The sequence below is a fragment of the Gymnoscopelus braueri genome, assembly GCF_963280865.1.
Source record: "Gymnoscopelus braueri genome assembly, chromosome: 5".
NCBI classification, from domain to species: domain Eukaryota; kingdom Metazoa; phylum Chordata; class Actinopteri; order Myctophiformes; family Myctophidae; genus Gymnoscopelus; species Gymnoscopelus braueri.
In genome coordinates, this window is record NC_137606.1 from 36,053,682 (window position 1) to 36,125,770 (window position 72,089).

The window sequence follows — 72,089 nt, forward strand, 5'->3', positions numbered from 1 at the left end:
ATGTTATTAAATCCACTGCCATTTTAACTGCCTAATTTGATTGCTACCTTATGTACATATCTATTATATCTGCAAATGTTGTAACCGCCTCGTCCCATTTGCTACCTTTAACCATGCACCTTATATATCATGCACCGTATGTACACATTTTACACTGCTCATATTGACATACTGAAGTAATTGACCTATGCTTTTCTATTTCTTCCTTCTCCATTTCTTTCCCCTTTCTGAAGCTGCAAATGACGGAGCTTGTACGACAAATCATTTCACCCAGATTTTTTTTTTTACACCTGTAAAACTGTGATTTGGCAATAAGTCGAGTGTGATATCAATCTGGTCACGTGGCCCAGAACTCTTAAGAAGCTCAATCCCACCTCCCCATGCAGCTCAAAGCTGCTACATACCATCGTCAACCTACAAAATACAAAAAGCGTTTTGTATGTACATGCAAGTAAAAGTATGCTGCCTCAGACAAGCTCTGACACATACTAGTAATGCCTCTAATATAAGCACTTGTGAAGTTCAATTACACTGTGGTTTCTCTGTATTTTCAGTCCACTGTAATCTTTTCAGTTGAATACCATTTTATGATGCATAGCCTGACACATGACATTTCTTTCAACCTTTTGAACCCACCTACTGTAACATTTATAAATTTGTCACAACTTGCAAGCTATGCTCAGCTTTACCGTGTGTATGTGTGTGTGTGTGTGTGTGTGTGTGTGTGTGTGTGTGTGTGTGTGTGTGTGTGTGTGTGTGTGTGTGTGTGTGTGTGTGTGTGTGTGTGTGTGTGTGTGTGTGTACGTTTTATGAGTACGCCAATGTTGATTAGCCTCGGAAACCCATGCTTTTTTTTTTGTTACAAAAGAAAAAAAGCCTGGGGGAGCCATGCAGAAACGATGGTCTTGAGCCTTGTTATCTCCTAACCAATCAGAGTGCAGAGGGGCGTCGCTCTAAATTTGGTGACGTCAGCGTGCTCCGTGCACAGGCCGGGGGGGAGGGGAGGGGAGGCGGGGACATAGATTGGTGAAGCAATAGGAAGCCACGCACAAATCCGGGCGGCTGTGTTTGGATCCGCCTTTCAAGACCATCGATTGAGCTCGTAGCCTCAGGCTAATGTTGATTGATTTGATGCCAACCTGGACTGACTTCTGTCAAGCACACCATTTACTACAGATAAATAGGACTCAATTTAATATGCAGCAGCCCAACAGTATTGTATAGACTAACATAATGTACATTGTCACATACTTCTAAGTACTGCAGCTAGCCAACCTCTAGCTATGATAAAACTCTTAATTAAGAGTTCTGAGCTGGCAACCTCAGACACACAACTAGAAAGGGGCTTTCGTGGAGTGCATACTGTGTCTCTGCCAGGCTGGGTTGTCTACCCAGGGCTGTGTAGGCTAAGTCATGGGTTGCAGGCAGCAATCTGGACCAGAGGAAGCTGCAGGGTTAAATAACGTGTATGCAACATACAATTCAACTTTTTACATTGTGGTGACCCCTATGGCAGAAATGAAAGCGTTTTGATGTGTGCTTTATAGAGGCCCCTCCCTATGTGATTCCAATGTGGGGTTGATTGGAATTTGTATTCATGACATATATGCTATTGTAAGATATAGGCCCCTCCCACTAAATTTGGGAGGCAATTACAGGCAAAACCGTATGGAATATCAAACAAGGGCCTTTTATATCTCGACACCCCAATGGTAGGGTAACTTCACGTTATGACTGGTGACTTCAACCAGAACATGACAGCATGTGAAGCACCCTGAGTTAACTAAAGGTGACTCTCCACCAAACAGACTACTTCAGATTACTTCAGACTACAACAGACTGCAACAGTCTGGTAATCTGTTGGCAAAAGTTGGCATTTAGTTCAGCACAAACTGTCGGCCGATGTGCCCATTGTTGTGCTAATGCATTATAGTTGGCAGGCTGGCCTGCCAGTGTTGCCAGGACTGTTTATTATAAGCGACGTTGGGCTTGTTTCCCTGTAAAGTCGCTTGTAAATAGGGTTGTTCCCAGATTTTTTTATTCATTGACGTGTACACAACATTTTTTTAAATGGTTATTCGAATAATCGAAAATTATTATTTCGATCTGTAAGGCCAAATAATGAATTACATCATTTCAGTGCGCAGCGCAAAAGTAGGTCATATCAATTAGGCTGTCACTCTAGCGCAGGTCAGAGCCGGTCTGAACAAAGCTAGCCTCGGAAACCCATGCCTTTTCTTTTGTTACAAAAGAAAAAAAGTCTGGGGGAACCATGCAGGAACGGTGGTTTCGGAGTGGGAGTGAACCTTGTTATCTCCTAACCAATCAGAGTGCAGAGGGGCATCGCTCTAAATTTGGTGACGTCAGCGTGTTCCGTGCACAGGCCCGGGGGGGAGGGGAGGGGAGGCGGGGACATAGATTGGTGAAGCAATAGGAAGCGGCGCTGGAATCCAACCGCCTGGGTTTGGATCCGCCCTTCAAGACCATCGATAGGGCTCGCTCGTTCAGGCTAGAACAAAGCTGACCAGCTGCCCTTAAAGTTTAAACCATAACAGGACATATAGAATGGATCTTCAGACAAACAATTGTGAGTGAAAACGAAGGCTTATTCTCTCTCTCTCTGGCTTTGAGAGACGGGGAGAGAGAGAAACAGTGAATGTAGCTTTTCATAGACCTGGTCACTGGTTTCACTCACAGAATCTGGCAACGCCGAAGACAGCTCGGACCAAACCTTTACCACCCTGGGCAAGCCCTGGGATGTTGGTTGTCTAGGAAGTTGACAACTGGAAATGGTTGAATTTGGCGGAAGTACCGCCCAAGGAAATGACGTTGATGCTTTACAAATCTGTTAACATTCTCCGTGAATGAAACTATAGTGTTGTGATTGGTCAAAAAATATTGTTTCCGGAGGAAACGGAAATCCTGCCGTTCATGCAGAACGACGTGGAAGCTAGTCCTCGGTGTTGCCAGATTCTGTGAGAGAAACAAGCAACCAGCTCCATGTCGTTCTGCATGAACGGCAGCTCATAAGGGACATTCAGTGCATGTTTGAGTGTCAGGACACTGCATAATGAGGATTAGTGGGGAAAAAACGAACTTTGGAGCTGCTAAAATAGGCGATTTTCGTTGTTACACAGTACTCCATTATGCCAGTGGAAGGGGTCTCCACAATGGACAACAGGGGCTTCTATGAAAAAAGTCAACTGCCCCTGGTATGTTGGTGAGTGATTAACGACACATCAAAGCAAACACCTAATATGACTGGATCTCTCCTTTAAATAAATTGGGTCATTTTATCGTCTACTAGGGCTTTTGCGAGCACCCCGGACAGTTTTTAAGTTGCTTGATTCAGTATTTAGATATTTGATATTCATTTTATCAGACTTCCCTTCCCATACAAACCCATTGTAACTTCAAACTCAATTTTAACCATGTTAGATTAATCGGAAACACCCGTCCTTGGTTCTGGTGAATGATATTGTCCTTTTAATATGTGATGTATCCTTTTAATATTTTCTTTGGAAAATGAAAAAAATGTAATACAATAAAAAATACATTTCAAAACATTTTTTTTAAACGGCCCCCTCACGTATAAGGAGGGCAGGATGAGTCACCAGAACCAAGGACGGATGTTTTTGATGAATCTAACATGTTAAAAATGGAGTTTGAAGTTATAATGGGTTTGTATAGGAAGGGGGCGTGTCTGATAAAATGAATATCAAATATCTAAATACTGAATCAAGCAACTTAAAAACTGTCTGGGGGGCTCACAAAAGCCTGAGTAGACGTTAAAATGACCCTTTAAAAAATATATATATATCCCTTTAAGCCTATATTTCTATCCACTAATGGTTCATAAATGCGAACCTGACCAGCTGCAGGTGCTAATGTCCAGATGAACGTAAAGTCTTCTTTAATTATTATTACCTTATTTATATTACTATTATTATTATTATTATTATTATTTAGTCTATTACTTATTCTGTACCCTTGTATCAATATTTTATGTTTACTGCAGTGCTGCTGCAATGAATTTCCCTCAGGATCAATAAATGCCTTTGTTTGGGAGTAATAAAGTAGTTGAGTATTATTATTAAGTTAATACTTGATTTCTTCCCTTGATGAGAACTCACCTACTTTAGCAAAAATAACACTGTAAAATAACACAAGACAGTAACTTGAAATGTCTTACACAACTAGTGAGTATTCTCTCCAGCAGTCATTCTTTTACCATCTAGGCCTGTATTAAAGTTGTCGTTTGTCTGTGGCCCTGTCAGAACATTCACAACCCACTTTTGGTACCGACCCGCTGATTGAAGAAGCACTGGTATACGGTATCTTATTTCAGCTTTTTAATTAATGCCAACACCACATTACATTGCTTGTAATAAACTTAGTTATGGAGGGATTATAAATGGTACAAGATATATTCACCTAAAGAATAGTTCAAAAATTAAATGCATTTGAATATATATGAAAATATTTCTAAAAAGTAAAATTCACATTCATACTTAAACAAGTCAATAACCCAGAAAATAATGTGTATAAACTGTAAGAATGTTATGATAAAACAATACAATCATTTAAGAGAACGGAAAGAAAAACTATAGAAAATAACAGAATCCATATGTCATATATATATATATATATATATATACAGTATATATATATTTGTATTATTATTTTTTTTTTTTTAACCTTTATTTAACCAGTAAAATCACATTGAGACCATAGTCTCTTTTACGAGTGTGCACTAGCCAAGAGAAGAGGCAAATATATGTTACACAGCTCTGCCAGTAACAACAAATACATGATATGACAAAGACAAACAAATAACATCCGTAATACCAATAAAAACCTACCACCAGGGAGTCTCAGAGAGAATCTAAATAGCTAACCATTAACAGACTAATAAAAAACTAATAAGAACAATATATCATGAAACTACTAAGCTAATATTATACAGTATATATACACGTGTGAAGCGACACGTTGATCTGTGTGTTCGGGGTTTCGGTACCCAGCATTGGCCGGTTATTGTGTGGGTGAAATAGGCTCTTCTCTCCCTATCCAGGTTATTGCATGGGTGAAATAGGCTCTCTCCCTCTCTCTCCCTCTACTGTTGTTGTCTCCGCCAGTCCGAAAGGCATGGCGAGAGAGTATGTTTTTCACCCTGTCCGTCCGTCCGTCCGTCCGTCCGTCCGTCCGTGTGTCCGTGTGTCCGTGTGTGTGTCCGTCCGTCCGGCGCTATAACAGGCCGATTCGTGTTTTTACCTATAACTGCACCAATCTGTGTAAAACTTTGTATGCACACTCCCTAGAGGTCAAAGAAAAACCTCTGCCCTGCATTTTTCACATCTGCCTTTTATAGCGCCACCAGCAGGTCTAATTTAGCAAAACAAATGTTTTTAACAAAATGCCTCAAATCATGAATGTAGTCAGGGTCCAATTGTCGTGCAAAGCCTAAGAACAAATGGCACCCTTTTCACATTGACCTATTATAGCGCCACCAGGAGGCCACAATAGCCTACCTGACCTGGCGGAGACCTGTGCTCCGAGGAGCACTTTTTCTAGTTCAGGTTGTTTTGGTTTGGTACCCAGCATTGCCCGGGTTAGGTTGCACGGTGAAATAGTCTCTCCCACACCCTCTCTTTCTCTGTCTCCTCCTTGTTCTCTCTGGTCTGACATCATTGCGTGGGAGAAATGGGCTCCTCTCTCCAGGTTATTGTGTGGGTGAACTAGACTCTCTCTCCCCCTCTCTCCCTGATCGATCTCTGGTCTGATGTCACCCACAACAGAAACCATTGGCTAACAACAGCGCTGACCTTGGGGATCTCTATACATGGTTGTGTGACATCAGATTAGACACAACAGAAACAGTCTTGCACTGATGTTGCGCATGTTCGAATTTGGGCATAATCTGCCTAGCACAAACAGACAACTTCAACTTTATATAGTAGCAGAAAACAGCTTGGTTTTAAGGGTTATTGTGTGACAACGCGTCGATCCGTGTGTTCAGGTTTCGGGCCCTGGTGTAACACGGACGTCGGGCATGTCCATATTTGGAATTCAAACTGACATGTCCATATTTGGGCATTATCTGCCCGTCTGCCACAGAGACAGATATTGCTTAAACTTTTGAGTAGATATGCAAATAATACACAAGTGCTAACATTCTTTTTTTTTACAATACACTAACACTAACATAAAAGCATGGCAGAAGTTACCAAAACAATTGAGGAATTAAAAACATCTCTTGTAAAGATCCATGTATATATAAACATATCATTTATGTCAAAACAAGGGTTAGTAACATTAACCCCAAACGTGATAAACATTAAAACGGTTGTTTAACAGTTAATACTGTTAAATGGTATAATAATGCCTGCACATACAGCACTTTATAAAACAAATTCCATCCACTTCCAAATACATTATAGAGTCCAACTGGAAGCTATTGTATCGTCAAGTGTCTGCTGGTTGGATAATATTATGTTATAGATACTGTAGCATATGCTGAATATTTTTGTTATCTCAACCAGTTTAGCATACCATTAGCCAACAATGGATGGTGTCAGGGAAGAGACACCAGATCATGTCTCCTAGTACTTGTTTATTTTTGCTTAATTCTGACCTACATGGCTTTATGTATTTGGTATCCAGGAAACAGAACAGATGTTCATAGGTTATAGTTGGTACATTCACTATAGGGTTGAAACATACTTAAGATACATGTTTGCATACACATGCGTACAAGTACACAAACGCAAATGGCAGTGCTCAGCCAAAATGCTGCAAACACCTGGCCTGGTTTCACATACTCAATGTGCATTCTTATGTCGCTGTGGAGCTAATTAAAATAAACTATTCACCTTATTCTTGGCTCCTCCCCAGGGCGGTGCCATTGAGTTTTTCTCTGTGAGCAGCATATTTACAACAGTGTTTTTGCCAAGGACCGCCGATTCCTTCTTCTGATTGGTTGAAATGAATGAACAGGAACTGTCTATTTCTGCCCCCTTTTTCACCAATAAAGAATAGTTTTTGTCTGTTACAGAGGCGACTTGAGCCACGAGCGAGCTTAGGCGAGCGAGTCGACGTGCCGAACGTTACGAAGTCTGCTTCAGACAACTCAGCGCCGTCCGAGTTATGTCCCGATAGGGACAGAATCGTAAATCATGTTTTGGGGTGTTCGGCACAACTGCCAATCAAAGTGACCACTGGCCAATCACAGCGGGACTTGGCAAAACACTGTCGTAGATTGTATATATGCTATGCTGCTTCATTCAATACTTGCCACTTTTTCCCTAGTAGGCTACTGCAGGTGTAATGCAGGTAATCAGCAGTGTTGCCAGATTTTTCAAGAAAAACAAGCGGCCTGGTCTATGAAAACAAGGCCAAAATAAGCAATTAGGCTTTTCTTTTACCACATCAACTATTTGAAAACAGCAGATCTACAAGCTCACAACGTGTCATGTAAATCTGCTATTTTCAAAAAATAAATAAACCGCCCATGGTGGGCATGGGGAGGAATAAGGTGAATAGCCCGCTGTGTTTTGAAGCATACAGCAAAAGAGAGCACCAATCTAAGAACACATCTTCATCCTGTTGTAGGAACCCTCACTGCAACACACTGTGTTACAGTATGTTTAGCATTTTTGAATGCAACTTTAAATCAATTTTGCGTAGCTTGAAGCGTCTGTGTTTGCGTACTTATGTTAAGTATGTTTCAGGCTTTATTGTTGCCAGCTTAAAACTGCCACTGTCATAAATATTGTCATAAATATTGTATACTTTTCAAAAACAATAGTTTCCAGATGGCCTCTATCATACTGTGGGACTGTAAGAACATCTTGCTACTCCAATGTAACAAACTACAGAAGTTTCATAGAAACCAGTTGATGGGCACCTAAATGTTGTTATGCAGGTTGGAAAATGAAAATACCCGATGGCAAGTCAAGCACTTTCACCTGGCATAAAAACTTCAGATGCTTCAAATAAGAAGCTTGAATCCTTGGAGGAAAACACAGCCCTTGCAAACAGAAAGCCTCCAGGAAAATACTGGGTTAAGTTAAAGGCCTTCTAAGCACGCAGGCTTCTCTCCAAGACAAGTTCAAGCTTGAACCAAACTCTAAACATTACCGTCGTGTCTTCAGGTTGTCTTGCCGGACAGATGAACACATAGCTTCATGAAGAACTGATGAGACAAGGGATCCACCAGTTCTATGTTAGGCTGCATAGTTCCCCTGAGGAAAGAAATCAATGATTAAGTGCCACATCACATCAGTATCAAAATGCAGTATGGTATTACAACAAGTCAATTCCATAAATGCTGCTTAACTATTTCAACATTTAACCACAAAATGATTTTAGAAAACAGCCGATCCCCTAATTGCTCCCGATGAGCAGGTTGGTGCTTTGCATTGTTTCCTCCGCCATCGGTGTACGAATGTGTGTGTGAATGGGTGAATGTAATGCACAATCATTGTAAAGCGCCTTGGATAAAGGCACTATATAAATGCACCATTTACCATTTACCACTTACCACACATATAGTTCCTGTCTCTCTACACTCTCCTATCTAAATGAAGCATAAATTCCCCCCCAAAAAAGAAAAAAATATTTTCTATAAAATGTTTGAGCTCAATTAATCTCAGCTGGCAGGGTTTATGTCTATATTCAAGCAGCAGAAAATCTTTATCATCCACAAGTGGAAATTTGCTTTGTACAGGCCATCTGAAAAACGAATATTTCAGACCACCATACAATAAGATGCCGATAATGTGGCGGGACACCACATTATCACATGAAAAAGGCTATTTAAGTCTACATTCTTGCTGCCCCCAGCCCCTCCTCCTGCGTATCAGATACGCTACCTCGGATGGTTATTAGACGGTATACGATAAAATAAAATAAAAAGTGGACGGTATACTACGTATATAGCGTAACACGGTAGAACACTGAAGACATCACTACAGTAAAAGACCATTAGTTCATGTGGTGAGTTCAGGGTGGGGGAGGGGTTTGGGGGATTGGGTGTGTGTGTGTGTGTTACAACAGGGGCTTGACTGGTTTAACAGCCGTACTGCTGTTGACAACAGTGTTTGCCTGTGAGGACCGAGAGGTTTTCAAGGCTGTCTTAAATTCACTCTGTGTGGAACACCCAGCCTCCGCTGGGTCCCTATAACGGCTCTTCGCTTGTGTGATCTGCTGTTATAGTGTCCTGTTTAGCCAGCATTAATATCCTCATATTGGCTGCATGTGATCCATGCTTTACTGAGCGCTGGTGCTATACTGCCTAAATCAAGGTCGTATTTGCAGTTCTCTTGTTTGATGTTAAGGAGCTGATCCCTGGGAGTAGACAATCCAGTAAGTTGGAAGTTGTTTCAAACGTGCATTGGCAATCGACAACTGCAAACAGGTATAGTCCAACAAAGATGAGGGATTTTAACCACTTAAACCCTTCAAACTTAGTTGACCGTGTCCCCCGGGGCTCTACACTAGGGCTGCTAGTATCTTCCTCACCACCAAATCTCCTTGCCGAAAATAGAAAGTAGATGTGCTTTTCTAGTCCCTGCAGAGGACAGAATTCTATCGCACCCAAACATTAAACTGGAGGCTACAGTCAAATATGTGGCTGTTGACTTCATGGAACTTGAGGGTCGGTTGCACCAAGAGGGATTAAATAAAGCTTAGTTTAGGGTTAATCAAAGATTTGTTTATCTAGGATTTATTTTAATTTGAGTTGTGTTGCACCACTTAATTTTAAGCATTGCTTAACAAATCTGTGATTTAAATCCTTAACCTGTGATTAAAACTTTAAACAGTGATTAAAACTTTAAACAGGGATTATTTCATGAATTAAACTTTGTTGTGTGTACGCCATCTTGGATTTGCGCTGTAAATAAAAAGGAATAATTCTTCTCTTGAGCCAAATATCATTAGAATTACCGTTTTATTCACTTTTGAGATAATGTGGGGCAAAATATCTCCTGCAGCCAAAAATAATGGCTTTATTCAATTCAATTCAAAGGGCTTTATTGGCATGAGAAAACATACGTTTACATTGCCAAAGCAAAAAGCACAATACAACAATACAGAAATACAATCAAAACAAAAAATATGTACTGTACATTTGAAAGTCAGAATCAACGAGACGCTCGCTAAAAACAACAGATATATAAGCTCACAACGCGTCACTCGGTGCAGCGCGGTGGGTTTATAGATCTGCTCCCCTCGCTCATCGGCACGTTCATTCATTTCCTGGATAGTTTACTTTCCAAAACAAAGAGAAGATGACGCAGCGCGCACGGAGTTCGAATTTTACAAGCCATGAAAAGCTGTTATTATTTCAGTTAATGGAGCAATATGGAGACACAATTGAAGACAAAAGAACGGACAATGTATCGGTGAGAAAAAAATAATTAGCATGGGAAGAGTTGTGTACATGTTTCAATGGCTCTGCTGGAATTAAGGACAAACGAGATGTCCCCAGCTTGAAAGTGAAGTATATCTTCCAGCCATAATCATACATAAAAGTGAGCCAGAACTCAACTTATTGAATTAATATACATACAGTTAAAATAAGAAGTCTGCCAAATGTTCTCTAACAGACAGGACAGGTAAAGGGGGGTTTCTGGCCATTTACATTGGAAAGACAGCCTCTGTGACAAAGACAGACACCTCACTTTGGATAACAAAAGAAGCATGTGTTTACACCTGGACTACAATTTTTTGTCCCATTGTATTCACTTCGTTTGAGGCTCACCACCCTGTGGATCTATTTAACATGTCTGTGGTAGCCATTGTCTCCCCCAGCCCCGTTTTAAGAACAGAGCTACAGACTCAGTTAAAACCTGGGTTAAAATGCAACGTTACTAAGATGTTAGTATCCTTTGGTGAAAATATATACTGAAGTTAAAATGAACAAAAGTATTTAACTATGGCCTGTGTAGGTTTAATATAGGTAAAAGCCAGGAGAAGTAAAACGTATTCACATGAATGGATGCTGTGTCATTAAAGCCTTAAAGTTAACTATTGTTTACAGATGAATAAGAATGTAATTCTTGGTATCATTCTAAGTGTATATTGTGCAAAGTATTAATCTAATAACAAAACTTCATTGTGAAACATGGTTCTGTACTGAAAGTAGATATTGCTGAATTGAGATCTATGCATTGTGTGGCTTAGTATATTATGCGCAGTAGCGGTCCGCTCCGGCTGCGACGGATCAGCTCCTGATTGGCTGAGAAAGAGGCTTTTGTTAAGGAGCGTCTTCTTCGAATCTTCTGTATATAAACCTGTTGTTTTGAGAGTAGCAGTGTGCTGCCATTCTGGACCCTTGCAGTAACCATTTCTTGATTCTCCTTGTCGACAAATAAAGAAAGGAGAGAAACCTTATCACCTCGGATTTTTGCTGTCTCCCTTTGTTCTAACATTCTCACTAAAGGCTTGCGTTGTCCACGGTTTTAATCCACGGTGTTTCCACACAAGATATACATCAAAAGCCTGCTGGAAAAACTTGAAAGCGAAGGCGAAAAAAGATGCTGCTGGTGAAAGGAGGGAGACTTTTCTCACAGGAGGGGGACCCCCACCCCCTGGCTGACCAACCCTCGGTGCTACTGCTGGTACCAGTGGACCTAGCCGACCTACCATCAAACGTCCACTTCTGAACGTGAGTTGGCCATAGTTAGCGTGTCAGTTTTAGGTTATGATATTTAAAAACATGAAATGTAACTTTAAATTGTTCTTTAACTAATGTTATCGTTTAAAGCACAATGTATAGGCCTACTGTGTGATACAAGCCATGGCTCATAGTGCTGTGCCTAGCTGTAGAATACAACTCTCGTAAATACGTCTACGAGAGTTGTATTCTACAGCTAGTGCTGTGCACAGTGCCACAGCTATGAGCCCAGTGGTGGAAAAAGTACTGTATCAATACTGCAATGTAGAAATACTCTCTTACAAGTAAAAGTCTGAAATACAAAATGTACTTGAGTATAAGTATAAAAGTATTGGTAACAAAATGTACCAAAAGTAAAAGTACTACAATAGTAGTGTCCTTAATGCGGCAGTTCATTACCAGCTATGGCCACTGGGGGGATAGGTGGCGCTGTTGCGCACATTTCTATTTATATTAATCTATATATATATATCTATTAATATATGCATAAAAATAGCTTTTCTATTAATAACATCATTATAAATAGATTTAATCCGAATAGGTATATTTAGAATTTAATATTAATAGGTCATGTGGTGTTAGTGTTTTTAAAATAACTTATCCACTGTATGTCTCTCTGTGCTGTGCTGGGGTGTGCTGTGCTGTGCTGTGCTGTGTGGGACTCTGTGAGTGGTGATCTCGTTCTGGACTTTATTACTTTATGACCTACAGCTGGTGTTTTGTCAATGTATTTTGAGCTCAAGTGGTGTTAGTAAAGACACCTTACTATTTCTCAGCCTTTAGTTTAACCAGGGGTCTGGGGTCCTATGGCCCATGTATTCTCTATGTGTGACAAGTTCCCACGCTAGCATATCAGCTGTCAATTCATTTCACTATCTCTCTCTCTTTCTCTTTCTTTCTATCTATCTATCTATCTATCTATCTATCTATCTATCTATCTATCTATCTATCTATCTACCTATCTATCTATCTATCTATCTCTCTCTCTCTCTCTCTACCGCTATGTCCGCCCCGTCGAATCACCATGTGATGATGGGATTATGGGGTTATGTTTAGGGTTATGTTTGATCTAAAAATAATGTTTTTTAATCCAATTATTTAATTTGTTCATTAATTAATGTATTAATTAATGTACTCTTTCTCTTTTATCTATCTAATTCTCTTTTTTCTCCCTTCTCTGTCTAATCTGCCATTATGATATTAACCAATTCAACCTTCCATTATACATTTCAGACCAAAAAATAGCCTATCTACAAGGGTTAGGGTTAAGGTTGATCAAAATAACAATTCTTTAATGAAGTAATGTAGATGTAGAACAATAATTTAACTATTGAGAGTGTAAAATGATTAAAGATCCATCCGGGGGTACATGAGGGGTGAGGGGGTTCCAGGGGGTCCACAGTTAAATGATGGATAGTTGGTAACGGGGGATGGTGACATATGGTTAATTTGCGATCTGTCCTTCTATCTAGCTGTCTAGCTTCTATCTAGATGTCAATTTGAACATGTCTTTGATCATTATGGGGGACATCTAGCATAACTTTAATTCTGACATTACTTTAACTTTCACATGACTGAACTCTAACAATACCCATGTGATTCCAGGGTGATGAAAAAACAGGGTGCTCTAATACCTACCATTCTGGATGTCATACCTGGTGTTAGCTGTACATTTCTATCGTCATGATATAATGTGTAGATAGGGGAGCCAAATAGTATGATTTGAAATGCTGGTGATCAAATTCCCCTTCGCTTAATGGTTTAGACAAAATGTTATAGTGGAGCTGTAGGTATTGTAGAGCTGGGCCCTCTTGTGATTTTTTTTTTTACAAAACTATAATTATTTGAGTTTGAGAGAGAGTGTAGATAGAGTGGAGTGTACACAACTATAGCATTATTGAAAACACTTGGTTATTTGAAAAATAACCTTTTAGAAAATAATGTACTTACGACTTCTGGTGACTAGTAGTTTTCGTCCCCGGCCTATGTTGAATGCACTTATTGTAAGGGTATTGTAATGTAATGTCTAAGAATGATTTCACTAGGTATGGCTAACCCCCAGGTTTCATCTTATTTCTGAGGTGTTGGGGGCTTAATAAATTAGATTAGATTAGATTCCTAATTGTATGGCCATGCATGCAAAGCAAAGCAAAGTTTGTTGTTTACCCAGGGTGTTGGACTAAGTTAACACTTATTTACAGCCAGGCCCTGCATGGAAGCCTTGCTCAAGGGCTATTCAGCGGTGATTCATGATTGATGTGATGAATTGGGGAATCGAACTAGGGACCTTCCGGTATCAAGGCCGCCCCTCTAACCACTAGGCCACCGCTGCCACTTACGGTTTTCCAGTTCACTCTACCCTGCTACTCTACCCCTGAGCCACTGCCGCCTCTTAAAGAATGACCTCGACGGGGTCCATTACAAGTCCAAAGTCAATTACAAAGGAAAGCATAGCATTAAATAGTGGATAAATAGACAGAAATGATCTGTTAGTCTAAAACTCTGTCTAGAATTTAACTTCTAATAATGGTAGGGTTAAACAACTAATGTATATCGTTGTATTTTGATATCATCCTAGAAAAAAAAAAAAATCTACCTTGTTATACTTATTGGGGAAAGTTACCCTCATTGTAAAGAACTTGTGATTACTCACCCCGGAGTATGTTAAATCGTCATGATGTAAAAACTGTCACAGCAACCAAAACATCAATACCACTATAGCATATACAATTTTAAACCCAAAAACAAAATACACGATGCCATGACTAAACCATAACAAAACAATGTCAATACTACTGTACATTGCCAGACCAGCTACACGTTTTGCAGAACACAGCTTTACATCCCCAGTACACCATCAAAAACAAATCAACCACACAAAATGTCCCAATATCAAATTCAACTATCTGAACATTCTCCACAAAATGTATAACACCATCACCACTGTACAATATCAATACGTCTACACAAAACAAAAATTTTACGTAGGGAAAAAAAATACCGCACACAAATACTGCTTCGGTGTAAATCTCTGACAAAAAAAAAAAAAACTATTGACAACAACAACACAGTATGTTAGTAAAATGACCTTAACCCTCTCGCCTCTCACCCATCCCCCTCAATCTTTCCTCTTTCCTCTCCTCTTTCCAATCCTCTGTCAATCTTTCTCCTCTCTTGCCCCTTCACACATAATCTCTCACCTATCGCTCACATTATCTTCTCACATAATTTCTCTATTTTCTAAGTCATAACACGTACACTCGTACCTGTCAAAATACTTAAAAACGTACTGATCATGTCCACACTAGATTTGATACAAACAAAGGGTTTGAACTCGTTCTCATGCTATGCAACAAAATGTGGAAACCCCTACCAGAAGGAGTAAAGGAGTGTAAAACCCTATACTCACTTTCAAAACTGCCCTAAAAGAAATAACCTTCAGGAGGTTGCAATTCCAAAACTGGTCCCTGTCAAAGTCTTAACCTAATAATAATCGTGATCATTGGATGCTATACCATAAATAATGGTCATTTATACGCTGTAAAATGTAAAAGGTTAGTAAAGTAAGGGTTAATATTCACTATATGTATACTACTTGTGAACTTAGTTTGAGAACATTCTGAATGTGTCCGAAAAAAAAAACTTGAATTGTAACTATAATAACCATGCATACACCGAATGAAATAGAAATAAGGGGTTATAATCAGTGTCTAACAATTGGACGCTAGACAATATCTGCAAAAGCTGTTTATTATTATTATTATTATTGCTATTAGGTAGAATACATGCAACTATCTCTACAATGGCTTCTAAATATATATAATAATATAGTAAAACCCAATGTAGGTTATACTGTTGACAGATGACAGGCTGGTCATTACTCAGCCATGTACTCTTTTAATCCATGGTTTTCAAAAATCTAAATTATAATTTTGAAGTTTAGGTTAGATAAAGCTTAATGTTACACCAGAACATCTCCTAATAAATATATATTCTATTACATGACTTTAACTCTGACAAAACTCTTACATTATGTCAGTGTCGGTTTATCTTAACAGCTGTCTCTCACTCCCTTTCTCTTTTTTTTTCCTCTTTCATTGCTAATCCCATTCTCTTTTCCTCTCTCCCCTCTAACCTTAACCCTCTTAGTCTCTGCCCCAAAACCCTTTCTCTTACCACCCTTCTCTCTTTAGCCCTTCTCTCACACAATTTTTATTTTATTTTTTCACACCGCATATAATCTATGTTTTGTGTGTATAATCTCTATCTAACCTATATTGAGGAAAATATATTACACTGATGTATAACAAATTCTTGAATACGTATGAATATGTGTAACATAATTTTGTACTACATGTATTCTTCTGAACATGAAATAAAATGTCCAATAATTGTCAATTCAAAATGATTTTCTAGTTAGAAGACAGATAGTTAGAAGATATACCATGATGATAGTATCAATATGGATTTGTTTAGATCCATCCATATGGTATTGGTATGTTTTAACATTGTACTAGTATCATGTATGACATTAATACTGTCTGATTCTGAGGCAATGTTTTTAACATTATACTAGTATCATGTGTGACATTTAGAATCTAACCTATTTTTACCAAAATCTGTAACTATATTTCACTTTATAATCCAACCAGACTTTTAAAGTGCTATACATGTGTATATCTGAAAATGTATTACTTAAGAATTTAGATTGAACACCTTGTGAAAACAGCTGAATTGTAACTGTTCCTTCTCTCCTTTTCCTATCTTCTGTCAATCTTTTCCTCTTTATCCTCTCACTCAATCCATATATCTATAATATTTCTCTCCTCCCTTCTCTCACACATTCCCCCCGCAATCTTTCCTCTTTTCCTCTCTTCTCTAACACCAGATCATCCCCATGTATACAGTATTATATACCTATGAACCAATATTTAAGATACAAGTAAGATGTTTCTGCTCTAAAAGACTTCTAAGTGTTAGGGCTGTTTTTAGTTCAATATGCTAATGCCTAAGATGCTAAGATGAAACTTGTTAATAAAAGATATACCTTATAAGGATAAGGATAAGGATAATTCCTTTTAACAGGTCGTTCATGAAAGTCCTTGCGGTCTTGTTTCCAATGAGAACCTGTGAGCAATTATTCTAAAACAGAAAACTATTTGTCTACAGTGTTTTATATCCGTGTATATATTGTAAGTAGTATCTACTAAGAAGAAAATAAGATTATAGAATATATAGAATATATATACAGAATCTAAAGAGTTTAATTCAGGGGGTGTGGGGGATGTCATAGATCTTACTAGGGCACCATTTGGCCATTCAACAAAGGGTCTAGGTGTCGTATGTAAAGCATAGCCTATTTAAACCGGTTCTATGGTAGTTTTAAATCTACCTCTATCATCAGAACAACGAAACAGAAACGACTGAAGGTGTACATCCACTCAACTTCAATTTATCATGGATGTTTTGGCTCCAGGACAAACTATGTATCCTACAGATATGAGCGATGACCGGTTATACAGTAATGCCGTGGATTTGTATGACATGCATAAGACTAATGGTCTAATCCTCACGGACGAAGAGCAGTTGAATTACATAGAGCCTCTATTGATGTGGTCTACTACTGCTTCTGAAGACGAGGAGAACGAAGAAGAGGAGGCGACGGAGAGATACTTAACCGATTATCAAAATTATCTTGATTATTGTGAATATGGGGGCAAATATGGGGGTGATTACAGCACGGACTGGCTGGTGGATCATTGGGACTCTATCTGCTTCAACCCCACCGATGTCTCATTAGATCAAGATTGATCTAACTAACTAACTGCACTGTCTCTCACCATACATATGTGTCGATGACATGAAATTTGTCCCTGAGCAAAAGACTCTTAAGACTCTTAACCCCAATTGCTCACAGGCTCTCATTGGATACAAGATGTTTTATGTGTAACTAATACTAGTGTGTACACTGATGTTTGTATTCTTCTGAACACTTTGTGAAATAAAATGACCAATAATTGTCAATTCAAAATGATCAATCAAATCATGATGGATAACATACATGTGACAATAATAATAAATTCACTTTATAATCACTTCAATTCACTGTATTACTTAAGAATCTAAATCACTTTATAATCCGATTATAAAGTGATTTAGATTCTTAAGTAATACAGTGAATTGAAGTGATTATAAAGTGAAATATAGTTACAGATTTTGGTAAAAATAGGTTAGATTCTAAATGTCACACATGATACTAGTATAATGTTAAAAACATTGCCTCAGAATCAGACAGTATTAATGTCATACATGATACTAGTACAATGTTAAAACATACCAATACCATATGGATGGATCTAAACAAATCCATATTGATACTATCATCATGGTATATCTTCTAACTATCTGTCTTCTAACTAGAAAATCATTTTGAATTGACAATTATTGGACATTTTATTTCACAAAGTGTTCAGAAGAATACATGTAGTACAAAATTATGTTACACATATTCATACGTATTCAAGAATTTGTTATACATCAGTGTAATATATTTTCCTCAATATAGGTTAGATAGAGATTATACACACAAAACATAGATTATATGCGGTGTGAAAAAATAAAATAAAAATTGTGTGAGAGAAGGGCTAAAGAGAGAAGGGTGGTAAGAGAAAGGGTTTTGGGGCAGAGACTAAGAGGGTTAAGGTTAGAGGGGAGAGAGGAAAAGAGAATGGGATTAGCAATGAAAGAGGAAAAAAAAAGAGAAAGGGAGTGAGAGACAGCTGTTAAGATAAACCGACACTGACATAATGTAAGAGTTTTGTCAGAGTTAAAGTCATGTAATAGAATATATATTTATTAGGAGATGTTCTGGTGTAACATTAAGCTTTATCTAACCTAAACTTCAAAATTATAATTTAGATTTTTGAAAACCATGGATTAAAAGAGTACATGGCTGAGTAATGACCAGCCTGTCATCTGTCAACAGTATAACCTACATTGGGTTTTACTATATTATTATATATATTTAGAAGCCATTGTAGAGATAGTTGCATGTATTCTACCTAATAGCAATAATAATAATAATAATAAACAGCTTTTGCAGATATTGTCTAGCGTCCAATTGTTAGACACTGATTATAACCCCTTATTTCTATTTCATTCGGTGTATGCATGGTTATTATAGTTACAATTCAAGTTTTTTTTTTCGGACACATTCAGAATGTTCTCAAACTAAGTTCACAAGTAGTATACATATAGTGAATATTAACCCTTACTTTACTAACCTTTTACATTTTACAGCGTATAAATGACCATTATTTATGGTATAGCATCCAATGATCACGATTATTATTAGGTTAAGACTTTGACAGGGACCAGTTTTGGAATTGCAACCTCCTGAAGGTTATTTCTTTTAGGGCAGTTTTGAAAGTGAGTATAGGGTTTTACACTCCTTTACTCCTTCTGGTAGGGGTTTCCACATTTTGTTGCATAGCATGAGAACGAGTTCAAACCCTTTGTTTGTATCAAATCTAGTGTGGACATGATCAGTACGTTTTTAAGTATTTTGACAGGTACGAGTGTACGTGTTATGACTTAGAAAATAGAGAAATTATGTGAGAAGATAATGTGAGCGATAGGTGAGAGATTATGTGTGAAGGGGCAAGAGAGGAGAAAGATTGACAGAGGATTGGAAAGAGGAGAGGAAAGAGGAAAGATTGAGGGGGATGGGTGAGAGGCGAGAGGGTTAAGGTCATTTTACTAACATACTGTGTTGTTGTTGTCAATAGTTTTTTTTTTTTTTGTCAGAGATTTACACCGAAGCAGTATTTGTGTGCGGTATTTTTTTTCCCTACGTAAAATTTTTGTTTTGTGTAGACGTATTGATATTGTACAGTGGTGATGGTGTTATACATTTTGTGGAGAATGTTCAGATAGTTGAATTTGATATTGGGACATTTTGTGTGGTTGATTTGTTTTTGATGGTGTACTGGGGATGTAAAGCTGTGTTCTGCAAAACGTGTAGCTGGTCTGGCAATGTACAGTAGTATTGACATTGTTTTGTTATGGTTTAGTCATGGCATCGTGTATTTTGTTTTTGGGTTTAAAATTGTATATGCTATAGTGGTATTGATGTTTTGGTTGCTGTGACAGTTTTTACATCATGACGATTTAACATACTCCGGGGTGAGTAATCACAAGTTCTTTACAATGAGGGTAACTTTCCCCAATAAGTATAACAAGGTAGATTTTTTTTTTTTCTAGGATGATATCAAAATACAACGATATACATTAGTTGTTTAACCCTACCATTATTAGAAGTTAAATTCTAGACAGAGTTTTAGACTAACAGATCATTTCTGTCTATTTATCCACTATTTAATGCTATGCTTTCCTTTGTAATTGACTTTGGACTTGTAATGGACCCCGTCGAGGTCATTCTTTAAGAGGCGGCAGTGGCTCAGGGGTAGAGTAGCAGGGTAGAGTGAACTGGAAAACCGTAAGTGGCAGCGGTGGCCTAGTGGTTAGAGGGGCGGCCTTGATACCGGAAGGTCCCTAGTTCGATTCCCCAATTCATCACATCAATCATGAATCACCGCTGAATAGCCCTTGAGCAAGGCTTCCATGCAGGGCCTGGCTGTAAATAAGTGTTAACTTAGTCCAACACCCTGGGTAAACAACAAACTTTGCTTTGCTTTGCATGCATGGCCATACAATTAGGAATCTAATCTAATCTAATTTATTAAGCCCCCAACACCTCAGAAATAAGATGAAACCTGGGGGTTAGCCATACCTAGTGAAATCATTCTTAGACATTACATTACAATACCCTTACAATAAGTGCATTCAACATAGGCCGGGGACGAAAACTACTAGTCACCAGAAGTCGTAAGTACATTATTTTCTAAAAGGTTATTTTTCAAATAACCAAGTGTTTTCAATAATGCTATAGTTGTGTACACTCCACTCTATCTACACTCTCTCTCAAACTCAAATAATTATAGTTTTGTAAAAAAAAAAATCACAAGAGGGCCCAGCTCTACAATACCTACAGCTCCACTATAACATTTTGTCTAAACCATTAAGCGAAGGGGAATTTGATCACCAGCATTTCAAATCATACTATTTGGCTCCCCTATCTACACATTATATCATGACGATAGAAATGTACAGCTAACACCAGGTATGACATCCAGAATGGTAGGTATTAGAGCACCCTGTTTTTTCATCACCCTGGAATCACATGGGTATTGTTAGAGTTCAGTCATGTGAAAGTTAAAGTAATGTCAGAATTAAAGTTATGCTAGATGTCCCCCATAATGATCAAAGACATGTTCAAATTGACATCTAGATAGAAGCTAGACAGCTAGATAGAAGGACAGATCGCAAATTAACCATATGTCACCATCCCCCGTTACCAACTATCCATCATTTAACTGTGGACCCCCTGGAACCCCCTCACCCCTCATGTACCCCCGGATGGATCTTTAATCATTTTACACTCTCAATAGTTAAATTATTGTTCTACATCTACATTACTTCATTAAAGAATTGTTATTTTGATCAACCTTAACCCTAACCCTTGTAGATAGGCTATTTTTTGGTCTGAAATGTATAATGGAAGGTTGAATTGGTTAATATCATAATGGCAGATTAGACAGAGAAGGGAGAAAAAAGAGAATTAGATAGATAAAAGAGAAAGAGTACATTAATTAATACATTAATTAATGAACAAATTAAATAATTGGATTAAAAAACATTATTTTTAGATCAAACATAACCCTAAACATAACCCCATAATCCCATCATCACATGGTGATTCGACGGGGCGGACATAGCGGTAGAGAGAGAGAGAGAGAGAGAGATAGATAGATAGATAGATAGATAGGTAGATAGATAGATAGATAGATAGATAGATAGATAGATAGATAGATAGATAGATAGATAGAAAGAAAGAGAAAGAGAGAGAGATAGTGAAATGAATTGACAGCTGATATGCTAGCGTGGGAACTTGTCACACATAGAGAATACATGGGCCATAGGACCCCAGACCCCTGGTTAAACTAAAGGCTGAGAAATAGTAAGGTGTCTTTACTAACACCACTTGAGCTCAAAATACATTGACAAAACACCAGCTGTAGGTCATAAAGTAATAAAGTCCAGAACGAGATCACCACTCACAGAGTCCCACACAGCACAGCACAGCACAGCACAGCACACCCCAGCACAGCACAGAGAGACATACAGTGGATAAGTTATTTTAAAAACACTAACACCACATGACCTATTAATATTAAATTCTAAATATACCTATTCGGATTAAATCTATTTATAATGATGTTATTAATAGAAAAGCTATTTTTATGCATATATTAATAGATATATATATATAGATTAATATAAATAGAAATGTGCGCAACAGCGCCACCTATCCCCCCAGTGGCCATAGCTGGTAATGAACTGCCGCATTAAGGACACAAAATAAAAAATAGTAGATCTACAAGCTCACAACGCGTCGAGATTGTGAGCTTGTAGATCGGCTATTTTCAAATAGCCTAGGTATAAAATAGGGCTAAAGTGGTTCATGTATGTTTTATAATGTAATTTATATCTACAGAGTAACTAGTAACTAAAGTTGAGTAAAAGTACAATATTTGCCTCTGAGATGTAGTGGAGTAGAAAAAAAATTGGAAATACTCCAGTAAATTAAAGTACCTCAAAATTAAAAAGTACAATACTTGAGTAAATGTACTTAGTTACTTCGCACCAGTGGTTCTCAAACTTCCATGTCAAGGACCCCGAAAAGGATGTTTTTTTTTGGCTGCGGATGCCCGGTCTCAAAATATTTTTGTGCCAGGATTTTTCAAAAATAGTAGATCTACAAGCTCATAGCACGGCACTCAGTGCGGCGCTATGAGCTTGTAGATCTGCTATTTTCAAATAGCCATAGTATAAAATATGGTTAAAGTGGTTAAAATGATTGTGACGCCATATTAACTAGTTTTGCTGGGGACCCCCTGGTACCCCCTCAAGGACCCCTGGGGGTCCCCGGATCCCACTTTGAGAACCAATGCTTTACACCACTGTATGAGACATTGTACAATTGTGCTGTAGGCTACTGTACTAGTTTTTAAATCCTGTTTGTCTTTTTTAGATAACAATGATGCACATGTGAAGACTGCTGCCCTCTCTGCTCCTGCCATCGTGACAAAACGTGTCAGCAGCAATGGAGCAACCCCGGGACAGCCACACACGGCTCAGCATGTCAGCCCCTCAAAGAGCAAGAGGCAGAAAAAGGACACAAATGAATATCATTTTGATGTACTGGAATTAAAGAAAGAGAAGAATCTAATACAGATCGAAAATGCAAATTTACAGAGAGAAGTGCTTCTTTTACAGAAAGAAGTACTGCAGCTTCAAAAAGATGCACTTATGGCTAATATGACAGGCTTACCACCAATGCAATTTCTTCTTAATGAAGTCTAGTGTAAATAGATGCATGGTTGGGAATGGACTAATCTGTTGGTACAGTATTGTAATGAGTTTAAGTTTGCAAATGTAACTACTGAAATATTATAATTGGTTATGTGGATCATTTATAAATGCCAGGTGAAGGCTATGATTTGAATTGAGCATATTTATTTAGGAAAAGGAAGCAAAACAAGGCAACTGTTCTTTTGAGTATGATGACAATAGAAAGCCTTTCATCAATATATAACAAATATATATACAATTATATATACTGCACAATCATAGCTGATACATTTATGCTTGTTTGCATTGGCTGGCATACTTATCTGCAGATGTGTGTTGTAAACTATTTTGACTATTAATAAATTAACATTGGACACTATTTGACATGTTTCATTCAGAGGATCTTCCTCAAACCAAACAGGCGTTGAACAGCGTTCATGGTGTTACACAATAAAATACAGGAAAATATGACATTAACAATTTGTAGCAGTAATATAAGTGATAATTATAATTACAAAAGGAACAATAGGTTCAATAGATTGTTAGAGAGAAGTTCTCATTTAGGCATAGATATGCAGTTTGCTATAGTATATAAACATATACATTTGACCTTTTGTGTGTACATCAATCACACCCTAATTAAGCAGCAAAATGGTTCTCAATTAAGGTCATTCGGACAGCAGTTCCATTTGCAGTGGCAGCAGGGTGGTCCTCTGTTGTATCTCCTTGATGGTTAGTAGGCTACATCCAACACTACTGTATACAACAAATAAGACAGAGCGTAGTTCCCAATGTAATGGTCTTTATTCACCTCAGGTCAGGTCTGTTCTGGCTGAGATGCCTTTGGCTTGCATTTACACCACAGGTGTCAATCATGGTGATCACAGCACAACAGGTGTCAATAATGGTAATCACAATATATAACACTCCTGGTCATCTTCTCTGTCATCATGGGGACCTTCCGCCTCTTCTGGCAGCTCATCTCCATATCTCTTCCCAAAGTTGTACAACACTGCCACTGCAACAATGACTGTCAATGTTGTCTCTAGCTTTGTTCAAAGCTTGTTCAAGCAGGTAAACTCAGGGTTACGGATGTAACCCCGGTTTCTTTAGAATTCGGAGTAACATACTCACTATGGGATATCAGCGCCCCCTGGCGTTGATGCAGAGCTACATACCATAAACTCCCGGGCCATTCATTGGCTGAGAAGGGTATGTCACGTGTCCGGTAGACCGGAAGAGGTATAAAACCTCTTGCGTGACGTGGCTCATCCTCTTTAACACGCTTCCTGCATGCAGATGCACACAAACAGGGGTGTTAGGTGAGTATGTTACTCCGAATTCTAAAGAAACCGGGGTTACATCCGTAACCCTGAGTTTCTTGTCAATTCTCCGTAACATACTCACTATGGGATGCATAAACCCCCCTGGGCTTATAGCCATACCGAATCTCAGGTCCGCACGCCCCCTAGCCATAAGGCCCCGTCCCCCTGGACGTGACCTTCGGCCTCACGGGCGCCCCAGCCCCCCGGGCCGGGGTGCGGTATATAATTGAAAGAAAAGGACCCTGACAGACCAAGTCTGCCTATTCATCTAATGAACAGACACAAGTCTGACCCATAAGTGAAAACAAGGAAACAGGGCCTCCTCCCCTGGAAACCTACCAACGGTGGTTCCGAGGGGACTCAAGAGAAGGAAGGTAGAGAAGGGAAAAAAGGCGGGTTACACAAAGACCTGCCTAACCTCCCCTACCCTAAGTAGAGACAGCCGCTATGTCCAGTACAGCGTGCGCCACTGACGCCGCTGCCACATCCAGGCTGTAGAAAGCCGCAAAAGTCGATGGAGACGACCAGTTTGCGGCCGCGCACACCTCCTGGACCGACATTTCCCTGGAGAGGGCCCAGGAAGTAGCCACGCCTCTAGTAGAGTGAGCCTTCAGTCCTTCTGGAACTGGAGCGCCACTACTGACGTAGGCCAGCCTAATGGCATCCACACTCCATCTAGAAAGCGTCGCCTTAGTCACTGCCTTCCTCCGACCATCTGGGCCGAAGGAGACAAAAAGTTGCGACGACGACCGGCCGACCGCCGTCCTCTGGCAGTAGAGCTTCAACGCCCTCACTGGGCAGAGACAGTGCAGCCGCCTATCCTCTGCCGAAGCGAAAGGAGGCGGATGACAAACTATCAGCTCAACCGGTGTCTGGGTCACCATTCCGTTCTTGGGAACAAACGCCATGTTGGGCTTAACCAAACCCTGCTGTCGTCTCCCAAGAACCTCATGCACTCCGAACTTACTGAGAGCGCATGTATGTCGCTGACCCGTGTAGCTGTAGTGAAAACAACCACAAGAACCGTTTCGAGACTAACGATCTCCAGATCCATAGAGTGAAAAGGCTCGAACGGTGGGAGGCAAAGCGCCCCCAGCACCACCGCCAGGTCCCAGGCCGGGAACAGAGGCCTAGAGACCGGCCTGGCCCGCCTGGCACCATTCATAAAACTACGCACCAGCGGATGTCGGCCAACCGTCATGTCATCGAAACCCACGTGACAAGCGGAAATGGCCGCCTGGTACACCTTAACCGTCGAGAAAACCAGACCTTGGTTCAATTTGTCCTGCAAGAACATGAGGATGCTGCGTACCGAGGCCCGGAAGGCCTCAACCGGCGGTGACTGACCCAGACACCATGACACGAACAGGTTCCACCTGTCGTCGTACGCAGACCTCGTGGAAAGGGCCCTCGCCCCCTGGATGGTAGCTACCACCTCAGGGGGCAGGCCATAAGAAGTCAAGGTCTCCCCCTCACGGGCCAAGCCCACCGGTCTAGGTCCTGAGGTTGCTTGTGGAAAATTCCGACCCCTGCCTGCCGTAGCAGATCTCTGATCGGGGGGAGGGCCCAGGGCTCGTTGTAGAGGAGAGGATTATTCCTAACCTCCATGCGCCCCACGCCAGTGCCACTAGTGGCACTGACAGTCCGTGGAGTCTGACAAGTTGAGAGGACCAACTCCAGTGACGGGAATGCATAAAGCAGTTCAGTCGGCCAACCTGGCCCAGATCTGGCTTGTTATCTCCGGAGGAGAGGCCAATCTGCGTACCAAAAAATGCCCCTGGACAACAGAGTCGCTCCACTGTTCAGGAGGCCCGGTACCTGTGAGGCTCTGGTTGACGTAAGGCGCGCGTCGCACCACAGCGTCAGATCGCCAGCTAGCCTGTCCAACACTGGAGAGGCCAGGCCTCCCTGCTTTTTGGCATAGCACACGGTCGTGGTGTTGTCGGTTCCGATCAGGACATGACAACCTCAGGTGGACGGGGCTCCAAGAGCCCACATCCACCTCCGGGGAAAAAAGGTCACACGTGGGGCTTGTCCAAACGAAACAGGTGTAAGGCCGAAGTCATGAGACCCGTCGCCTGCACGCATAGCCTGTATGTGACTTGTCGCCTCACGCGAGAAGACCCTAGGCCGAAACGCCGTCTATCCCGCCCGGGACAGACGCGCCGTGAGCCTGGTCTAGCCCAGCGAGATCCCCTATGAAGGTGGTCTGCTGAGACGGACCAAGACGCTCGACGGACGGTGACGGTGAAAAACCCCTCGACGTCAAGTGGGGAAACGGCCACGTCTGTGTGCCGCGCCACCTCCTGACTGTGGTGGATAGAAAGGAACGTGGAAATAAGCATTGAAAACAATGCTGGTCCACCCATCTCCTTACCGCACCGTCCGCAGAGAGGGTCATACACCAGTACAACCACAGTGTGTTGTTGTTGATCAGGGGAGCTGACCAGTACAACCACAGTGTGTCACTGCTGTACTGAAAAAACCCCTACACACACAGTGTACCACTGAAGTACCGGGATAGTAAAACAGTTCCGGACTGCAAACTCTCCAACAAGCTGCCTCAGCAAGCGAGTCAGGAGGGGCTCTGATGTCACCCAGTGCGGACAACGCACACGTTTCCAACTGGACCGGTGATGTCGCCACGTGATCCAGCGGACCCGCACATGCGGGGCCGTTAGAGACCGTGGAAGGGTAGCGGTGGAAGGTGGCCACCGTGGTGTTGCTTTAGCGGGGCTGGCTATGCGCTGCACCAAAAAACAACACTGCAATGTGTTGTTGTTAGTGAGGCCAGTTAGCCGCCAATCGAAGCAACAGTAGCCTGACTGGAGGTTCTGCAAACCTAGCAGCTAACAAGCTAGTCAAGGCTAAATCACCATGAGCCAAGAAACGTTGAGATCCGTTTCCAAGGGAACCGGTTTCTTGTGTGTGCGTCGCCATGGGGACCAAAGACGCTACTACTGGTGCTAGCAGCGCTAACCCCGTGTGCGTTGCCATGGGGACCAGCGACGCTGCCACTGCCGCCAGCGGTGCTAACCCTGAGGTGACCGCCCGAGGCAGTAGAGGTACTAACGGTCCGTTAGGACCCGGCGGGGTCACGTGACCGGTCACGGGGACCTTGCCTGACGTCAGCATCCGGTTTGTCCGCCAGCGCAGCCTGTCTGTTTCCATGGAAACCAACGGCGCTGTCACTCTGACAAACGGGGCCGTCCGAAGTAAGCCTACCTTGGCCGTCGCCCTCTCGTCTGAGCCCAAAGGCTCCGGACGGAGCGTCGACAAAGTCGTCCTCCCCTTAGGGAGTGCTTTGTCGCTCGTTAGTGGCGAACGAGGCCTGTAGTCCGTGAGGCGGTACGGCAAAGGGGGCATCTGTCCCTCCAAAATGGCGGAGACAGAGGTCCGCTCTTTGACCCAAGTATTTATTGAGACCCTTCAGATTCAGAATGGGTCGTACCCCCCCCCCCCCCCTTCTTTTCCACCAGAAAATATTACGAATAGAAAACCAGTTGGTTCCGATTCATAGATAGTTCTCTGACTATGTTACTCTGAATTCTAAGGAAACCGGGGTTACAACGTAACCTTGCGTTTCTTGACAAATTCTTCGTAACATACTCACTATGGAGAGAGAGTGAACCCCCTCTCTCAGAGACATGGTTGCCTTATCCTCTGCATGAGAGGAACAACACCGTGTCCGACATAGGAGATTATATGCATAAGAGCACGTGGAAAACACACCAGTACAACCACAATGTGTTGTTGCGGATCAGGGGAGTTGATCAGTACAATCACAGTGTGTCACTGCTGTACTGAAAAACCCTGTACACACACAGTGTAACGCTGATGTACTGGGATAGTAAACAGAAGTATCGGAAGTAATCCTTTAATAGCGCCCATGCTCAAGAGGAAGGAAACTTCCTCCCTCAGAGTATTGGCTGCTGGGCCCCTTGCACGGGAAAACAATACTTTTTCTGTCACGGGGGGTTTTTGTGGAGAAATGCAGCCTGAAACCCATTAGTATTGTGAGCAATACCTAAGCATTCGGCTTGCAAACCTCCATTGCTTCACACACCGAGCGAGTGGCTTGGACGATGACGTCACCGGCCGCTCGGAGAGTGGGAGCGTTGCCATGGGGACCAGTGACGCTGCCACTGCCGCCGGCGGTGCTAACCCTCGGGCCAACGGAGGACTCGGAGGAGTCACGAGACTGGCCACGGGGAAAAACCCCGGCGTCAGAATTAAGCCCAAAGATATATACAGTGAAAACTATATATATATCAATCATTAATCCTACCTTGGCCGTCGCCAGAGTGTAGAAGAGAGAGTAACGTCACGCTTCGATCTCGCCGCAAAGCGGGCCTCTATGGGCTATAGTTCCAACATTGGAACTATCTCATTGACGTAGACAGAGCACTTCCGCATTCCATTCTCACAATGGGATCGACGCTACTGTCATTACTCTCTTCCTAACTTACTCTGGCCGCCGCCCTCTTGTCGACAAAGTCGTCCTCCCTAGGAGGTGCTTTGTCGCCCTCCAGCGGCGAACGTGAGGCGGTACGGCCAAGGGGTCATGTCTGACCGAAGTACTTCCGGTTCACAGTGGTGCGTGGGCACTTCCTGTGGGACGGAAGCCTGTGAGGCGACAAAACCTTCCTCCCCGTAGGGGATGCTTTGTCGCTCGTTAAAGGTGAACGTGGCCTGCAAATCATGAGGCGGTACGGCCAAGGGGTCATGTCTGACCGAAGTACTTCCGGTTCACAGTGGTGCGTGGGCACTTCCTGTGGGACGGAAGCCCGTGAGGCGACAAAACCTTCCTCCCCGTAGGGGATGCTTTGTCGCTCGTTAAAGGCGAACGTGGCCTGCAAAACATGAGGCGGTACGGCCAAGGGGTCATGTCTGACCGAAGTACTTCCGGTTCACAGTGGTGCGTGAGCACTTCCTGTGGGACGGAAGGCAAAAACCGGCGTGACCCCATTCCACTGGCGCATTTGCGCCCTCTGGCGGACAGGGGTGATGTGGGTTTTTATATTACCTTCATATGATGTTATCCAACAATGTCTAGAACATCGGAACTCGGGTGTTCTAGACAGTGTGGGCTTATGTAATTGAGAACGTTGATACATTACATGCACGGATATCATCCCATCAATGTCTGGGATACCGGAGTTCGGGCATCACAGACATTGTGGACTTATACACAGAGAGCATTGGAGCAGAGAAGGCCGCTTGCAGGGGACTCCATTGCTCCGCTGCTCTTTCAGATGTTATCCAACAATGTCTAGAACACCGGGACCCGGGTGTTCTAGACAGTGTGGGCTTATGTAATTGAGAACGTTGATACATTTACATTACATGCACAGATATTAGCCCATCAATGTCTGGGATACCGGAGTTCGGGCATCACAGACATTATGGGCTTATATACAGAGAGCATTGGAGCAGAGAAGCCCGCGGTAGGGGACTCCACTGCTCCGCTGCACTCAAGCCACGTGAAAGAACGAGATCGTTTGTAACATGTAACACATTTATTTCTTTGGCAGAAAAAAACTTGTACTTTTAAACACACATTCGTTTTCATTAAACATGGCCTTCTGGCAGTCGAGGAGCCGTCCATCTTGTCCATCGAGTAAGGTCTTCAGAAGCCCCCGAGGTTTGCTCGATACACAGAGTGAGAAGGCTAACAAGCTGGTGTTATCCTAGCGAGGCAAGCTAGGCTAGGACAACGCTGTTAATAACCTGTTGCATGGGTGTTAAGCCAACAAAACACTGCCTGACTAAGGCGACGCTAACCTAGCGAAGCAGCTAACGTAGCTAGTCTGGGCTAACTCACTCACGAGCTTCTGCCTCGTTCTCCCCTCGCCTATGCCGCCGTCGCCGGAGCCCCTTCGTTGTCTCCTGGCGACGCACCGCTGGCCCGGTACGCTTGCTGTGGCAGCGGAGTAGACGGCTGGGAAGAGGGGGAGGAAGTGCCGCTAGGTAGATGCACCTGGTTCTCCCAGACACGGTGCTAGCGGCTGCTGCAGTGCTGCGTAGCACGGCTTGTGTAGCAGCCTGGAGGTGCTGCGAGCGGGGGCTAACGCCGCTCGCAGCCGGGACTGCCGGAGGGCCCATTGTGGACTGTGAGCGCACGTGGTGGGCCCCACCACCCACGTTCCCATGGCTAAGCGGCTATCGAGGTGCAGCGTGGAGAACAGCGCAGTCCTCGCAGCGTCCCGGTGCATCTTGGAAATGCCCCGGCCCCGTAGAGACCGAGGCACGAGATGCAGAAACCACGAGGGTCATCCCCGGCGATCATCAAGCGGCAGAGCAGCAATACGCAGGGACGTGGAACCTCCATCTCGAGCTAACCTGTTAGCTTTCAGCCGCAAGGCTAAGAGCGCGGAAAACTCAAAGGAGGAAAACTTGCTTTAGCAGTAAAAGAAAGAAAGAGAAGATAGCCGCGGGAGCGGAAATAATAAAACTTTTTTTTTTTTTTAATAGGAGGAAAACCCGTTGGTTAGTACAAGTACCACCGAGTGGGCTAAAGCTGGTTTCTGTCCTGATCAAAGTTACGTTTGTTATTATTAAGGTATGTCTTGAGCTGTTGCATCTGCCATGCAGAGAAGCGAAAGAGGATGAGCCACGTCACGCAAGAGGTTTTATACCTCTTCCGGTCTACCGGACACGTGACATACCCTTCTCAGCCAATGAATGGCCCGGGAGTTTATGGTATGTAGCTCTGCATCAACGCCAGGGGGCGCTGATATCCCATAGTGAGTATGTTACGGAGAATTGACAAGAAACCTCCGTTTCCAACGTCCAAACGCTCTCTCCACAAGACCTCTTGCTATAATGTGGCTGGTATTGTACCGTCTCTCTGCTGGTGTTTGAGGGTACAAAATGGGGGTCATCAGGTAGGCACGGCAGGCATATCCATTGTCACCAATTAAGTGGCCTTCAAATGCCTGACTTTCAAGCAGAGCACAGAGGTGGCTGTTATCAAAAATGCGGCTGTCATGTGTTGATCCTGGCCATCGAGCTACAATGTTGCTGATCATGGCCTCCTCGTCACACACAACCTGAACATTAATAGAAAAGTGTCCCTTCCTGTTGCGAAACAGCTCTCCGTTTGCTCCACCAGGGTTTTGAATGGGGATGTGAGTACAGTCAATTGCTCCTAGCACTCCTGGAAAACCAGATCTTCTGTAAAAGCCAGCAGATGTTTCTCTTGTTGGAGCGAATCTTATATACTGGTTTTTCAAAGATGCAATTGCTGGTGATACCCTTGCAACAATCCTACTCACTGTTGAATTATGTACTCCAAAAAGGTCCCCATCCACCAGCTGGAAAAATCCGGTTGCATAGAAGCGCAAGGCTATCAGTAGCTGGAGCAAGGGTGGTATAGCTGCATTCCTGTCACTGCCATGTTCAATTGCAGGCCCAATTTGATCAATTATCCTCATTTAAACTTTGCTGAATCTGTACCGCCTTTTAAATTCAGCATTATCATAACATTCGACTGGGTTTAGACGGTCCCTTATTTTTCTTTGAGCTACTCTTTCGTTTTCATGAAGCCATCTGATATATGCTGCCATGTTTACATTCAAACCACCTGTACTGCAAGTTTAAAATTAATCCCTTACTGACATTTAAATTGGAGTTTAAAGTAGTGGTGCAACAGGATTAACATTAATCCAGGTTTACTGTGAAAATGAAAACCAAGATTAAAAGGATGGTTTAAAACTAAACCTGGTTAGTGGAAACTAGGTTTAAAGTTTGGTGCAACTGGATTAATAGATAAACCTTGATTTAAACCAGGTTAAAGCTTAATCCCTCTTGGTGCAACCGACCTCAAGTGTTGTTATTAATTTATCCTCCCTTCTGTATTCCTACAGTATAGCCTTCCTTTGCACCCTCAATATAATTTGTGTGTGAACTTAAAAAAATAATGTTTGATTGAACTTTGCAGTCCTTATAAAGTTTGCTGTATGTGGGTGTGTCAACTGCATGTACTAGCTGCACGGGCTGCCAGTCACCTTTAGAATTGATTTTAAGATTTTATTGCTCTTAACGGCCTGGCATCCCAATATCGAGCTGAGCTGCTGGAACCCTATGTGCCTGTCCGTAGCCTGAGGTCCTCTGATTCGTCTAGGCTGGTGACCAAGGGGACCGGGCCTTTGCCATCAGGGCCCCTAGACTCTGGAACAGCCTCCCATTGGACCTCAGGCTTGCTAGCCCCATAACCATTTCTATATCTAAATAAAAAAAAAAAATTATATGAAAAAAAAAGCATTTTTAACCCCCTAATGGCAGAAATGTATGCATCTATTCTCATTGATACTGCCATTGTGTGTTGTCTTGTCATCCTATTTTTTCCCAAATTGTTTATGATTTACTGTTTGATTTTATGTTGTTAAGCACTTTGTTTAAAAAGGTGCTATATAAATAAAGTGTATTATTATTATGTCATGCAGTTCAATTAATCTGTCTGTCATTTGATCCTCACGTTGTTAAGCGGGAGTAGCTAACATGTGCCCCTACCCAGACAAAGGCCCTCGCATAATCAAACAGGCTATTTACAGTTACCGTAAATCCTCTAATAGTGACCCGGGCTTTTATTTGTTTCAACTGTACAACTGGTTATTATTGAAAGGAGGCATATAAGAGAGGGGCCTATATTTCTTTTACAGTATGTTAAGAATTAAATATTTAGCATTTTTGAATGCAACTTTAAATCAATTTTGCGTAGCTTGAAGCGTCTGTGTTTGCGTACTTATGTTAAGTAGGACTGTATTTTTTGAAAATAGACTTGTATTATATTATTATTGTATCGTATTGTACAAAAAGAGGCTTGTATTAGAAGAGAGGCTTTTAATCGCTTGTTTCAACAACGCCCCCGGTCATTAATAGAGACCCAGTTTTTTATTGAATAGAGGTCACTATTAGAGGATTTACGGTAAGTGTATATAGCCTCCTGTTCTCCTGTTACGGTAAAGGGCATTTCCGGAAAATGTGCAGACCTGATTCCCTGGACATTTTCTAGAGAAGCTATAATGAATGTCAGTTTTCAGTGCTTATTACATTATGAACCCATTTACAGAGAAAATGTACCATGTTTTGATGTTGTTCTTGTGCAACGAGTGAGGTTATATTATTACATGATCATAACCACTGACCAGTGTGTGCAGGTAGCTGCCCATGTGCAGCAGACACTCTAGGGTCTCCATCATCTGCTCTTTGCGGAGAGTGAGGAGCCTGGACTGGCTGGGACATGAGCTCCTCTCCAGGTCGTGAACGATCACATTTTGAGCCAGCGCAGCACACTGCAACACGCTCAGCCCTGCAATCACATTTACACACTGTAAACACGAAAACAGGCAGGCAGGCAGGCAGGCAGGCAGGCACATAGATATATATAAAGGCTAGATGACTCACCCGCGCTGCTGGCCAATGGAGTACGACGTTGCCACATGGCGGCCATCTTGCGACGGTCATTCATAACATTATGTCTATGGTGCATGTACTTTGAAATAACCATAGTGTGCTCAATTTTCATCCGATTTTCAACCGGTTTGGTGTATTGTAAACACCAAATATGTAGTTATGATACTGCATACTTAATGTTATAAAAAAGATATATACATGATTATAATTATAAGTATGCAGTATCATAACTACATCTTTGGTGTTTACAAAACACCAAACCGTTTGAAAATCGGATGAAAATTGAGCACGCTATGGTTATTTCAAAGTACATGCACCATAGACATAATGTTATGATTGACTGTCGCAAGATGGCCGCGGTTGAGCTACGCTTGCGACGCCCCCTTGAGCCATCTAGCCTTTATATATATATATGGGCAGGCAGGCAGGCAGGCAGGCAGGCAGACAGACAGACAGACAGACAGACATCTTCATCTGTCATTTTCATGAGAAGTTTTTTCATCCCATGACGACCGGACATGTCTGGAGAGTCTCATAAAGAACACATTGAAATGAAAAGTGTACACACACTGTTGTTGTGGTTTTGTAATGCCAAATGATCGAGAGTCAATGACCCACTACATAGGTACAATAAACCTTTACTGTAACCAAGGCTTTAGACACACACAAATACATTGAATACAGACAGACAGCACACAAATACCTCAATTATATCTCCTTGGAATAAGGTAGGTCTTGTTTAGACAGATCTTGTGGCTCAGGACAAGCCTTGAGGTTCAAGCAAATCATAACATAAGGTTACAGTACATACCAGAGTTATCCATAGCTTCCACATCCACATAGACACCATCTTGCATCATGCGTTTCAGAACCTAGAGTAAATAAACATCAGGTTGAACAATAACTCATACATACAACAGTTGCCACGTTCGTCTCTAGCCTGGTAAACCCTCCCTCCGGAAATCTCATTTCCATTTGATTTCAGAAGTGAGTCTGGCCTGATCGCCCATTCTGCAATATTGGCTGTGGGCTGGAGTTGGGCGGGAGTAATACCGTTGACTGATAACCCCTTCAGCCAATGATCGTTTTTCCCCTTCAGCCAATTGTAGTGCATTTTTACCACCTCCGCGACTAATGTGACGCAACGGGACTTTTGAGATGGCCATACCCAAAATAGGGTGCCTTATTCGGATACATGCGTGTCACTGTCCACCCCTGCCGGTTCTCTGAATTTTTATTTTTAAATAGGCTCTGTCATGATTAATTGACCACATATATGAAGTTAAATAACTAAATTCTATCCAAACGATATCTTATAAGTAAATTACGTGCCTCAAAAAATAAGTTTGAGAGCGTTTTATAAACGAAAGTAAGAAGTGAAGGCACTCGCACAAACAACAATGGCTGCCGTTCGTCTTTTGTCGGCTGCACTCAGGCTGCACTCGGCTTCATTCGGGCTCACTCGAACTCGCCACCTGATTGGCCAACTGTCGCTGTCAATCACAGAACGATGTGCGACAACGCTGATAGGCTCGTCCATTTGGTGTACACAGCCAATAGAGCGTCGCAGTTCCCGCCCACTTCCTGTTTTTTTTGGTGCCGGAAGAAAAAACTCAATGCATTTTTCCATTGACATTTCCAAAAATATTTATATCTATTAATTTAAGCCTCGAATCAAGCCATCACGAGATGACATGAATCATGACCATAAAACGTTTTTTTCTGTGATTTTTTTTTATTTTATATTTAATTATATGATATACTATATTTAATAGATACCCTTTGTTTTGCCGTTTTCAACAAAAAAAAAATCACAGAATCAAACGTTTATGGTCATGATTCATGTCATGTCATGATGGCTTGATTCGAGGCTTAAATTAATAGATATAAATATTTTTGGAAATGTCAATGGAAAAATGCATTGAGTTTTTTCTTCCGGCACCAAAAAAAACAGGAAGTGGGCGGGAACTGCGACGCTCTATATTGCAGAATGGGCGATCAGGCCAGACTCACTCCTGAAATCAAATGTAAATGAGATTTCCGGAGGGAGGGTTTACCAGGCTAGTTCGTCTCCACCACAGGGTCGGAACCAAAAGTGGATCTCAAGATATTCTGATGGGATTATGGACGATTATTTACCACCCGGTATATTGGGTAATCTGACCTACTTGTTTGTGACCTGACTTCACGGTCAGTAGACTCCATTTGAGAGCCACTGCCACCGACTGCATGTTAAGCAGTAACATTGTACACGTTAGTGTTCCTTAGGGCGTACAGTAGGTGGTACATACTGAACAGGCGTGACAAAACAATCGCTTACAAAAGCAAAAAGAAAGCAGAACTGTACATTCCAATCTTCCGCCGTAATCTGAAGACTCACCTCTTCAGACTCCACCTTAGCCCGTAGCACTTGCCCTAGCCTCGATGACCCTGCAGGCTTGTGCAAAGGCTAAAATGTAATTTAGATAGCATGTTATGTAGACAGATGCCAGGTCATTGTTGACCTGGCATCCTATAGTGTGTATAGTTTCAATGTACAGATTATTGACTTTTTTTTATATTCTACTGTTATATATGGTATTCTATATTCTACCACTGATGATAGGTTCTTGAATTACTTATGATCCTAGATTACTATTCATATGCATTTGATGTATTACCTTGTGTTGTCCTTGCTTATTGTAAATCACTTGATTGAGATTGAGAGCGTCTGCTAAATGCCTAAATTGTAAATTGTAAATTGTTCTTTATTCCCTTGATTTCAGATAGCATGGGTTGGGTGTCATTGAGTTGTAACATGAGAGTGAAGAACACACAGAAAATGTAGTTGTGAGAAAAATATACAATGTACTGAGTTCCATAATGTGATCCCACTAGTCCTAAGAGATCATGAGGGGCATGATGCATGCATGAAATATTTGAAAATGACAAAAAGGACCCAGTACATAATTATATAGTGTAAAACACCACTTCAGGAGACAAAACCAGTCCAGTGGGTTTTTAACAGAAATGTTTGTCTGTTCACCGTCTTTACCCTTAAAGGACAACTTTGGTTTTTTACAACAAGGTAATTTTTTTTGTATTTTTTTGTATTAGTTTGTAATGATAATAATGAAAAGATTTGTTTAAAAAAAAATCATGTATTGCTTTCTATCGTTATAGTGATTTTAGTGATTTTTAACTGGGGGGCGGGGGCATTCGATCCATTGGTAATAGTCATGAACGCAGCCTCCAATTTCCGTGAAACTTTGTACGCACATCCCCACTAGGAAGAAATGCATTTTCAAATCAGCCTCATGGTGACGCTGTAACAGGCAGATTCACGTTTTGGCCTAGTTAGGCCAAAACGTTTTAACTGCCTGTTAAAAAGGCTAAATTATAAAAAAAAAACGATAGAATGCAATACAAGATTTTTTTAAAACACTCATCTTTTAATTATTATCATTACAAACTAATAAAATAACCCATGCTGTAAAAAAAACGTAGTTGTCCTTTAAACCGTTGTGTTAATTCCTTTTAAACATTTAACATTTTGTGCACCAGTAACGTAACGTTACTGGTGCACAAAATGTTAAATGTTTAAAAGGAATCAGTGAGTGGCATTTCAGATATAAGCCACAACGGTTTAAAGGACAACTACGTTTTTTTTACAGCATGGGTTATTTTATTAGTTTGTAATGATAATAATTAAAAGATGAGTGTTTAAAACAAATCTTGTATTGCATTCTATAATTTTTTTTATAATTTAGCCGGTACTTCTACTCTCCTTTGAAACAACTGGAATATGGAAGGAAAACTATATTCATAGATTTGGTTGTCCTAACTTCTTGTGGAGCTGGACCTTGACTGATCTAAATCCGACACAATGACGGCAAATTTTGCTAGTTTAATTTAATGAACCTAGTCAAATTCATTAAACTCGAGCATCACTTGGATTACTTCACTTTCACTCTAACCTGTCTGCACTTGAAGTATGTGCCAAAGAATACAGACAAAACAGCCTAAATGATGTCCAAACCAAAGTATGACATTTGATATGATGTCATTCCTCGGTGTAGAATGGTACTGTATGACCTTTCATCTGATATCATTCCTCAGTGCAGCATCAGGTCACCAGTAGAATGAAAACACGCGTAAACTCGCTCTATAAGTGGTGGAGGCCGCCTGGATTAAGAGGGTGCTTACTCAACACGGGTAGACACGTGGTTGAGCAGAGGTTTACGCTTACCTCCAAGACACGGATGTAGCCATTCTCAGCGCTGAGGTGGAGGCAGGTCTTTCCTGAGCCATCTCTCTTGTTGATACTGGCACCCAGGTGGATGAGGTCCTCCACCATCAGATGCTGATTCTGTTTAGCTGCCAGGTGCAACGCAGTCTGGGAACACAAGCAGCGTTGCCAGATTATGTGAGAGGAATAAACAACCAGGTCTATGAAAACAAGCCCAAAAGAAGCAACTAGGCTGCAGCTATTTGAAAATAGGCGATCTACAGGCTCACAACGCGTCGCATTGTGAGCTTGGTCTGCGGATAAATACATATCAATTTTGGGAGCCTTGCCATGAAAATGTTTGACAAGCACTGGTTTAAGCAACATTAGGAAACAAGCCCAAATAAGCAACTACCAATATTTACAAGCAACTTTAGTGAAAAACAAGCCCAAAGTCATGTAATAAGCAAACATGGCAACCCTGAACACAAGGCTCTTATGGGTTAAAGTAAACACTAGCGTTACTTCTCTGGGTCGGCGAAAATAGCAGATCTACAAGCCTTGCGACATGTTGTGAGCTTGTAGGTATACTATAGCTATCAGCAAGCTACATTAGCTAACTTCCTGTACTTTAATAATCTAAACAGGAAAATAATCATACATTTGTGAGTAAATCCTTACCATTCCCTCTCCGTCTTTGAGGTCCAGGCTGTTGAGTGCTGCCATCCTCTTAGCGAGGACATAACCCTGAGCTCTCTTCCCCAGACACACCACCCTATGAAGAGCTCTGGACATAGAAGCAGAAACCAAAGAGGATGAAAATAATTCATCATGATGATGACCTCTTGGCACTAAGAAGAGGCATGCAGTTGCATTATTTTAACCTAAACTAAGTAAATGTTAAAAGTCAATGTTTAACTTACTACTTGTTTATTATTTTAGGTGAGAATCTTGTATAAGCCCTATATGGGTTTTCTTTCTCACCTGCACTTATTTCTGTTATATATAAATAAATCAAAATCAAAATCAAGTAAGAGTTTCTGGTCTCTAAATCGTAATTGGTCGCATCCCCAGCTTTTATTTATCCTGAGTGAGGGGAGTGATGAAAATATAGAGGGGGGTCATAAGTGATATAACTGTAGCTGACAAATCAGTGCGAGCTGAAGAGCCACTGTGAGAGACCCTAAGAACTTAGCATGTCATATACATCCTCTGCTCATATTCTCATGAACAGAAAGTCCAATAAATATTAGAGATTACTGAAAAACAAAACACATGAATTTGAAATGTTATTATAATCATTATAAACAATTAGGTTGAAAGGCTGCATTATCAAACAAGAAAAGGAATACCCACGTAAATGTATAGTGTCCTCCTTATGGCTTGTTTATAAAGCAAACAACACGTTGGAGTAGGCAAACATGACATAGGTTCAGGACATACTGTAAGCTCTTGTTTGCTCAATGGGTGATTTTCTCACCATGCTTCTTAAAGTACCACAGCTAGTGATGATGGATGTGCAATATTAACTGCAACATATTTGCTGCACTGTCAGTCATTCAGGTGTTAGCATGAATGGTTTAAAACTTCAAAGATGCTCATGAAAATGGCAATGAAATTAAACCCCACTGTAGAGTGATCAAACGAGCTGAATGAGCTTTTCACAATACAGTAAATGAAGAACAAGGGTATCTTCCTGAATTTCCCTGAATGCATTACCCTCTTCCTTCCTGTCTACTGCCATTGTGTTGAGCTTTGGCTTCCCGCTGAACAGGTTATGCTATGATATCAAGCCTGTGTGGCATGAGAGTGACCATGCAATTGTATGAACCTTGTATTGGCAAACATACATTTATAATCACCCATCTATTTAGTTATTTTATATATACAGTATATGCACCATATGAGAGCCACTACATTTTCTGTGTGTTCTTCACTCTCATGCATTATTTTGTGATTCTTTTACCCACCAATTCTACATAATTTCTTTCTTTTACTCTCTCAGTGCCAATTAAAAAAATTTTTTTGCGAACTGTGCCAACTTTTTTCTATTTTTGTTTTCAAAGTTTTTCAGTTATAGGTTAAACAAAGAGTGGATGGAACTGCAAATCTTCAGATAATGATATCTTGGGTTCTGAACACTTTTTTTATTATTTTTTTTAAACTCGGGATTTCTCGTTCTGGCACTGAGGGTATAACCCTAAAACTCGGGATAACTCGGGGTCTGGCACTGAGAGAGTTAAAAGAAAACAAGGTTGTATCATTTTGCTGGCCAGTAAAAGTAATTCAGACCAAACACACTTACGTTCTCCCATTGACGTCCGTGGACAGCAGCATTGAGTCAGGGAAGTCTCTCAGCTGGCTCTCCTCTCGTTGCAGTTGGGTCCAGAAGAACACAGTGCCGTCCTGATTCCAATTGGGACTCTGGAGATCCAACCACTCCTCCTTCAGGTTTTCCCTTTTCCTGTTGTCTCTTTCCACATGTTCGTCTTGCTGCCGGTCACAGCTGGCGTACAGCGGTTCACAAGGAGACAAGGCCTGATAGTAGGGGTGAAAGGATTAATAGAATAATCTATCAACAGAAAAATTATAATTCAAAAGCTACAGTAGATCCCAGATTGTACACTTTGACTACTATTTATATGTATACATGTTAATACTATTGTTAATATTGATATACTGTCATTGCACTTTGACAACTTTTATATTTACACCTGTTAAAGGAGAAATCCGGACATTTTAAGTGTTATCTTTGATGTGTAGTTACTCACTCACCGAGTTATGAAGTGGCGATGTGTTTTGCGAGGAGTGCAGTGAGCCGAGGACGTGAAATCTCGCGAGACGCGAGATTTCACGCGAGAGGAAAACATTCACGTCGCTGACCATGAACGCCAGCTCGTGAGTGATAAACAGTGCATGTGAAAGTATCAGGAGACACCATGAGGAGGATTTGTGGGAAAAAAAAGAAGTTTGGAGCTGTGGCATTAGGCGATTTTCACTAAGACACGCGCCTCCCACTATGCCTATGGTGGGGGTCGACCAGACTCACAGACAGGGGGATCGCTGGAAAAACGCATCGCCACTTCATAACTCGGTGAGTGAGTAACTACACATCAAAGATAACACTTAAAATGTCCGGATTTCTCCTTTAATAGCTCATGCAACATGCAAATCCCAGGCAGTCAAGTGCAGAGGGCCAAGCAAAACCGTGTTTGTTTTTTTGGTACTTTGTTCCCAATGTGGGAACCCCTTCGGTAAAAAATAAAAAATAAAAAGGTTTGGCTCCTCCCCTTTTCAGTCCGCTCTATACAGGTGCTCCTGTGTTTATTCCTACAAACAGCAACATTACATGTTTAAGGCTGTAGCGCCGACAGATTCTGCTGCCCATACTGTAAGCAGCTAGTTTGTCAATGCTGATGTTTAGTACTGCATGTAGTTCTGATGTAGCACTAGGGGTGTGCCGATATATCGTCCCGCGATATATCGCGATACGTTTTTGTGATGATATGTATACTTTTTTTTTTTTTTTTTGCAATAATAATGCAAAAACAGAAGTATTTGTTTGCATTTGCTTCTTTTCACCCCCATATATTTTCATAATAAAAAAGTGCCATATATCGTATCGTATCGACATCGTGAGCCCAATATCGTGTATCGTATCGTATCGTGAAATTAGAAATTAGGCACACCCCTATGTAGCACCCATCCATGGACTTCTGTAGGGCAGACTTCAGGGTCCAGCATTCACAGCCATAGGAGAATGGACTCTACAGATCATGCAGCTTGTAGAAGCCAAAATGTTCATGTGCAAACTGACAGCTGGTTGAAGCTTATTGCAAAATTCTGTGCTTGTTTCTGTATAGTGTGGCTTTGCCACTGATCACCGCATAGTGATTTGTGCATTTCTAAACCCCACATGATAAATTGCTACACATAGCTAAAGATTGGGGAGGGGAGGGAGGCCAGGCCATGCATTATTAGACGCTATTATCTTGTTTGTCCAAGTTACCATATTTTTGCATTTTAATAAAGGCCATCTTTTGTTAATGCATTTAAAGCGCAGATTGACTTGAAAAGTCTAACTGAAAATTCGCCCTGGAAAAAAGGTTTACATCAGAATTCAAATGTCCATGACTTCTTAACTGTGCAATGAGGATTAATTGAATACTCTAAAGAATTATCTAACAAATTATTTCAAAATGAATGGTTAGTTGCAGCCCTACCTGGTAGGACTCTGGTGAGCAGCAGATGAAGGACTGGGGGCTGGGAACCATGTCTTCAGATTCATCACTGCTGCACCCTGACCCTTGGTGTGACAAAGACGTCCTCTGCAGGTCTGAGTAGCAGCTGTTATATTCATCGGACGGACTGTTGACATCAGTGAGGTTGTAGCTTGTCGTTCTGGGCATCTCAGCCTCATACTTGATGGAGTAGGAGTATAAATGAGGTTCAGGCCCCCAAGGATTGTCAGCAGGCTCAAGGGAGCAGCTGGGGGAGACGGGCGGGTTGGGAGAGTTGTGGGGCTGAGGGCTGATACTGCTGGTTCTGAGATCCTCCTCCAGAACCTCAACGATGATGGCCAACTCCTCCAAGCTTTTTGGGGTCTGTTTCCTCTGAAAAAAATAAATAAATAAAAAATCATAAAAAAGACAGCTATGGAATGTGTGTGTGTTGAAATTCTTTATTTGGAATTACCCCATGTTTCTATTTAAAAAAACAATATGTTTATTGTTTTTAAACAAAATGATAAGAAATGGAAAGACAAACTTTACATGACAAGACAAACTTTACACAATCTTTAGACATATTTTACACAGAAGCAGAAAAAAGCTTGTTATAAAGCTTCTTATCTGTAAATATTTGAAGAAGTGGCTATTTGGGAGACCAAATTTAGTGTGTATTTGTTCAAATGACATCAGATATCCGTCTTGGAAAATATCTCCTATTTTAGTTAGACCTTTAAAAGTCCAGAGATGGGAACCCTGGTCTTATAGATGGGTTTCCGCGCGACGTCATCACAGAGCAGAGTGCGCAATCTACGCATGCTTGGGGTAGAACGAACCGGAAGCGCCCTTCACTCTGTTGTTTTGTTCGGGATTTAGATAGGCATAATGCTGCTATTATAGGCATAATAGGCATAATGCTGCTATTATATACAAACAGATCCAACTTCCGACAAATCATTTTTATTGAGTAAAGAAGATATTACAAACTGCAAAATTTAATCTACTTTCATTAAACCCGGTGAAGACCATTTCTTTTATGAATGTACAATGGCCAGAGCTGCTGCGGGTAATAGCGCCCTCTACAGGCTCGTCCCTCCACTGCGCGCGCATCATCCTCTCATGTTTACAAACAGGAAACCCATCTATACTCCTGGTTTAAATAGGTCATTTCCCCCAGATTGGGCTAAAATGAGACAATGACACATTGGTTTCTTTCACCATTCCTGTGTGTGCCCCACATTCATCATATTTAATACAAATGGGTTATTTGTTTGTTTCCTGAGCTTTTTTAAATATATTTTTTCTTTTTTATATTTCAGTAAAAATATATATTAACACATTGTGTGCCAAACACGAGAATCTTCATGTTTGCAAATACACCCGTTGAGTGCCATAAACGAGAATCTTCGTTTTTTCAAATTTCTTTTTTTTCCACTGGGGTCTAACACTTTGCTCTAACGCAACTTAAGAATGATCCTAGGACCCTTTAAAATGGAATGGATGGATGTGATGTCAGTCCAAAAAACGTCCCTTCCGTCCGCTCCAATGATTTGGAGAAAAAGGTCCATATCTCCATACTTTTTTACAGTGACCAAAACAAGCCATTTTCGACGGGCGCCATCACTCTGCAATGGCGGATCGTGTTACAAATATTATTGTTCCAGTCGTTAGATGGGACCCTCGGCCATCGCCCAGACACCCTTTGTTTACATCCGGGTCCTCGTGGTGGCTTCTACAGCTCTAAAACGATCGGCGTAAACGGTAAGAAATTCTGGCACTGGATGTACTCTGTTTAAAAAAATCTCTGGCACTCGATGTGAGCCATTTTCGGTTTCAATGTCTACCCATGCTGGCTCTGTGGTCTGTGGATAAATAGTACATTATAGTACGCAATTGCGCAGCCCAGTAATACCACTGAAAGTTTGGAAGTCCCCCTCTATCATATGGTAAATATAATAAAATCAAACGTAACTTGTGTCGTCTATTGCCCCAGATGAAATTGGAACATGCTTTCTTTAGCTTAGTAAAGTAATAGGTAACAGGTTATCTCAAGGTGAGAGGACAGTGCAGTTTTAACCAATTGAAGAGATGTTATTGACCGAATATGAACCGGTAGATTGTTCCAGTCAGAAGGAGCTTTAAGCTAAAAGTTTTTTTTGGAAACTGAATTAGATACTGTTGGAACATCAAAGAAAACCTGTGCACAATGTCTCAGTTGATGTTTAGAAGTGAAATGATCCATATACTGTTTAAGATACTGTGGATAATTAAAATGAATACATTTAAAAACTAGAAAAAGTGCTCCTCGGAGCACAGGTCTCCGCCAGGTCAGGTAGGTTATTGTTGGCCAACAATGTTCGGAATTCGCCAATCAGGATGGAATATGAAAAAGCGGACGGAACCATCTTGATCACTTGACTATAGAGATAATGGGTACCGATTTGCATGATGATTGGACAACATTTGTAGGAGTAATACAAAAAAGAAAAGTGTTGAAAAGACCGGCCTCCTGGTGGCGCTATAATAGGGCAATGTTAAAGGTTTAATGACATTCACTTTTACACCACATTCAAAGTCTTTGTCCTGGTCCTTCAAAAGTGTACAAAAAGTTTTAAGTGAAAATTCCATTCCAGTGATCAATGGCAGGTGTTTTTCTCTCACATTTCTAAAGCCTTTTCAACTGCAATGAAAATATAAATCTTTGTCTGCGGGTGTCGCTGGTGAGGGATTTTGCCTGTCAATCATCGCCTCTGCTCCGCCCCCCCCAAAGGAAAGGATAGGGGAGGGGAGGGGCGAGGAGGAGAGTGGGCGGGATTAATCGACTGTGACCTCACTGTCGAAGGGCCAAGCTCAGATTACTTTTCAGCCTAATTATTCAGAAAACCCCAGACCACAGAAAATCCACTGAATGTTCTAAGTTCAGGTTTTTTGGGTGTAATTGAGGTCATAAAACCCCAAATAAAACATTGAAAATAAAAAAAGTGAAAATGAATGTCATGATACCTTTAAAGGGTGGCATTTGTTCTTCAACATAGTGCGAATGTGCGTGCAAAGTGTCACCTCAATCGGACGCTGCGTTCATGATTTGTGGCATTTTGTTCAAAACGGGCCACTTCAGCAAACTTTAGATGTTAGCCAATCAGGATGAAATATGAAAAATCAAACAGTTCCATCTTGATCACATGACTATAGATATCATTGTACCAATTTGTGTGAAATTTGGATAAAATCTGAAGGCTTAATATCCAAAAATGTTTTTTACATAAGTCGGCCTCCTGGTGGCGCTATAAAAGGCAAATGTGAAAAATGGGCAGATGTTTTTCCTTGGCCTCTAGGGAGTGTGCGTGCAAAGTTTCACGCAGATCGGTGCAGTTATAGTTAAAAACACAAATCAGCCTTTTATAGCGCCACCATGAGGCTGATTTGAAAAATGTCAAGTGGCATTTCTTTCTCGGCCTAGTGGGAATGTGTTTGTGAAATTTCACGGAAATCGCAAGCCGCTTTCATGATTTGAGGCATTTTGTTCAAAACGGACCCATCCTGCAAATTTTGGAAGCCAACCTTAGCCAATGAGGATGGAATATGGGAAATCGGACAGATCCGTGTTGATCACATGACTATAGAGATACTGTGTACCGATTTGCATGACGTTTGGATAAAATCTGTAGGAGTAATATAAAAAAATGGGTTTTGCACAAATCGGCCTCCTGGTGGCGCTATAACAGGCCCATGTGAAACATTTGAGGCAGAGGTTCTGAATTGGCATCCAGGGAGTGTGTGTGCACAGTTTCGCAGCGACCGGGCCAGCGGTGCCGGAGATTAGCTGGTAACACACGGACAGGACACACACACACACACACACACACGGACGGACGGACGGACGGAGGGTAAAACATACTCTCTCGCCATGCCTTTCGGCCTGGCGGAGACAATGAACTGTAACCAGTGCTGCTATGCTAACTGTTGGAGGTGGCAAGTTAAGGTTTTCATACATGGTGCAATGATGAGTCATATATGGACAGCCAAGAACAAAGTTGCATAAACGGTTGTATATTGTATTAAGTGGAAGAAGGTTGGTTTTAGATGCAGTCTGATAGACTACATCTGCATAATTGTCTCCGCCAGGCCGAAAGGCATGGCGAGAGAGTATGTTTTGCCCCCTGTCCGTCCGTCCGTCCGTGTGTGTGTGTGTGTGTGTGTGTCCGTCCGTGTGTCCGTCATTCTGTCATTTTGTGTACAGCTAATCTCCGGCACCGTTGGCTTGATCGCAACGAAACTGTGCACACACACTCCCTGGATGCCAGAGCAGAACCTCTGCCCCAAATTTTTCAAATTAGCCTTTTATAGCGCCACCAGGAGGCCGCTTTTTGCAAAACACACTTCTTGACAGTACTCCTACAGATTTTATCCAAACATCACGCAAATCAGTACACAGTATCTCTATAGTCATGTGATCAACACGGATCTGTCCAATTTTCCATATTTCATCCTGATTGGCTAAGGTTGGCTTCCAAAGTTTGCAGGATTGCTCCGTTTTCAACAAAATGCCTCAAATCATGAACGCAGCTTGCGATTACCGTGAGATTTCACACGCACATTCCCACTAGGCCGAGGAAGAAATGCCACTTGAAAATGTTCAAATCAGCCTCATGGTGGCGCTATAAATGGACGATTTATGTTTTTAACTATAACTGCACCGATCTGCATGAAACTTTGCACGCACACTCCCTAGAGGCCAAGGAAAAACAACTGACCTGCATTTTTCACATTTGCCTTTCATAGCGCCACCAGGAGGCCGACTTATGTAAAACACATTCTTTGATATTAAGCCTTCAGAGTTTATCCAAATTTCACGCACATCGGTACACTTGATCTCTATAGTCATGTGATCACGATGATGTGATCACGATGGATCTTTAAAAAATTTCATATTCCATCCTGATTGGCTATTGACATCTAAAGTTTGCAGGAGTGGCCCGTTTTGAACAAAATGCCACAAATCATGAATGCAGCATCCGATTGCGACACTTTGCACACACATTCGCACTACATTGAAGAACAAATGCCACCCTTTTAACATTGCCCTATTATAGCGCCACCATGAGGCCAATTTTGCAACACTTTTCTTTTTTATATTACTCCTACAAATTCAAACATCATGCAAATCGGTACACATATAGTCAAGTGATCAAGATGGTTCCATCCAATTTTTCATATTCCATCCTGATTGGCTAATTCCGAACATTGCTGCCCCACAATAACCTACCTGACCTGGCGGAGACCTGTGCTCCGAGGAGCACTTTTTCTAGTTCATAATAGGTTGTATGAGTTGAAGAACCAGTTTCGTTCTGACTGTAAATGTAAAACATTTTCTGTTACTGTAGAGAACACCAGTACTAAAGTTTATTTTCCTAACAATGCTATTTTAATGAGAGTTATAAATCAAGCCATAGGCCAAGATATTTGATGTGATCAACTCTATGGAGTTGCGTACCGTCAAGACAAATTATATCATATGATTGATTTTTGGTTTTAGATGCAAGATTCTGATTAGTCCCAAAAAGCATAGTGTTCTTGTTCTTGTTTTGTTGATGATTCATTTGCTGACACATGATTTACAGTGTTTAGCAAAACGACCTGGGGGTGAGATTGTTACATGGGGTGCGTCGCATTACGTATCTAAATCCATAAAAGTCCATGTATCACCACAACCACAGTTTATTAAAATTGTGACATTACTGATGTGGTTTTGGAAACTCACCTTGCTGGTTCGGCGTTCCCCACATGTTTTCACTCGTTTCTTCTCACCTGTGAGAGAGAGACATTAGCCCTGGATAAAGAGTAGCGCTGATGAAGGCTTAGAGTCAATGCGTGCATGTGCGACAAAATTCGGGTCTAATTCGGGTCTATTTGACCAATATAAATCAACTTTTTCTTTCTTTTTGCTGTAAAAATATTTGTATCAGCGCAGGTGGGGCCCCCCCTGCTGGTGGCCCCCCCGCACCGCATCACTTGCTACCCCTCCGTTACGCCACTGGTGGTGACTCACCAGAGTGTACAAATGTGTACACTCTCAGAGTTAAAACAAGAATGACACAGTCATATTACATCAGCTTGTGCCAAGCTAAAACCCTTGAAAGGTATAGGCTACTGTGACTCTTGCATCTTACTAAACATTACCCAAAAAATATATATATATTAAACTCAGGTTAAATTAAGTTAAATTAAGTGGATTTATTCATATACTCTTACAGGCACAAACAATCCAACATCTAAATGGAAACATAAACAAAAATCACTTACAACAACTAGTCTTCTTATAAAAACTGCAGTATTAAATAACATATTCAACTCCTTTGAGCTGTTTCAGAGACATAGTGACCTGACCCGAGCGTCGTCAGATGGGGGAGGGGTGCTCTCGGTACACTGTGTTGTTTGGACCATTCATCAATCAAATAAAACATGGTTAGATTATTAAACCAACTGATGCACATTTCCCTCTTGTAGCGCCGGCAGTTGTGATCCTATAGCCTGAGAGGACGTAAGGGTGAACGTGTTGCGCTGACTGATTCAGTCAGTCACTCAGTCAGTGACGACCATAGGTGACGACGCATACAATTCCGGAGCATTTGCGCCCGTTCAGAGTTTTGGAAGGGATTGCAGACTCCCCATTGGCTTAAAGGACAGCCAATGACGAGAAAGTCATAAAAAAGTCACTACTACTAGCGCAGCGACTGAATATAGACCAGGCCAGCTTGCCCCACAAGCTGGTAATAACACTGGGGATTTTGCAGATTGGGGTCAAACTCAATCAAGGTCCTTGAAATGAAAAAGGCTGAGAATTACTGATCTAGACAAGTCTGAAGCACCAGCATTTCAGCATTGATAACTCTATACAGTACAGTGATATCAATGAGTGAGTTTGGTATGTTTTGGTTTCACCTACCTGGGATGGATCTTTGACCAGAGTTCTCCTGTGTTCAGAGTTGAGCATGTCATGAAAGGAAAATAACAGTTATTTCTGGGTAGATATTTCATATCTGCCTTCATTTATCACACACACACACACACACACACACACACACACACACACACACACACACACACACACACACACACACACACACACACACACACACACACACACGGTTGCTGACCACCAAGATACAGTACTAGGGTTAAGTGTCTTGCTCTACATCAAATTGATGTTTTGAAGTCATCAGCAACTTCTTTCAAAGAAAATAAAAGCATACTGGGCATCATACGTATGATATATCAGTCCACTACTGTATATCACTTCTGATTAAGATTAACAGTGATATTTATGCAAAGACAGGATTAGGCCTAGGGCTTCTTCTTTACCTTCAAGTCCTGAAGGTCCCATCCTTTAGCCAGGCGGATGTTTCTCAGCATGTCCTTTACAGGCATTTTGACACGGACTCCCAGGTACCTCTTCCCATCATTGAGCATGGAGCCTTTTGCATCTTGAAGAAAAATTATGTAGGTTACGATTAGCAGCTCTGGCTCTCAATACAAACTTGAGAGAACATCTGGAGCCTGTACTGGCCTTTCTTTGAAACACACCAATTAGGTGAAAGCTGCAATACGTTGTGACAAGTTGTGAACATATAGATCTGCTAGGTGAAGAGATTTGGTGTAGAGGGGAAAAACTAAGGGACCAAGCAGACCCTCGTGGTCAATTACTGTAAGTCTACCGTCTCTGTCGGGTGGAAACCTCACGTCCAAAACGGTTACTTTTTTCAGGATTCAAACTAGCGGATCTACCAGCTCGAAAACCCGTCGCGAAAGAACACATAAAGTTAGAATATGGAGATAAGAGGTTTCTGCCCGACGACAACGATATAAAGTGGTTAGGCTCTGTACTTCATTGTCCTACTATAAGTAGTGAAAATAGCTAATCAACAGGCTCACAATGTGTCACGACTCACATTGCCATGTGTTGTGAACTTGACTTGCCATGTACCATTTTTGAAAACTTTTGGGGGAATTTGGGGGAAATGTTTCAAATTTTTTAAATTATTTTAATTAGGCTTTATGCACACAAAATAGGTTGCACACCAGGTTGAGAGTGGTTAATACAAATATAATAAACAGTGTGTGTGCCAATGATGGCCAGAGCGTGCATGCTGTGCAGATTATATTTTCCAACACAACATTGCATCAGGTTATTTCACCAATTATTTATTTATTTTCCTTTTCAGGTTAAACTATTTAGTGAAATCACCTGGTGTACATTTTGATACTAAAGTAACACTGAATACGTGTTCGCAGAAGGAGAAGGTTAAAGACGGGTGTCTTTTAGACAACTAGGAGTCTTAGCTTTAGATTTTTAGCTATATATAAGTAAGTAGGTGGGACTGGGGAGTGGCTTATTGTCGGTATCAGCCGGTAACATGCGGGAGTCTGTCCCCGTTACAATGCGCTAGGCTAGACCCCTGGGAGAAGGATTGCTGAGGTGGAGCGCCACACCTACCAGAACTTACCGCACCACTTAACGCACCAAAGCCGTGCAACTGATACGCTGAGTTGACGGTGCCCGGTATCGAACCCATGACCTTGTGGTTTAAAGGCGAGAGCTCTACCGACTGAGCTACCCGGACACAAAAGAAAAGCTGCTAGCCCCAACTTCTTGACAGACAGACAAACAGACAGACAGACAGACAGACAGACAGACAGACAGACAGACAGACAGACAGACAGACAGACAGACAGACAGACAGACAGACAGACAGACAGACAGACAGACAGACAGTGGTGTAAAGTAACTAAGTACATGTACTCAAGTACTGTCCTTAAGTATAATTTTGAGGTACTTTTACTTTACTGGAGCATTTCCAATTTTCAATACTTTTACTACTCCACTACATCTCAGAGGCAAATATTGTACTTTTACTCGACTACAATTATTTGAACGTTTAGTTACTAGTTACTTATAGATTTGGATTATTATTACAAAACATATTAACCACTTCAGCCCTATACACATTTTGGCCATTTGAAAATAGCAGATCTACAAGCTCACAATGTGTTGCGATCTGCTATTTTCAAAAGATTTGTATACATTTTATACACTTGGGACATTCTGCATAAAGAGTACTTTCTACTTTTGGTACTTTAAGTACATTTTGGTACCAATACTTTTGTACTTTTACTCAAGTCAATTTTGAAATTCCGTACTTATAGAGCATTTCTACATTGCAGTATTGATACATATTGATAGTATTGATTGATAAAATGGAGTACTTTTACCACCACTGATTAAATATGACAATCTAGCCTATAATCTCAGCACCACCATTTGATTAGCCATCAGTCAACAGTCAGTGGTGTGTTAACTAACTAAGCAAGCACATTCACTCAAGTACTGTACTTAAGTACTGTACTTTACTGGAGTATTTCCAATTTTCAGTACTTTTACTTCTACTCCACCACTACATCTCAGAGGAAAATTTACTTTTTACCCCACTACAATTATTTGAAAACGTTAGTTACTAGTAACTTTGTAGATTTTGATTATAATTTAAAAAAAACCATACAGTAACCACTTCAGCCCTATTTTCAAAAGATTTGTAGGCCTATACATTTTGAACTTGTGAAATGGGACATTCTGACTATTTTACTTTTGGTACTCTAAGTACATTTTGATACCAATACTTTTGTACTTTTACTCAAGTAAATTTTGAACTCCGGACTTTTACTTGTAACAGAGTATTTGTACATTGCAGTATTGATACTTTTACTTAAGTAAAAAAAAAAAAGAGTACTTTTCCCACCACTGATCTAACCTAATCTCAGCGCCACCATTTGATTATATAGCCACCATCAGAATAGAGTAAAGGCAGAGTAAAGTAAGTACATTTACTCAAGTAGATTTTGAATACCAGACTTTTACTTGTAACAGAGTATTTCTACATTGCAGTATTGATACTTTTACTTAAGTAAAACATGTGAGTATACTTCTTCCACCACTGGTTACCAGTGGTGGAAAGTAACTAAGTACATTTACTTAAGTACAATTTTGAGGTATTTGTACTTTACTTGAGTATTTCCAATTTCCAATACTTACTACTACTACTACTACTTCTACTCCACTACATCTCGAATCCAAACATTGTACTTTTACTCCACTACATTTATTTGAAAACTTTAGTTACTAGTTACTTTGTAGATTTTTATTATTATTATTATTACATTTGAAAACTTGAAACGGGACATTCTGCTTTCTGCATAATAATTACTTTTACTTTTGGTACTTTATTTTAAAGTACAACGGAGTATTTCTACATTGCAGTATTGATACTTTTACTTAAGTAAAGCAATTGAGTACTTTTTCCACCACTGCTGGTTACACTGTGCAACTAACCTAAGGCGCGCTCCGCGTCCACATCCTCATCCATGCCCATCAGGCTGGTCGGTACAGGTGAGTCAGGTTCCCCTGGAAGAGGCGAGCAGCCGTTGGAAAACACTCCGCTCCACTCCGCTCCACTCTCCGCAATTTCACCAGGTTTAACGTGTCTTGGTTCATAACGTCCCCTCATCTTAACTTAGACTAGTGCACCCACGTTTTGTAGGGGGAAAAAACAAGAAGTTGAAGGTGAAAACGTATATGCTCTCTAGAGGCAAACCTGGGAGTCCATAAACCTGCAAACTCTCAGCTATGTCGTGCAACGCCAGTTATTTTCAACTGGGCGTAAACGACTATGCCTTGAGCGGAGCTCAAGTCAAGGCAGAGGCTCAGAGCTCATGCTATAACTCGCAACACCTGTTTTTCCAGGTTATTATTTGCGGTTCGGAAAGTCTTTTATAAGACTTATTAAAAAGTATCAATACTGCAATGTAGAAAGTAAAAGTCTGGAATTCAAAATGTAGCCTACTTGAGTAAAAGTACAAAAGTAGCCTAATGGTATCAAAATGTAGCCTACTTAAAGGAGGAGTTCACCCAAAAAATTACTTATTTTCTATCAATTGCACACCCTATGAAGCCTTGAATCCATGGATTATTTTTTGTTTTTGTCGCATTCCTAAACTAATAATTTGATTCCCGTCTCCTACCGGCTAATGTATCCGGTAGGAGACACAAAGTAGATTATTTGTGTCTCCTACCGGAAATACACACAGTCATCAAATTATTGTCTTAGGAATGCGACGAAAACAAAAATAAATCCATGAAATCAAGGCTTCATGGGGTGTGTAATTGATAGAAAATAAGAAATTCTTTGGGTGAACTCCTCCTTAAAAGTACCAAAAGTAGAATGCACTCAGTATGCAGAATGTCCCATTTCACAAGTTTTCAAAATGTATAAAATATCTTTTGAAAATAGCAGATCTACAAGCTCACAATGCAGCATGTGGCATTGTGAGCTTGTAGATCTGCTATTTTCAAATGGCCGAAATGTGTACGAAGTGGGTAACGTATGTTTTGTAATAATAATCAAAATCTACAAAGAAACTACTAGTAAAACTAAAGTTTTCAAAACATTGTAATGGAGTAAAAGTTAACATTTGCCTCTCTGGGATGTAGTGGAGTAGAAATTTAGGCTGAAAATTGGAAACACTTCAGTAAAGTAAAAAACACCTCTAAATTGTACTTAAGTACAGTACTTGAGTAAATGTACTGTATGTTACTTTACGCCACTGATTAAGACGCCTTAACAGACGACGGCACACTCATATGAACCAGTATGCGCGCGCAGGTCGGCAGCAAAAGAACCCCACTGCTCATAAGATGCAATGTAAAAGTGGTCACAGCAAAAATGCATCCCATCAAACTTTCAGATGCTGTTTTTCTCTCAGTGTGGAGGAAGAATGCTTAGGATTTTTACTGTGATCTTTCGCTCTTGAAATATATAATCCTTGGTTTCTGTTGTGTGTAAACAATAATAACAATTCAAAGCAGTTGTCCCCCAAACCCCACCTCCATTGGCTGTCATAAGAACGGAGGGAGCGCTCATTGATTATGGCACCAGAACCATATATATATATATATATATATATTTTGATACCTCATTGGCCCCCCCCCCCCCCCCCCTTCTGTGACGCACACGGAAGTTTCCAGCTTGCCCTGCTGAAGCGGAAGGAAGTGGAAGCACGGCCTAGATTTGCACGCCTCAGAGGGTGCATCCACACATGTACGTCAAGTTGACGCTACGGTCCGCTACGGTCGCAAGCCCTTGTTGCTCACAAAAGCCTGAGTAGACGATAAAATGACCAACCCATATCCCCACTCCCGGGGTGGGGATATGGGAGTGAAGATGAAGGGGCGATAACGTGTAGACAGGGAGGTGATGATGAAAGGGGGGAGGATGGGCGAGTGGGGCACAAATTATTAAGTGAGGAGGGTAAGTGAAGGATGTAAGGTGTGAGGATGGTGTGTGGATGACTAGGGTGAGGTGAGCTGAAGGGAGTGGGACAGAGGAAGGGGAGTGAGGACGATGGTGGCGAAGCCTGGATAAGGGGGCGCAAATGAGTGCGTGGGACGAAGGGTGTAGCCCTGAGGAGGGATGAAGCCCTGATCAAACTCAAACATGTTAGATTCATCAAAAACACCTGTGCTTGGTTCTGGTGACTCATCCTGCCCTCCTAATACGTGAGGGGGCCGTGTTTTTTTTATTACCTTTTTCATTTATTTTATATATATTTTTTATTGTATTGTTTTGTTTTCATTTTCCCCAAAAAATATTAAAAATAAATGAAAAAAGTAATTGAAAAAACACTGTCTCCTCACGTATTAGAAGGACAATATCAGTCACCAGAACCAAGGATGGGTGTTTCCGATTAATCTAACATGGTTAAAATGGAGTTTGAAGTTACAATGGGTTTGTATAGGAAGGGGCGTGTCTGATAAAATGAATATCAAATATCTAAATACTGAATAAGCAACTTAAAAACTGTCCGGGGTGCTCACAAAAGCCTGAGTAGACGATAAAATGACCAACCTTAAAAAAATCACACCCTGTGTGAAGTGGGCGGTGTCTTGCTAGCTAATCACAATACTGAATGGAGTCAACCAATCATGTACAAAAGATAAATACATTTATTGAAACACTCTTTATGATGGACGAAACCATAACTTGAAAAAAACAAATATTTGTTTTTTTTCAAGTTATGGTTACTTATATAGGGCTATGCACATGTGTCATGTGACACTGGCCAATCACAGTCCTGAATAGACTGTGATTGGCCAATCACAGCGCAGGATAATTGTACAAATTTCCTGGGCCCAGATCACAGCGCAGGACAATGTACATTTTTCCAAATCTCACTTATAGGGGCGGTTTCACCGCCCAAAAAAAGTGAAATATCCCTTTAAGCGTCTATATATAGATGTCATAGAGCACCAAAGTCTGACATCACTGCCACTAGAGGGCGCTGTTACACGGGTTCGTGGCTTTCTTTTTTGTGTTGAAATCCCCATTTGGGAATCTTAGATCACATCATATAAGAACTGTGTTCCAAACATAAACACACCACCATGGCGTTTTTGTCAGGGGGGTGGCTCTGCATCGTTTATTTTAATCATTCATATTTGATACAGCCTGTTTCTGGTGAAAATGGAATTAATTCTGCCTTAAAAGTCTTAAGAACTACTACTTCCGGGTCTGAAATCACTGTCCCCACAGCAGCCGCGTTCATGGGAAATGTAGTCTTTGGGTTGTTTGACTCGTTTCTAGTGTTTATATTGTGTTACTCTTTGGGTAAATGTGTACTTTTACACCCTCAATCGATGCTTCATATCCATATGAGTAAAATCGCCAGGGTGGTGTGTTTATTTTTGGAACACAGTTCTTATATGAAGCGATCTGAAATTCCCCAATGAGGATATCAACACAAAAAATAAAGCCACGAACCTGCGGAACAGCGCCCTCTACTGGCAGTGACGCCAGGACTTTGGTGCTCTATTTCAACGGCTATAATAATAGTCAACGTCTAGGCTAAGAATAGACGTTGAAAAATGTTTCACTGTTAGGCCTGTTTTAACCCGGTTTTAGCCCTGCTGTTAGACATATTTTAGACGTCATAATAGCCCAAAAAATGCTTAGTGGGCGGCAGGCTGTCTTCCATGCCCAGAGGGGTTTCTTGCAGAGCGGGAGATAAGACTGCTAGGACTGCATTTACAGACTCTCCTACCCTAACCCCCAACCTTAAAGTACTACTTAAACGTAGGGTAAGTGATAGCTCTGAATATGGCCTAGAGTGGACCGCGTCCCCTTAAGGCTATGGTGCCTATGAGCCAATGCAGCCGACCCACAGGGTACATAACGTGGGGATCCCGGCCCACAGGTTGAGAACCACTGGATTAGACGATCGTTACTGGTGGTGCAATTACACTCTATTCACAATGCAGACACAGTGGCACTAGCACTGTCAGTCAGAGGTTAGCAATGTCACCTCACAATAAAAAACCACCCCGGGGCCTTTCTGTGTGCCGGTTGCATGCTCTTCCCGTGTTCACGTGGGTTTCCTCCCAAGTCCCACACCAAAAACACGTGCATGTTGGGGACTTAATTCCAACACTGGCCCAAGAGCTGCGAGCTGATCCTCAGGCGCATAGCTGCACAATGGCTGTACGTACGGTATGGCTCCTATTGTAATAGGACATGTCTGAGCTTGTAGATCTGCCATTTTCAAAGGAATTTTATACAAAAATCTTGTGAAATGGGACCTTCTGCATAATGAGTACTTTTACTTTTGGTACTTTAAGTATAGTTCGATGCCAATACTTTTGTACTTTTACTGAAGTAAATTATGAATACCGAACTTACTTGTAACAGACTATTTCTACAAAATAGTAGAATAGAATAGATATAAACAAATGTTAAAATCCAGAATTATCTGAACACAGTAAATAACTAGAAAAAGTGCTCCTCGGAGCACAAGTCTCCGCCAGGTCAGGTAGGTTACTATGGCCTCCTTGTGGAGCTATAATGTGCCAATGCGAAAAGGGTGGCATTTATTTTTAGGCCTTTCACGGCAATCGGACACTGCATTCATGATTTGAAGCATTTTGTTCCAAAAATGTGTTTTGCTAAATTAGACCTGCTGGTGGCGCTCTAAAAGGCAGATGTGAAAAATGCAGGTCAAAGGTTGTTCCTTGGCCTCTAGGGAGTATGCGTGCAAAGTTTCACGCAGATCGGTGCAGTTATAAGTAAAAGCGTGAATCGGCCTGTTATAGCGCCACCATGAGGCTGATTTGAACGTTTTGAAGTGGCATTTGTTCCTTGGCATAGTGGGAATGTGCGTGCACAATTTCACAGAAATCTTATGCTGCGTTCATGATTTGAGGCATTTTGTTCAAAACGGACCAATCCTGTAAACTTTGGAAGCCAACCTTAGGCAATGAGGATGGAATATGGGACAGATCCGTGTTGATCACATGACTATAGAGATACTGTTTACCGATTTGCGTGACGTTTGGATAAAATCTGTAGGAGTAATTTAAAAAAAAAGTTTTGCACAAATTGGCCTCCTGGTGGCGCTCTAACAGGCCCATGTGAAACATTTGGGGCAGAGGTTCTGAATTGGTATCCAGGGAATGTGTGTGCACAGTTTCGCAGCGACCGGGCCAACGGTGCCGGAGATTAGCTGCTCACAGACAGATGGACGGACACACGGACACACGGACACACGGACACACAAACGGGCGGACAGGGGGTAAAACATACTCTCTCGCCACGCCTTCGGCCTGGCGGAGACAATAAAGTTCAATAAACCAAAAATATTTTTTAACCAAGGCTTGCGAGGCTATAGCAAGAGCTAGGTTTTAGTACATTTTTACATACAAAAAAAAAAAAGAGTACTTCTTCCATCACTGCTGTCGACCATGACGCCATGCCCTGGCTCCTTGTCAGTGAGAGAGGTTTCATCTTCGTTTAGTGCTGGATCCCAGTAAAAGTGTAGGAACAGAAGACTGACACACAGTGCTGTCAGCCAATCAAAATGTTACTTTATTTACAATCTAGGCATTTAGCAGACATCAAATGCATATCTAGGATCATAGGTAAACCAAAGAACCATGAAACTATACAAACTATAGGATGCCAGGTCAACAAAAGAACCTGGCATCTGTCTACATAACATGCTATCTAAATCACATTTTAACCTTTTCATAAGCCTGCAAGGTCGTCAAGGCTAAGGTGGAGTCTGAAGAGGTGTAAATTAGTTCACAACACATCATTCCTCTGGCCTATAAGCCCATAAGTAATTCGTTCAAACAAATGTTTGTAATAACTTTGTTTCTATAATTACATAACATTATGCATTCATAACACATTCTCTAATGACTTCTGCTTCTCATACATAAAACCAACCACAGTTGATTGGTGAGGGTAGCTGTGGAAGGGTCTCTAGTGACTGTTTCCAAAACCTTGTTTGATAGTGGGTCCTCATGATGAGCAGAGTCAAGGCATCACTTGTTGCAGAACTGAGCTCTGTTTCCTTTGAAACTTCTTGTAGTATGGTATAGCTAACTCAGGTTTGTTGGTACTGTAGGTCTGATCGTTTCATCAGTTGTGGCAAGTGACAGGGGGACTACACACAGTTCCTTTTGTAGAAGCTCATCCATGTTGACCTCTCTGCCACTCTCCATGGAGACGATGATGCATTGGAAAATATCCCTGTCTGGCTTCAGTTTTTCAAGCTCTGCACTGTAGAGGCTTGTGAAAGTTTTAGGTTTTCTCTTGGCTGTCGTGGAAGTCTGTGTTCTTTGTGACCAGGCGTTTTTTTAAAACAAATTCAGTGATCATTTGCTCTGCAGTATTTCCAAGGATAAGTTCTGAAGCAACATCACTAGGTGTCAGAGACACTAGATCATACACATTCTCCTGTTGGAAGACGTGGTATCTCTGGAACTGTTCAACAAGTTGAATGACATCAGTATGATCTCTTTTAATTCTTGATGGAAGACAGTCTTTGTGGGTGTCTTCATCATTCTCATGTGTCAGTCTAAACAATGATCTGGTATCCTCTACCAAGGTTGCATGTTCATTGTAGGTGAACGGTTTCAAGCTGTCAGTGTCTCATTTCTAGTGATGCCTATCAGCCCTCCAGCAACCTTTCCAGTTTTGTTGATATGCTCAACTCAAGGCGAAGGTCAAAGGGAACTTAATTGAAGCTGTGTTTCTCCTTGGCTACAAAATCACCTTATAGGAAGCCCAGCTGATAGACCTCTGGTGCTGTCTGTGCCAGATGTTCCATGTCTATGAATACAGCACTCCATCTTGTATAATGGGTATGATCATAAGCAGCAAACCAGGGCATCATGCTCTTGAAATAATATGCATCATCACTCTAGCCAGCATAAACTAATATTAGCTTTGCTACTTGCTACATTACCACATTAGCGGTTTTGACCAATTTGCTCAACATTATAGCAGCAAAGTTGAAATAACTTGTCAGTATTATGGAAAAAGTTAGATTTGACCAGTTTAAGTATATAATGATAAAATGAACTAAAATACATTTCTGAGATGACAACCAAGCTAGAACACGTCATGGGGTTAAAGATTAAAACTGGATACGTTGTCTGCTTTTACCCAGAGGTGTTATCTTAGGTGTCAATATCAGCTTTGGCCCCCTGACAAATTTTACTGTGTACTACTACCTACATCAAGTGACCCCCCTATCTGATTTTCTTTGATATGCTGAGCCTGTCCCACAGTTCACTGCCATCATCTGACCATGATGTGTGTCAACTCTCTCTCTCCTGGTGTCTGTCTACTATGTCCTACTTCCTCAAACATAACTGTCTCGATTGTTTTCACTTGAATCTTTTCACCATCTCTTTTATTATTTGAACGTTCGCATATACCATATAGAATCTGCCTCATGAGCTCCACCACAAAAAAAAAGGCACTTCCTCCTTCCTTAACTTACACGTCTTTGGCTTGCGGCCATCTTCCCCACACCTGCTTCAGTACATCTTATCTCATTTCCTATCTCTTAAATAGTGCTGCAGAATGTCCGAAACCCCCCAAACACTCAGTTTGTTCCATCCTCAGTACGTAATGCCCTCAATCAATAGCTTGTGTTCTTGAAAAATACTCTCTCTGGTAACCGCTATATTGAAACACAGCAACATTGACCGTGTCAGGGAATATTATCAGATATCTGGCAAATCTGGGAACAAATTCCATACCAAGAAATGTCTTCACCAATGTGTTTTTAAAGGTGTCTACACGAACACATTTCAAAAAGTTGAAAGTCAACTCCCATATAGGGGGTTGACATCTGCGACTGCTGTCACTGCTGTGACAGTGTGACAGCATGACAGCTGCTGAAAGTTGGGGTACCCGCAACCGTATCTGGGAAAATGTGAAAATATTTAATGTTGCCTGTGAGAGGTCAGACTAGGGTTTTTTCATGATTCTGAATCGATTGCAAGCATTTGCTTTGCACCAAAATCACTCCTTGGCGTAAAAACGACAATGTCCACTTTTCCGGCTGCGTGGGCAGTCTGGGCACCCACCACCCAGCAATCTCATTTTGCTGGGTGCTTATAAATTAAAAAGGTAGCTTTATTAATTTATTTTAATTTTTAAAAGTCAGACTCGATAAAATACATCTATTACATCTATGAAGTGAATCAATAAGAATCAATAAGAAAGAGGCAAAGAAAGAGGCAAATATTGTGAAAATAGTCAATCTACAAGCTCACGTGAGGAGTTGTGAGCTTGTAGATTTTCACAATATTTATCTGTGGAACCGAGTCAAACTAAATGTGATGCCTCAACTCCTACATTCGAAGTGCTTGATACTATACTGCTCCACAATGTCAGAAGCCTTAGGAATTAAGATCACCACGGTCATCATAAATTAAGAGAGTTTATGAGTGTGGTTGTCACAGTATAGTAATTGTTGTTTTCTATGTGCTGCTGCATTGGCTGCATGTATTAGCCTGATTATCAGCCTGAAGCTGCGTGGAGCTTCTCTCAGAGAGTGGGCAGGGTCTATGGTTTGGAACCAGGCTAGGTGATGTATTGCTCCAATGAACCATGTTCAGTCACAGTGATTTTGGTGTTGTGGCTGATGTTGAAGGTTTGAATCGGCACAGGATGGATGTTGACCTGCTGTTGACATGGCTCACATGATTGGCTGGGTGGCGACACCTGTTGGTGTGTGACGTGTATATTCCTCCTGGTCAATATATCTCTCCCTGTTCCTCCGGCCCTCCTTCTCTCCCACCTAGTGTAATTTCCACATTCTTGTTAATTTGCAATTCTCCTGAACAACATTTTAGTTCTTTAATATCTGTCCCTATTTCATCTGTTGCTGTTCATTTAGTGATTTAGTGATGATGTGACACTGTATTTAGCACTGTGAGTGGGGCAGTGACTTGTTCTTTGCAAATGCTGTGGTGGGCCTCTACCATAACCCAAGGACCTGTGGCTTCCAAAATCTGACCATAACTGGAGGTACAGTACTCATACACATTTACACAGGAACTAAAGAAAATTCATGCCTTCTAGCAAGGGAGCAAACATCAACAAGCCTACAGTCAGCATTTGGTCTGACACCAATGTTGCTGCTACCTTTTGTACAACTCAGTACACAGGACCTGTGATGATGCAATGTGGAAAGATTAGAGATTGAAAGAAAACCTTTCTTTTATGTCCTTTATTGGACAATGGACATGAAATGACATCCACGTCTTGTACGGGCCACCAGAGAACAGTGTCCAGAAAGGTCAGACATTATGCCTGCTTTATACTGTACTTTGTTGTGCATTCTGTCGAATTTCCTTGTTCCTTGTTTTGGGGATAATCAATACACACAAAATAATAATAATAATAATAATAATAATAATAATAATAATAATAATAATAATAATAATAATAATAATAATAATAATAATAATAATAATAATAATAATAATAATAATAGAATACAATATGGACCAATTCTTTAAAGAATATTTTGCATTGGAGAACAAATGTATAGGCTACACAGGTTTCTTAGTACTGTGTCATTTTTCGTCAAACTATTGCATTCTATTTTATAATATATCTTGTTGATATGCCTTCCTTCACTAAAAGAGCAGTTTTGTAAAATCATAGCAAAAGAGTTATAACTGATGTATACTTGGATGTGAGCTGGTGTCGCACACCGTAAATGGAGCCTACAAGCTGAGATGCATTGTGAGCTTGTAAATCTGCTATTTTCGGTGCGTGACACAATGCACAGCCAAGTATAAATCAGGCTTTCAGAGGTGCCCTGGTGGCTTACTGACCATGTTATTGCAACATCATGGGTTAAAATCCCAGCTCAGGGTCTGTGTTGTCATCTCTGTGCTGCACTGACTTTTTCTCATCTCTTCTCGTCTCTCTTCAAGTCCAAGTTTATTTGTTATATGTATAAAGACAGACCATGTTTAAGAATCAATGAAATGTTGCTTAAAGGCTCCCTTCATTGTCCTGTCTTAAAGCACATCCATACAAGTTATATATTATTTGAATCAGAATTATTTTATTGACAGGAATGTTTGGAAATACAAGGAGGAATTCACTATCCATCCATCCATCTTCAACCGCTTATCCGGAGTCGGGTCGCGGGGGCAACAGTTCCAGCAGAGAGCTCCAGACCTTCCTCTCCTGAGCAACATTAGCAACTTCCTCCTGGGGGATCCCGAGGCGTTCCCAGGCCAGTGTGGAGATGTAATCCGCCCATCTGGTCCTTGGTCTGCCCCGGGGTCTCCTCCCAGTGGGACGTGCAGCGAGGACCTCCCTAGGGAGACGCTCGGGAGGCATCCGTACTAGATGCCCGAACCACCTAAGCTGGCTCCTTTCCAAGCGAAGGAGCAGCGACTCTACTCCGAGTCTCTCCCGGGTGACCGAACTTCTCACCCTATCTCTAAGGGAGATGCCAGCCACCCGTCTGAGAAAACTCATTTCGGCCGCTTGTACCCGCGACCTTATTCTTTCGGTCATGACCCACACTTCATGACCATAGGTGAGAGTAGGAACGAAGATTGCTCGGAAGACCGAGAGCTTTGCCTTCTGGCTCAGCTCTCTTTTCGTCACCACAGTGCGGTACAGCGACTGCAATACCGCTCCTGCTGCTCCGATTCTCCGGCTGATCTCCTGCTCCGTCCTCCCCTCACTCGTGAACAAGACCCCGAGATACTTAAACTCCTTCACCTGGGGCAAAGCCTCATTCCCTACCCGGACTGCACAATCCACCGGTTTCCTGCTGAGAACCATGGCCTCAGATTTGGAGATGCTGATTTTCATCCCAGCCGACGCACACTCGACTGCGAACCGATCCAGTGAGAGCTGAAGGTCCCGGACCGATGGTGCCATCAGGACCACATCATCCGCAAAAAGCAGTGACGCAACCCTTAGCTCACCGAACCGTATACCCTCTCCGCCACGACTTCGCCTCGAGATCCTGTCCATGAAAATCACAAACAGGATAGGTGACAAGGCGCAGCCCTGTCTGAGACCAACCCCCACTGGAAAATAATCCGACTTACTGCCGAGCACACGGACACAGCTCTCGCTTTGGGCGTACAGAGATTGGATGGCCCTCAACAAGGTCCCCCTCACCCCATATCCCCGCAGCACCTCCCACAGAAACTCCCGGGGGACCCGGTCATATGCCTTCTCCAAATCCACAAAACACATGTAAACCGGATATGCATACTCCCAGGCCCTCTCCAGGATCCCTGCCAGAGTAAAGAGTTGGTCAGTTGTTCCACGACCAGGACGGAAACCACATTGCTCCTCTTGAATCTGAGGTTCGACTATCGGCCGGACCCTCCTTTCCAGTACCTTGGCATAAACTTTCCCAGGGAGGCTGAGTAATGTGATACCTCTGTAATTGGCACACAACCTCTGGTCCCCCTTTTTGAAAAGTGGGACCACCACCCCAGTCTGCCACTCCCTCGGTACTGTCCCAGACTTCCACGCGATGTTGCAAAGACGTATCAACCAAGACAGCCCCTCAACACCCAGAGCCTTCAGCATTTCTGGACGAATCTCATCAACCCCCGGAGCTTTGCCACTGTGGAGTTGTTTAACTACCTCAGTGACTTCCTTCCGGGAGATTGACGCCGATCCCCCATCATCCTCAGGCTCTGCTCCTGTCAGGGAGGGTGGGTCTGATGTCATTGGGTTTAGGAGTTCCTCAAAGTGTTCCTTCCACCTCCCTACGACTTCCTCACTTGAAGTCAGCAGAGCCCCATCCTTGCTGTATACAGCTTGGATGGTTCCCCGCTTTCCCCTCCTGAGGTGCCGTATGGTCGTCCAGAACAACTTTGGTGCCGCCCGAAAGTCCTTCTCCATGGATTCCCCGAACTCCTCCCACACCCGCTGCTTAGCCTCCGTCACAGCTGTGGCTGCCGCCCTTCGGGCCTGTCGGTACCTTGCAACTGCCTCTGGAGTCCCCTGGGATATCATACCCCGATAGGCCTCCTTCTTCAGTCGGACGGCTTCCCTGACCACCGCTGTCCACCAGGGTGTTCGAGGGTTACCGCCCCTTGAGGCACCTAAGACCTTCTGACCACAGCTCACAGCCGCAGCTTTAGCAATAGAGGCTTTGAACATTGCCCATTCCTGTTCAATGCCCCCAACCTCCACAGGGATGCCAGAGAAGTCCCACCGGAGGTGGGAGTTAAATTCCTTCCGAACAGAGGTCTCCTCCAAACGTTCCCAGTTCACCCGCACTACACGCTTGGGTTTGCCAGGTCTGTCCAGAGGCTTCCCCCGCCATCTGAACCAACTCACCACCAGATGGTGATCAGTTGACAGTTCCGCCCCTCTCTTCACCCGAGTGTCCAGAACATGCGGCCTCAGATCAGCTGATACGATTACAAAATCGATCATTGATCTTTGGCCTAGGGTACTCTGGTACCAAGTACACTTATGAGCATCCTTATGTTTGAACATGGTGTTTGTTATTGTCAGTCCATGACTAGCACAGAAATCCAATAACAAGCCACCACTCAGGTTCAAATCAGGGAGACCGTTCCTCCCAATCACGCCAGTCCAAGTATCCCCGTCATTGCCCACGTGTGCGTTGAAGTCCCCCAGCAAGACTATGGAATCCCCCACCGGAGCCCCATGCAGGACCCCATGCAGGGTATCCAAAAAGGCCGAATACTCTGAACTCTTGTTTGGCGCGTACGCACAGACAACAGTCAGAGTTTTCCCCCCATCAACCCTTAGGCGGAGGGAGGCGACTCTCTTGTCCACCGGGGTGAACCCCAACGTGATGGCACTCAACCGGGGGCTTGTGAGTATCCCCACACCCGCCTGAGACCTCACACCCTGAGCAACTCCAGAATAAAACAAGGTCCACCCCTTGTCCAGGAGTTTGGTTCCAGAGTCCTTGCTATGTGTGGAGGCAAGCCCCACCAGGTCTAACCGGTAGCGCTCTGCCTCCCGCACCAGCTCAGGCTCCTTCCCCACCAGCGTAGTTACGTTCCACGTCCCAAAAGTCAGCCTCTGCTGCCCCTGATTGGTCCGTCTGGAACCTCTGCTGTCACTGCCACCCATCTGACAGTGCACCCGACCCCACTGGTTCCGATCGCGGGTGGTGGGCCCACGTGGCGGCGAAAATCTGCCCACGTTCCTTCTTCGGGCTGTGCCCGGCCGGGCTCCGTGGTTAGCCCGGCCACCAGGCGCTCGCTGACGAGCCCTTCCTCCGGGCCTGGCTCCAGAGGGGGGCCCCGGGCTTCCTCCGGGCCGGGTCGCATCACTTCGTCTTGAATTGTCCATGAAGGAATTCACTACACTGAAGCAAACCTAGAAATAAATACTTATTAAAGAGTAGTACAATATAAGAGTGTATTTAACAAAATATAAGTACTGTTAATAAATAGAACAATTTGGGAAAATGGTAAAATACCAAAAAGAATTAAGGATACCAAAAAAAGGAGATCAGTGACATACGCAGGGTGTACTTTTGGCTGAGGGGGCGGAGCCAAAAGTACACCCTGCGTATGTCACTGATCACATGACCTCAATCAATTATCCTTTTCTAGGCAACACAGAAGGGGGGGGGGACTTTTTTCTTATTTCCACACAACAGCTCTAAGGTGTATTAAAGACATAGTTCAATATTGAAAATGAGTGGTCTTCCCCTTTAACTGAATGCTAGGATAGAGAAAACATAGCTAAACAGTACACAATAAAATGATAGGACCCTCCCCCCCATCACTATGTGTGATGGGGGCCCAGTCAATTTAAGCACCTGCCAGACAGTCAGCTGTTCCGTCTCATAGACAGACCTCAAGTTGGCCAGTTTACCCTGAAAAAGTAAGCTGGAGCTGGATGGGGATTAAGCTTGCATCATTTTGCAGCAGTTACACCAGGAGATACAGCTGCACGTTATGCTGTGCCTTTCGGTGCAGACGGTTATGTCAAACTTCAACATCGTTGTTGGTCCTGATGGCACGTTTGCAAATGCTCCAATGCTCTGGCTTCCACCTGGAAGCGAATAGATGCCATAATCCACCGGCCATCAGTTCAGTTGTTGCGCTCTTATATTGTACGTTGAAACTCTGTATTTTGACCTCAGTACTATTTTGGCAAATAAACTCTTATGTTGTACTTTTGACCTCTTGCTGTGTTGTGTTTGGGGGTTTAAAGAACAATGGGTTTCATATCACTTAGCAACAACAAAGCAGCATGCTATGTAAAGTTAAAAAACACTCATGGACAGAATCCCAATTCAGTTTCCCACTCGTCCAGGCCCAGTATTTCCACCCCTAATTAAGTGCCCACTCGTCCAGGTGCCCACATGTCCCTAGTGCCCACTCGTCCTAGTGCCCAGTTATCCCGGTGTTCCACCTCTCCACTCGTCCAGGTGCCCTGTCATCCCAAAAATATGGTGCTCAGATGTCCCTAGTGCCCACCTGTCTTTCAGCCAATCAATTCAAATTAGCTAAACAGCTCTGAGCCAACTCACTTGGATTATTTGGCTCCAGATGAAAACAGTTATGAGCCAAACAGACCACAGAGTTTCCACATCCACGCTTCAAAAATACGAAAATATGAAACTATGTTCATACAATCAAAGTTATACATGATAATTCAAAATGTTGAATGCATTTCTGCTTCTTTCTTTTTTTATCACAGTGGAGCAAGGTCTGTATTTATGTGGTACTAAATGAACCCACCAGGAGGCTCTATGGTGTAGCTCAACTGTAGGCCTACTCCTCTGGTACCATGCATGGAATAAAAAGGACATTTGGTATCTACATATATGGACCTACGTCACCTACCTGATCCATATCGGCTAATAGGCTACGTAGATTATAGTGCTTGCTATTTGCATTTTGTTTTCATGGTGTGCGTGTGTGAGTGCGTGCGTGTATAATATAATATGGGGATTGGGGGAATTATAACGGGATTGGGTAGTGGAGGATTACAGTGTACTGTAGATCTAAAACGTCACCACTAGGTGGCTGTAGTGTATCACAAACACCCCCATGAGTCAGCCTCTATGCACTTAGTGGCTCCAAAATGCTTATCCTTGCCTATAAAGCTCTCAATGGTCATGGTCAGGCACCACTGTACTGTATCTTAAAGAGCTCATTGTGCCTAATAAGTCTGCTAGAACAGTGGTTCTCAACCTTTTTAGGCCGTGACCCCCCCGATAGGTATAAAACTATGTATTTTGTCGACAATATTGATATGCCATTGTATCCTATTTTAGTGTGCCATCTCTGCCTAACTCAAGTTTGCCTACCAATCCTATGATTTTATTAAGTTCAAGGTGGTCTGGAACTAATCCTAGTATTAGTTCTCTCCTTTCCGCTAGAGACTGCATGTGTTTTGAGTTGCACAGCGCACAGGCCCAGCCGAGGTTACTGATTATCTCTGGAGGAATACAATAACAGCTCATTGGAGTTAACTTGACCATATGACAAAGCCACAACACCTCCAGCGATGCCGGTCAGAGCCAAGGTCTCGCCAAAGTCTCAACCTACGAGCAAGGCTCCTCATGGCCAGATGTCATCGTCAGAGCTGATAACAACTTCATTTGTGTATAACTGTTGTGATCATTGACTGTTTAGGGAGAGAGATATTTTTGCTGTACGGTGCCTCGTGGATTGATTATTTCTCTTAATACAATGTCAACCTTTTAATTTGAGAACCGGCCTGTGTCTGTCTTTGATTTAATCTCATCCTTTTTACACTGGGTTTTCAGCTGTTTAACTACAAATAGTTTTAATTAAAATAGAGCAGGATTTACGACCCTTATCAGCTCTTTTGGATGGAGCCCAGGTAGGTAATTTCATCCTTTCTTTTGATAATGTCATCAAAAGAAAGGATGAAATTACCTACCTGGGCTCCATCTTGGAGGCAAACCTCTCTGGTAACAAAAACGCTGAAAAAGTGATCAAAAATGTCAACCAAACAACACGCTATTTGTGGAGGATTGATCGTCTAGTCAGTAAGAATACTCTGAAGATTCTTGCAGGGGCCCTCATTCAAGGTCATTATGATTATGCATGCACTTCATGGTATCACAACACCTCCAAGGCCTTAAAAACAAGGCTCCAAACATCCAAAAACAAACTTGTAAGGCTACTTCTTGGCCTCAATCACAAAGCCCATCTAACCCCTGCTCATTTTGCTAGGATTGGATGGCTTAGGGTTGAGGACAGAGTACAGCAACTTGCTATGGGCCTGGTCTTCAAGATACACCACAACATTGGGATCCCCCTGTATTTGTCAAAATACTTCCAAAATGTTAATGAAGTCCATGATCATAACACCAGAGGCAGCTCCACAAATCATGTTCAACCCAGATTTGGCTCAACTAAGGGAATGAACTCTCATGCTATTCATCAAAAATGTGGAATGCCCTACCAAAAGGAGTAAAGGAGTGTAAAACACTTTCAAAACTGCCCTAAAGATACACCTTCAGGAGGCTGCAATTCGAAAATGGCCCTGTCTAAGTCTTAACCTAACCCCCCCTACCCCCCCCCCCCTCCCTTCATTTTCCTCTTTTGTATATATTTTTTTTTGGGCGGTGAAACCGCCCCTATAAGTGAGGTTTGGATATTTGTACAACAAATCCTGCGCCTTGATTGGCCAAAAATGTACAAAAATTGACCCCGCCTAACCCTGCACCGTGATTGGCCAATCACAGTCTATTCAGGACTGTGATTGGCCAGTGTCACATGACACATGTGCATAGCCCTATATAAGAAACCATAACTTTAAAAAACCCATACATTTGTTTTTTTTAAGTTATGGTTTCTTCCATCATAAAGAGTGTTTCAATAAATGTATTTATTTTTTGTACATGATTGGTTGACTCCATTCAGTATTGTGATTAGCTAGCAAGACACCGCCCACTTCACACAGGGTGTGATTTTTTTCTCTCTTCATACCAGTAACCTGAAAGCTGATTGTATAACATTCTGCATAGTAGTGCGTATATCTATCTGCCTCTTATATGTCATCATGATTTGTGTGCATGGGGTTCTCATCTTAAACAAGCTTAGTGCTTAATGAGAGTTCCAGTTTAGTAGACCTTGTATTGTGAATTTGTACTTCCATGTACTGTTATGTACTGTCATGTACTATTCTCATGTCTTACTAAATAAACTACATCAATCAATCAATTTTATCTTCTTTATCACCCCCAAAATAATCTTCTGGAACCTTCTCCCAGTTTTGGTCCACGAGGTATACCCACTTTCAATGATTAAGACTAGATTTTAAAAAAAAACGTTCTTTTTGATAAAGCCAACAGTTAGGGCTACAATAGCTTTATATTGCTGGGGACTATCTACGGCTCAGCCCCCCCCCCCCGTCCCCTCCCTCCCTCCGTCCCCTCCCTCCCTCTCTCTCTCTCTCTCTCTCTCTCTCTCTCTCTCTCTCTCTCTCTCTCTCTCTCTTTCCACCCCGGACTCTCTCATTTCCCAGTGTTTGGCCCAGGTGAATGTGATTTTGAGGTTAGGTTTAGGCATAGCTTTTGTGAGGTTATAGGCATAGTGTTTACTGTGTTTGTGATGTTAGGGTTAAGATTAGGTTTAGGCTTAGTTTTTGTGAAGTTAAAGGTTAGGGTTTGGCGCCACCTGGGTGACACACCAATGGAAGAGGGAGTCGCGCTTTCCACCCTCTCTCCCCCATCTCCTCCTCCTGTCCATCTTGATCCTCTCTTCTTCTCTTCCCCTTGATTGTTTGGTTCATATCCCATCAGTGCACGCATTTAGCATTATATTGATCCATGTTCCAGTAACTGTCTGTGATTACCAAAATGCTGACCGTGTTGATGATAACATCTAATCAATAAGATCCATAACTCCTGGTACCTGTATGAGGGCCCCTGACAGCACAGTCCCATTACAATCACCCTCTATGTTACCAGTGTGTGGTGATTAGACAGTCCCTGTACAGGATACACTGACCCAGTGGTGGAAAAAGTACTCAAATGTTTTACTTAAGTAAAAGTATCGATACTGCAATGTAGAAGTACTCTGTTACAAGTAAAAGTCAGGAATTCAAAATTGACTTGAGTAAAAGTACAAAAGTATTGGTATCAAAAAGTACTTAAGTAAAAGTACTAAATGTTTGAAAATAGCAGATCTACAAGATGCGACGCGTTGTGAGCTTGTAGATCGGCTATTTTCAAATAGCCTAGGTATAAAACAGCGCTGAAGTGGTTAATGTATATGTTTTATAATGTAATAATTTATATCTACAAAGTAACTAGTAACTAAAGTTTTCCAATAATTAGTGGAGTAAGTAAAAGTACTGAAAATTGGAAATACTCCAGTAAAGAAAAAAATGCCTCAAAATTGTACTTAAGTACAGTACTTGAGTACAAGTACTTAGTTACTTTACACCACTGCACTGACCGACAGCTTGAGCTGCCCTGGCATTAAGTCAAATTTAACAACGTGCTATTAATCCAAACCACAATGTTAGAACGTGTGGATTATAGCTTTAAACCACTTTCATTGCTAACACGGCCCATGAATCATTGTTGACTCAAATGATACATACTGTACTGCAGGGCACAGCGTATGTGTATTAATTCATGGTTTTTACGCTGATGCTCATTGCTCAATGCTCACACACTGAAACTGTGCATGCCCCCACTTGCTTCAGCCGTGAGGGAGTAGAATACCCATTAAGAGTTTCAGTATACTGTAGCATGCGCATACTTTCACTCAGCCGGAATCCTAAGTGAAGCCACAATGATCTGCTTTCTTTGATGCCATTTGTTGGCTTATGCTTATTCTTAACTCGTATTAGTATTACTTTCTGGTTTCTTTGATTTTAATCCAAAATGTTCAAACCTGGGTTTTCTTTTTCTCTAACTGTTAACAAAAGAATGAAAAGAAAAGTGCCTTCTGATGATGGCATCTAGATCTCCTGTTAAACAATATGTTTTTGTTGCACTGAGTCAAATTAAAGCTCAAACTGTGAGTAGACAGTCTGTTTAATATGAATCTAAATCGATATCTGTATTCCCAGACCTCCCCACCCATTTACTAACAGACATACTGTTTTACTATACTGATATCATTATGTTCATGATATACTACTGTATACTGTTGCTTCAATATTGATTTTGTGATGTTATTCCTGGATCTGCTGTATCTTACAGTACATTTTCTAACTCTGTATCTGTAACTTAACTGCTGTGCTGCCTCTGGCAACTGAATTCCTCTCGCGGGATCAATGAAGATCTATCTATCTATTTAATTCGACTTAAATCAGTCGAAATCGCCTGCAGGTCATGATGAGCATGTTGTGCATGGGAACTGGTTCCAACTGGAC

The 72,089-nt window shown here is 41.9% G+C and overlaps 1 protein-coding gene across 1 annotated transcript; it reads right to left on the minus strand.

The window, feature by feature from the left end:
• Nucleotides 1-4,454: 4,454 nt before the first annotated feature.
• Nucleotides 4,455-52,977, minus strand: LOC308084923 (uncharacterized protein). The gene is made up of 11 exons (XM_080427909.1): nt 52,712-52,977; nt 49,690-49,811; nt 49,274-49,301; nt 48,089-48,135; nt 42,325-42,714; nt 40,407-40,639; nt 38,783-38,888; nt 38,123-38,269; nt 34,706-34,766; nt 33,627-33,790; nt 4,455-8,243 (listed from the first exon to the last, which is right to left on the minus strand). The coding sequence occupies exons 1-11, from the start codon at nt 52,884-52,886 to the stop codon at nt 8,226-8,228; spliced, it is 1,491 nt and encodes a 496-aa protein (XP_080284035.1). The 5' UTR covers nt 52,887-52,977; the 3' UTR covers nt 4,455-8,225.
• Nucleotides 52,978-72,089: the final 19,112 nt, after the last annotated feature.

Bases quoted from the DNA above. Each gene is read 5' to 3' on its own strand.
- LOC308084923 (XM_080427909.1), bottom strand. From the start codon at position 52,886: ATGAGGGGACGTTATGAACCAAGACACGTTAAACCTGGTGAAATTGCG. The intron at 49,302-49,689 runs GTAAAGAAGAAG...CTCTGAACACAG, and splicing joins GGGACCTTCAGGACTTGAAG to GAGAACTCTGGTCAAAGATC. The intron at 40,640-42,324 runs GTAGGGCTGCAA...CCCTACTATCAG, and splicing joins GCTCACCAGAGTCCTACCAG to GCCTTGTCTCCTTGTGAACC.